General features: G+C 40.4%; 1 protein-coding gene and 1 pseudogene across 1 annotated transcript; one reads left to right on the forward strand and one right to left on the reverse strand.

Annotated features, from left to right (window-relative positions):
- Positions 1 to 17,202: 17,202 nt before the first annotated feature.
- LOC122669018 (ATP synthase delta chain, chloroplastic-like) lies at positions 17,203 to 18,020 on the forward strand. The gene has a single exon (XM_043865624.1). The coding sequence runs from the start codon at positions 17,220 to 17,222 to the stop codon at positions 17,985 to 17,987; it is 768 nt and encodes a 255-aa protein (XP_043721559.1). The 5' UTR covers positions 17,203 to 17,219; the 3' UTR covers positions 17,988 to 18,020.
- A 1,030-nt stretch (positions 18,021 to 19,050) lies between these two features.
- LOC122668561 lies at positions 19,051 to 30,453 on the reverse strand (annotated as a pseudogene).
- Between the last annotated feature and the right edge of the window lie 41,636 nt (positions 30,454 to 72,089).

Here is a 72,089-nt window from a genome sequence, read left to right on the forward strand (position 1 = left end):
ATCATTCAACAGAATCGACATTCTTTGCTGTGTCATGTACACTACCCGGCTTCTCATTCAATGAATAAGAAGAAATTAGAGTTATGACGGAAGAATATATACATAATGATCACAATTAATTAGGAGTTCTATGTGATATCTTATAAGTAAATTAAACAGTTTAACTCAAATATCTCAAGTCACAGTTATAACGCTAGTACTAAAATCATATAATAGTAAGAGAAGAAAAGTCAAGTAGCAATGCCATTATTACATTCATCCTCGAATCCACAAGTACGAGGTATCCAAATCAAGTTCGAATCCCAGGCTCAAACTAATAATACTCCTAGGTGCACTTGTTGCAAAGATAATCCGATGTCAGCTCCGACTTTGGCTGAGCGCCCCAAGCCTCAAAGTCCTCGCCCAAGGGTAATGTCGAATCTCCTCCAATAGTGTCTGTAGCCCCTGTGTCCACATCTAAAAACAAGGTTTTCGAGGGATGAGCTTACAAAGTCCAGCAAGCAATCAAACCAAACGCAATACATTAAATAGATACATCATCAATGCATGTTATGTAATACCCCGACCCAAGAATTATCTTTTAATATTGTTTATTCTTGAATTTATGGAATGACTGGACTGGATGGAAGGGAATAAATTTTCATGTTTGAAATTGCCAATTTATGGTAAGTTTACATGTATTTATGATTTTGCATATTCTAAAATTAATTATGAGCATGAGTATGATTGTTGGTTAGGTATGATCATATAAGGGTATTTGTGTAATTTTATAACCCTTGACCGATGTTTATTGACTATGTAAAGATTTTATACACTATGGTACATTTTTATATACTATGGTTTATAATTATAGACTATGGTTTAACGTGTATGAAATATATGTTTGGTTTACTTTTTGATTCATGGTTTACTATTTGGTTCAATGAAATAGGGAAACAAGGACATTATAGGACACTCACTAGAAAAATTCTAAATATTAATTCACTATAGGTTGTGAACAAAAAGGAAAAGAAAAGTTTTAGTGAAGGTTTAATTGAAAAGTTACAAAGAAGATAAAGGAAGGGCATAAGAAAGATTTCAAGGAAGATATAAATTAATGAGGGGATAACATAGGAAAGAAGAAGAAAAAGGAAAGGCATAAGAGATATTTCCAATAAGATATGAATTAATGAGGAGATATATTAGGAAAGAAGAAGGTAATGGAGGGGCATAAGAGAGATTTCAAGTAAGGTTTTATGGGCTTGGTTTTTTGGGTAATTCAAGAGAAGTCCTAATATTTTCAACAATGCCATTGGATATAAACAACCCTTATGAAGAAGCAAACTCATACGATTCAAGATTCCCTTAGCATTTCTGAAGAAGAGAAAGAGGGAAAAAAGAAGAGAAAAGAAGGGAAATGGTTTGGGATTGAGAATTTGAAGAGCAATTTGATGAAATTGAAGGTAAGAAAGCTTAATTTAGTTTTGGGTTCTTGAAATTAAATGATAAATCTATGAAATTGAAAGTTTAAATTTCTTTCTTAGGTTGCAAAGAGGTTTTATCCATGTTGAATTGAAGGGATCTTATGAATTAAAATGAAATTTGAGAGAAAGACTCTTGAATTTGGGGTTTCCCTTAAAAGAGAAGGTATTTATCTTTTTGATTCATTGAATGATCTAATTGGCTTCAATTTGAGCTTTTTAAGAGTGTTTAGAAGCCTATTTGGATGTGTTTTAATGAGGGAATGCATGAATGGAAGATTGGGAACAAAATCCCCAATAATTGATTGAGTTTTTATTAAATTCTCCAAATTTTGGATTTATTTATTTTCGGACAGATTGACCTATGTACAGTAAATACGCCATATCTCACTTATTTTAGATCGTAATTGAGTGATTCTTGTCTCTGGTGAAAGAAGACTTCCGTGGCTTCATGTTTTGTGAAACAAGGTTTTCCTAAAATCTACTCGAAAGGGAGTCAAATATCCCCATGAAGTTAGCCTATGTCTTGCTGTATTTTTCACCTGGGCAGAATGGTCCCGAAAAATGAAATTATGATTTTTGAGAAAAATTTTATATGGTATAGTTCTATATTTTGGTCAGTCCTTGGACACCAAAAATGATATAATGATGGGTTGTTTTGATGACCCTTAGGGCCTCCCGAAGATCGGTTCAAAGTTGGAAAGCCGGGAAGCGATGAAAGATGAGTAACGATATTCAATTGTGTTAGGATATGTAACTATTAAGCTATGCATGGTTGATGAATGATTTCAATGAATGGATGTCATGCTATATGCTAGTTTCATGTACTATGTATACATGAAAGATGTAAAGAATGTATAATTCTAAGTAAGTATGTAAGCTCCAAATGAAAGAATGATATGCATTATGTTAGTTATAGACTACGTATGCATGATTGATGTAAAGAATGCATAATGGTATATGAATATTTATACTCAATACAATACAATGACATGATTATATGGTATTTTTAAAGAGATTGAAATGGAAATGACAAGAAAGTATGTATATAGGAATATGACTGAGAATGTAAATGCAAGGTTTCGACATATGAAAATACCATGTTTATCTCTATGTTTACTATGGTACAAATGGATAAAGGAGTGCATGATTACATGGAACTAAGAATAGACAAAAGAATGGAAAGAAGTTAATGCACCTATGTTGTGCATTTAAATATGATAGGTTCCTATGTATCATGTATATGCTCATGAAATTAAGGATGGACTGGGTTAGGTAATAAAGGATGCATGGTAGAATGTAAGTATGATGGCTCAATGTGATAGGAGATGCTAATTAAGCATCAAAGGTATGGGGAATGACAAAAATGCTAAGAATGCATAATAGATGGTTTATAAGTGGGAAGCTTGAGGCAAAGTTATGATGATGATGATGATATAATGTTTATCACACACATATAATACGATGTGAATGACAGAATGAATATATGAGTACATAGGACTATGAATGAACTAAAAAAATGAATGAATATATGTACTCTTATTGTACATGCAATTATGATATATATGCTCCCTATGTATCATGCACATGTTCATGGTAACGTTAAGGATAGTTATGGAATGGTACTTTTAGTACACAATGAATGGTCAATGAAATGGAATGGAATGAAAGTTAAATGAAGCCCTAAGTCAATACGAAATGGTGTCATAGAGTCGTTGAGGTTAAGGCCAAGGCATGACTAAATAGAAAAGATAAAAGAGACATTGAGGCTAAGGCCAATATATGACTCGACATAAAAGTAATGAAAGGCGCAGAGGCTACTACCGAGACACGACCCGACACAAAAGAATAACATATACAAAGGTATGTTGAGGCTAAGGTTAAAAAAATGGAATTGGGTAACTTATCAATGGTTAAAGAAATGATAGAAATTATATAAGATGCATGTTGCTCTAGAAATGGCTATGCATTATGTATATGTATAGTTATGTATGATTGTTTATCTTGCTCACTGGGCTTTCAAGCTCATTTCATTATTGTTGAATGGTTTTTACAGAGCAAGGAGCTAAAGTTGAAAGGAATGGGTTTGGTGGTTGAGCAAGACCACTCTGACTGAAGAAAACCTTTATATTCATGAAGTATATTTAAGGTCAATATTCTAAATGTTTAAATTGTTATCTTGATGAATGTTTTGTGAAAGAATGGTTTAAAGGATGACTGTAATTAATAGGGATAGATGCCAACAGTGTCACTACCGGATGGATGAGTTTTGGAGGTTGATGTTTATTTAGTTTAAAGGTTTTAATTAGATGCCCCTAACCCATGAAAGTTTTCGCTATGACTCGGATGGATATTGTGTCATGGATCTCTTGAATGGATAACTGTAATGATTTAGACTCCAAAAAAATTTGTGATCCATGCACAGACTGTATTAAATGTCAATGTTTAAGTTTAAATTGCTCCACCCCCAGTTAAGATCCGGTGTCATGTGCCCCACTAGGTCTAGTCGTTCTGGGGGTGTGACAACTTGGTATCAGGATGGAGTTTAAGGATTTTGTAGACTTGTAACCTATTGGCATAGGACTTTAGAGTTGATTCTCTAAGTATGGATGTTTAGGATCTTGAGATAGATTCTAAGTAAAGATTATTTTAATGATCAGGATTATTGGCACTAAGAGGAAGGATGGAAAGTTAGCATGTGGCCACCTCTTAGTTAGGAGTCTAAGATGAGGATGTACAAAAGTCCAGAATTAAGATTTATCTAAGAACCTACATCTGAGGGTCATAGAAAAGGGTTAAAAGCCAGCAACCTCAAGTTGGGTGTCCTAAATGTAAGAAGTATCACCAAGGAGATTTTATAAGAGGGACCCTTATATGTTTTAAGAGTATGGGGTTAGACCATTATGCAAGGGATTGTCCAAGTAGGAAGGGTCAACAGAAGAGAAAATCAAAAGATGCCCAAGGGAAACAATTTAGGACAAGAAAGAAAATGATGATAATATGAAGGAAAGTACTGCTGATCCAGTGATTTCGATAGTAGTTCGAGGTACTGTTACAGTAAAAGGGGTAAACACTCAATCTGAGGATGAAGCACCAAAGAAGAGGTTCAGGCTCAACAACTTCAAAGGGAAGTGGGCTACGAATCAAAAGAAGAAAATTCAAAAGAAAGGACCCAAAGTTGATTGTCCCAAGTGTGGCAAGGGTCACAAGGGAGAATGCTTGATGGGAACCACTACTTGTTTCAAGTGTGGAAAGAATGGACACTTTGCTATAGAGTACAGGGCCGGTGGTAGTTACCAATGGCCTGAGAAGAATGATGAGACTAGCAAGAAAGATTGTGAAGGACTAGGAGCAAGAGGCTTCTAGTGGAGGTTATACCATGACTACCAAGGATGCTGAGGTTTTATCTTCAGTGGTAGAAGGTATATTTTTCTTCCTGCGTTATAAATATGTATTATAATGCATGTTTAAAGGATGGAGTGGATGAATGACAGACTAATTGTGGGATCCTTAGTATGATATTTTTTGATCATAATGATGAATTATATTTTTCCACATGTCTACAAAGATGTGAATGAGTAAATTACTGTATATTACATATGACTATAAAATGGATGAATGATAGGTGTATTCATCTTGTGTATGCAACTATGGATATAATTCCTATGTATTATGAACATGTTCATGAAGTTAAAATGTATGATGACATGGTACAAATCGTACATAATGAATGATTTAAGATAAAGGTAGGAATGGCATGAAGAGTCTAATGTCAATACACAACTCGGTAAGGTATATGTGTAAATTGTCTTGAAAGGCATTGAGGCCTAGAGCCAAGACATGACCCGACAATAAATTGCTTTGAGAGGCATTGAGGCCCAGAGCCAAGACATGACCCAACAATAATTTCTTTGAGAGGCATTGAGGCCCAGAGCCAAGATACCGAACCATATGAGGAGTTGAGACTAAGACTAACAATGAAATGGGTAACAAATAGAATGATTGAAAGATAATGGGACTATGTCCACCATAAATGAGACCTCTAAATGTAAAGTATATATTACCATGAATAAATGAAAGACATGTATAATGTGACACATGATTCTGGAAATATTTCATGCTTAATGTAAATGATTGACAGGTATGTTGGATATATTCCAAACATGGTTGTATATGATTTGAAGTCTACGCACTCCTTTATTTCATATGAGGTTGCTAGTAAAATGGATATAAGACCTAAGTTCATGGACTGACGGTTGTGTGAATCCACACCTTCCGGACATGTTATAGAGACTGATGTGATCTATGAGTCATGCACTATAGACAATGATGAAAAGAGACTTGATGCTATCCTAGTGTGATTAGACATGATGTTTTGGATGTAACACTAGGGATGGATTGACTGACAACTTACTGTGCCAATACATTATGTTATGTAAAGTTGTTGATAGTTAGATTGAATGAAAAAAAAAATAAAAAAAAAATTAGAATTTAGATTTTTATTTTTTTTTTGTATTAAAGATAGAAGGACCACCATGATTTCAGCCTTGCAAGCTGAAAAAATGCTAAGGCAAAGATGTCAAGAATGCTTGGCGACAGTTTTGTCACCACAATTAAAGATATAATGATAACCGATACATCAAGAATAAATGATATGATAAAGAGAATGAAAATGATGAAAGATTATGAAAGAAATATTAAATGCCAATATGCAAACCTATGAGAAGTATACCAGGCCTTGTGCCAAATGACTGAAAATTCACTTCGGTGGTAATGATTGAAAATCCACTTCGATGGTAATGACTGGAACCACTGTGGTGGTATGGACTGGAGGTATACCAATCATATGAAATGCTGAGGCTAAACATTGAATAAATCAAGGAATGATGAAAGGGAATGGATAAATGAAAGGACAAGGACAGTAAAGAAAGATAAGAATTGAAACTGAAAGATTTGGTAATGTTTCACTCAACAATATGAATGAGTGGAGTAATGGATTCTTGAATGTTTCCTCCACTACTTAGAAGTGGAAAATAAAGATCCCACCAATATTCTAATCCATCCAAAAACTGAGTTAGGTATTGGTGGACTGGAAATAAATGCTAGAGAGGAAGATGTTCCAAAGGTGACATTCTGGACAAGGTACGGCTGTTATGAGTTTCTTGTCATGCCTTTTGGGTTAACAGGTACACCAGCGATGTTTATGGACCTTATGATCAGAGTGTATGATGTGCTGGACCAGTTTATGATTATGTTTATAGATGACATCTTAGTTTATTCTAAGAGCGAAAAGGAACATGATAAACGTGTGAAAGTATTTTTGCAAACTTTGAGGAAAGAGAAAAGTTGGAAAAAAATAAAAAATAAAAAATTTTAAGAAACATGTGAGTTTCGGCTCGACCAAATTGTCTTTCTTAAGACTATGACAATGAAAGGAATAAGGCAAACAATTCAAGGATCCATTCCTTGAAAAGTTAAAGAATGAGACTGGAGAAGGTAAGCAGATAAGTTTTTACATTGATGATGATGGATTCTTAAGAGCAGACTGTGTGTGCCCAATGATTATAAAAAAAAACAAAATTTTAATGAAAGATAGCACCCTATACTCATATACCGTTCACTCAGGTGGTACTAAGATGTATCACGAGTGTATGGAAGTCTATTGGGTGAAACTGATACAAAAAAGAATGAAAACTGCCCCAATGAAAGAAGTTATGAAACTCAAAAAGAAAGAACAAAGTTTGACGGAACCGAGCTGTCCTATTGGTGAAAGTCTTATGGAAGTATCATGGGAGCTTGAGTTTGGATGAATGAGTAAGTAATCCTCATTTGATTGATGACCAAGGTACGTCAATTTCGAGGACGAAATTTTATAAGGAGGGGAGGATGTAATACCCTGACCCAAGAATTATCTTTTAATATTGTTTTTTCTTGAATTTATGGAATGACTGGACTGGATGGAAGGGAATAAATTTTCATGTTTGAAATTGCCAATTTATGGTAAGTTTATATGTATTTATGATTTTGCATATTCTAAAATGAATTATAAGCATGAGTATGCTTGTTGGTTAGGTATGACCATATAAGGGTATTTATATAATTTTATAACCCTTGACCGATGTATATTGACTATATAAAGATTTTATACACTATGGTACATTTTTATATACTATGATTTATAATTATAGACTTTGGTTTAAAGTGCATGAAATATATGTTTGGTTTACTTTTTGATTCATGGTTTACTATTTGGTTCAATGAAATAGGGAAACAAAGACATTATAGGAAACTCACTAGAAAGATTTCAAATACTAATTCACTATAGGTTGTGAACAAAAAGGAAAAGAAGAGTTTTAGTGAGGGTTTAATTGAAAAGTTACAAAGAAGATAAAAGAAGGATATAAGAAAGATTTCAAGGAAGATGTAAATTAATGAGGGGATAAGAGAGAAAAGAAGAAGATAAACGAAGGGCATAAGAGATATTTTCAGTAAGATATGAATTAATGAAGAGATATATTAGGAAAGAAGAAGGTAATGGATGGGCATAAGAGAGATTTCAAGTTAGGTTTTATGGGCTTGGTTTTTTGGGTAATTCAAGAGAAGTCCTAATATTTACAACAATGCCATGGAATATAAACAACCCTTATGAAGAAGCAAACTCATACGATTGAAGATTCCCTTAGCATTTCTAAAGAAGAGAAAGAGGGGAAAAAGAAGAGAAAAGAAGGAAAATGGCTTGGGATTGAGAATTTGAAGAGCAATTTGATGAAATTGAAGGTAAGAAAGCTTAATTTAGTTTTGGGTTCTTGAAATTAAATGATAAATCTATGAAATTGAAAGTTCAAATCTCTTTCTTAGGTTGCAAAGAGGTTTTATCCATGTTGAATTGAAGGGATCTTATGAATTAATATGAAATTTGAGAGAAAGATTCTTGAATTTGGGGTTTCCCTTAAAAAAGAAGGTATTTATCTTTTTGATTTATTGAATGATCTAATTGGCTTCAATTTGAGCTTTTTAAGAGTGTTTAGAAGCCTATTTGGATGTGTTTTAATGGGGGAATGCATGAATGGAAGCTTGGGAACAAAATCCCCAATAATTGATTGAGTTTTCATAAAATTCTCCAAATTTCGGATTTCTTTATTTTTGGACAGATTGACCTATGTACAGTAAATACGTCATATCTCACTCATTTTAGATTGGAATTGAGTGATTCTTGTCACTGGTAAAATAAGACTTCCGTGGCTTCATGTTTTATGAAACAAGGTTTTTCCAAAATCTGCTTGAAAGGGAGTCAAATATCCCCATGAAGTTACCCTATGTCTTGTTGTATTTTTCCCCTGGGCAGAATGGTCCCGAAAAATGAAATTATGATTTTTGGGAAAAATTTTATATTGTATGGTTCTATATTTTGGTCAGTCCTTGGATACCAAAAATGATATAATGATGGGTTGTTTTGATGACCTTTAGGGCCTCCCAAAGATCGATTCAAAGTTGGAAAGTCGGGAAGCGATGAAAGGTGCGTAACGATATTCAATTGTGTTAGGATATGTAACTATTAAGCTATGCATGGTTGATGAATGATTTCAATGAATGGATGTCATGCTATATGCTAGTATCATGTACTATGTATACATGAAAGATGTAAAGAATGCATAATTCTAAGTAAGTATGTAAGCTCCATGTGAAAGAATGATATGCATTATGTTAGTTATAGACTACGTATGCATGATTGATGTGAAGAATGCATAATGGTATATAAATATTTATATTCAATACAATACAATGACATGATTATATGGTATTTTTAAAGAGATTGAAATGGAAATGACAAGAAAGTATGTATATAGGAATATGACTGAGAATGTAAATGCAAGGTTTCGACATATGAAAATACCATGTTTATATCCCTATGTTTACTATGGTATAAATGGATAAAGGAGTGCATGATTACATGGAACTAAGAATAAACAAAAGAATGGAAAGAAGTTAATGCACCTATATATGTTGTGCATTTAAATATGGTAGGTTCCTATGTATCATGTATATGCTCATGAAATTAAGGATGGATTGGGTTAGGTAATAAAGGATGCATGGTAGAATATAAGTATGATGGCTCAATGTGATAGGAGATGCTAATTAAGCATCAAAGGTATGGAGGATGGCAAAAAAGATAATAATGTATAATAGATGGTTTATAAGTGGGAAGCTTGAGGCAAAGTTATGATGATGATGATGATATAATGTTTATCACACACATATAATACGATACGAATGAAAGAATGAATATATGAGTACATAGGACTATGAATGAACTAAGAAAATGAATGAATATATCTACTCTTATTGTACATGCAATTATGATATATAAGCTCCCTATGTATCATGCACATGTTCATGGTAACGTTAAGGATAGTTATGGAATGGTACTTTTAGTACACAATGAATGGTCAATGAAATGGAATGGAATGAAAGTTAAATGAAGTCCTAAGTCAATAAGAAATGGTGTCATAGAGTCGTTGAGGTTAAGGCCAAGGCATGACTAAATAGAAAGGATAAAAGAGACATTGAGGCTAATGCCAATATATGACTCGACATAAAAGCAATGAAAGGAGCCGAGGCTACTACCGAGACACAACCCGACGCAAAAGAATAACATATACAAAGGTATGTTGAGGCTAAGGTTAAAAAAATGGAATTAGGTAACTTATCAATGGTTAGAGAAATAATAGAAATTATATAAGATGCATGTTGTCCTAGAAATGGCTATGCATTATGTATATGTATAGTTATGTATGATTGTTTATCTTGCTCACTGGGCTTTCAAGCTCATTCCATTATTGTTGAATGGTTTTTACAGAGCAAGGAGCTAAAGTTGAAAGGAATGGGTTTGGTGGTTGAGCAAGACCACTCTGACTGAAGAAAACCTTTATATTCATGAAGTATATTTAAGGTCAATATTCTAAATGTTTAAATTGTTATCTTGATGAATGTTTTGTGAAAGAATGGTTTAAAGGATGACTGTAATTAATAGGGATAGATGCCAACAGTGTTACTACCTGATGGATGAGTTTTAGAGGTTGATGTTTATTTAGTTTAAAGGTTTTAATTAGATGCCCCTAACCCATGAAAGTTTCCGCTATGACTCGGATGGATATTGTGTCATGGATCTCTTGAATGGATAACTGTAATGATTTAGACTTCAAAAAATTTATGATCCATGCACAGACTGTATTAAATGTCAATGTTTAAGTTTAAATTGCTCCACCCCCAGTTAAGATCCGGTGTCATGTGCCCCACTAGGTCTAGTCATTCTGGGGGTGTGACATGCTGAAGTATGCTCATCACACATGATGCATGAATGTTCTTATTCGATACCTTTTCCCCCCTAACAATGAGAGACTAAGTCAGGTCAAGTACTACAGTAACATAGGGAGCATCATCGGCCAACGGTACCATAAACGGATGGCAAATAATGGTGCCATAAACGGATGACAATAACGGTGCCATAAACGGATGACAAATAACGGTGTCATAATGGATGGTATTCGGACCATGTCAACCTAATGTTACCTAGGAAACCCGCGAGACCGGACTCTCTCACCGAGATTGTCTGTGAGCCCCCAATACAAACTCCATCCTGGAGTCACCGAAGTACGGCGATGACTTCATGGTGGGCTACCCCGAAATACGGTAGGGACCCATGGGTTTGGCCGACACCTACACCCCTGTCGGAAGGGTCGTAGTACTGGGTTCATCCCCTCCTAGCTAACTGACAACCATAGAATGCAATGATAATGATTACAATTCTACACATTGCGAGTGTAATTTGGAGGTTGAATCCGTAGTGCCTAATTCGGAGGTCACTACCTTCTCATTTTTTGACTTACACCCACACTAAAGTAACAATACGGCGGGTGTGTTATCGAGATAACGGTCTGCCGATCACACCCGAATCAATTCCACAATCCATCATAATAAAGAATTATAAATAAAGCATCTTATATTCTACACCCCCCATAATAGCATGATCAATATGTAAAGTCCATCACTATTCATACATGAATAAACCTGCCCCCATTCATTACACATAACACAGGAGAGATAGTCATGCTTATGATACTTAATTAATTCAACATGCATAACTAACCGGATGCCTAATGAGAAACACTCCATAAAATAGTTCAAGTGTTCAATCCACTCACATCGTTGAAGCGTAAATAATCTTATCTTTCGTGTAGTGTATGGTTTTCCCGCATGCGTACGCTAGCCTAGAATGTCATCATACAAGTATACAATAGGTGAGAGAGTGTCAGGGTCCAAGGTCTGGAGATTAAAACTCCAATTCAGTATCAATTTGGCCTAGGCGGATCATGCACCTGGCGGACTATGCAGGCAGTGTGGCCTTTAAACAAAACAGATGGGCTGTGCTCAATTTTACCCTGGCTGACGTCCGCCAGCTGTATCATCCGCCAGAGCCCGAAAGTGCAGGAAATGGCTTGGATTGATTCCAAATCCTGGTTAATGGCCATGGGATCGGTTGGGACCTATGGGTTAATGTATTAGGCCTCCAAATGAGCCATTAAACATGTACATTAGATCCTAATTAGGTTCCAAGGCATGGATTGTGTGTTTAGTGCTCAAAACCTCAAAATGAAGGTCTATAGAAGGGGGTTTCATGGCATCTTAGCCAAAGGCAAGGGAATGGGGTTTTCAAGGGTTCCAAATGGTGCTCTAGGCATCCAATTAGGTGAATAAACTAATTAGAAACAGAAGCCCTATGGTTTGGTAGGAGATTGGATGGACTCCAACATCAAGAATCCTCGAATTTGAGGTTCTTCAAGAGGGTTTCATGGCAATTAAGCCATGGGGCTGAGGATGGGTGATTCTAGGTCAATAGTTGATGTCTTTGACATCAAACAAAAGGGATAAAGCATTTAGAGCAAGAAGCCCCATGATCTAAACTAATATTGATCATTAACTCATCTAAACCTAAGAGAAAGCAATAGAAATAGAGAGGGAAAGGGTTGCTTACAATGGGGAATCAGTGGAACAGCAGAGGGGAGGTGTTTTTGAGCTTGGAGTGGCTCAATCTTCTTATCCCCCATGAGCTCCAAGGTTGGAATGGGTTTCAATGGTGCTGGAAAGAAGGTAGAGCTCACACATGGTGCAAAGATGGATTTGGGACAGCACTTCTTCCTTCTTCTTTCTTCTTCTTCCTCCTTCTCTCTTTCCTTCTTTCTTCCCACGTTCTCTCTCTTCTCTCAGGTGTTGGAGATGGGAGAAATGAGGGGGGGCTGTGGTTTTCATCTATTTTGATTAGGATTCAAAGGTGTGTTTGGTTGGGGGTTGATTTGGGGCTTGAAATGAGTTTTAAAACACAATAGAATCCAAATAGGTCTTAGGTCTATGGTCTTAGGGTTTAGTTAGGTCATATGGATCACAAATAGTCTAAAATAACCAAGGGTTAAGCCCTGGATCGAGGCAAGATGAAACTAGGCCAAAATAACATTATTTTCGTACTTAGCGGATGATGTAGTGGCGGATTGTGTGCATCGTCTGCCGGTTTCCCAGGCATGAGCCGTCGGGTCAAAATATAGCAGACCTCTACCCACTCTTTTAGCCATAACTTGATCGATACATAACAAAATGATACGATTCAAAATGCGTTGTAAACTAGACTTAAAGGGATACATTTTTCATGAAGAAACCATTGATCAAATCAGAAGATAAGGACCTCGAAATTGGGTTCAAAGATGGTTGTAATGCGTTGACAGCAGAATAGAATTTGAATCCACTCCGACGATCTTGTCTACTTCGAGGATGTTAGGGTAACGGTTCAAAAGGGGTTCTAATTGGGGTTGTTATACATGCAGAGAGGATATGAAAGAGTATCAATAATATACATAGAAGCCAAGGCAATGATCAGGAACCAAATCATGTAAAATGAGCGAACAACAAGGTACAAGGTCCAAGTCTAAAGCTTGCCTAGTCAAAGTCTTCCTTCGAGACTTCGAAGGGTTGTATAAGCTACGCAACAACACATATACAAGTATTATTAGTACGAGTTGGGTCACGGGTGTAACAGTTAAGGAAAATAAATGAGGTAAGGTATAGACTAGAAGAGAATATCAAATTTCTCTGGCCAGGGTACACAACATTCAACCCTTGCACTTGTCCCATTATTTTAATTAACTCTTCTGCGCTTTCTCCTTCTTCTACAGCAATACTGAGCATGAAAGTCAAAAGTAGGTGAAATTTTTAAGACCTTGAACACCAATATATGGTTGACAAGTTTGTGCCATTTTCCTTGACAATGATCTAGTTTATAAGGACTCCTAAAGAGTCATAACAATTTTCCAAAACATTTATATGTGACAAAAGACAACCTTTAAGGAAAAGGAATTATCTGCAATTGGGACCTCAAACATAGAAATCAATTGGGGGGCTTTTAGAGTCAGTTTTTTTTAACCTATTTTGTCTGTGATTAGATTAGCCTTTCCTGAATCAATAATGATTGGGTTTGAGCACTGTTTGTAGTCTAAAGCTAATTGTACCATTCATTCCAAAGAATAGGGGTATAGTTACCTGTCTAACCCCTTCTATTGCAAGAGAAAGGCACACATAAATGACCCAAACCTTCCAATGGGCTAGTTCATTGTCTGGGCTAGATTGAATTCTCAAGCCCCAGAAAATGAATGCCTAAAATTTGTGCTCTGTTGGGTTGTATGAATGCCTTGTCATACAGGCAAATAAATGGATTTCATTTGAATCTATTTCATTAGATTCTTTCTCTACCCCTTTACTTATCTCAGTAATTTGCACCCCCAATTTCATACCTGTACTCTCCTACAAATTGACTACATCTTGTCCTTATTTTTCAATGCTTCCTAGTATATTTTTGACCCTGATTCATAGGGCTTTCTTATGTTGCTTAATGGAAGAATTGGGGAAAAAAAATGGAAGAACAGGGGACTGTACGGGGACAGTAAGGGATGGGTGAGTGTGTGATTGTGTGTCGGGGCAGCAAGGGGTGGGGGTGAGTGTGTGAGTGTTTGTAGGGGCAGCAAGGGGTGGGTGAGTGTGTGACTGTGTGTAGGGGCAGCAAGGGGTGGGGGTGAGTGTGTGAGTGTTTGTAGGGGCAGCAAGGGGTGGGTGAGTGTGTGAGTGTGTGTAAGGGCAGCAAGGGGTGGGTGAGTGTGTGAGTGTGTGTAAGGGCAGCAAGGGGTGGGTAAGTGTGTGAGGGTGGGTAGGGGCAGCAAGGGGTGGGGATGAGTGTGTTCTCCACCACACTCACCCCCACCCCTTGCTGCCCATACCACACTCAGACACTCGAGCACAACATGTAGAGATGTTCATTTATGATCGTAAAGAAAACCATGGTCTTCTTAAGATGTAGTTGTAGAAGTAAATTGAATGCAATGAATAAAAAGAATTGGGTTACTTGTAAACTTCAAACTCTACTTGTTGGGTCTTTAGCTCAAATTGGTAGAGCACTTGGAACATGAGCATGTCTCAAGCATGTTCTAAGGGGATGGTGGTTCGAATCCACCAAGATCCTTTTTTGATAGTCATACATGATCATGGTGGATGTTTTCATCTTAATTTTAAGTAAGTTTAGTCAAGTAATGACATTTCTGTAATAATTCATTAACTTGGTAAAAGGTGTTTTAGAACAGATTTTACCAAACGGATTTGTGTTGTTTTTCTGTTCTAAAAATGTTTCTGGAACAAGTTTACCAAGCACCATTTTAGAGCCTAGAAACATGTTTTCAGCACAAAAACTGAAAAAAATGATAAAGGTAAAAAAAACACCTGTTCTGGAACAGAAGCATTACCAAACGGGCTCAAGTAACCCATTACAAAATGTTTTAGTGCTTTACGTCAATTAGGAATTCAACTTAGAAACACAGGTTATTATACAAAAACGCACTTAGAAACACAGGTCAGAAAAGGGAATGCCCACCCCACCGACATTTGGATGACAAAATCAACAAACATTTGGGTAAAACATTTTTAAGTAACAATGGGACAAAACAAGGTGATGTTCTGATAGGCATAAGAGTATAAGATAACTCAGAGTTATTTATTTATATTTTTTCAGGTTGTGTTTGGTATACATTCTCATTCTGAAAATGCAAAACACGTTCTTAGATAAGAATAATAACATTGTTTAGTTACACATTTTGACTTAAGTGCATATTCCTAATACATAATGCTTACACTTGTTTAGACATTTCAACAAACAACTCATAGGCAAAATCTCCAATACAGCTGAGATCGAAAAAACGTTGCACAGCACCAACGAGATCAAAAAACAATGCACTATTGGTGTCGTCATGGGATCATCTCTATGGTTGCCCATGGGAAATCAAAATGAAACATTATCATGGTTATGAGAAACCAATCAAAAAGCATTTAGGATTTAGTATAAAAATTTTCACCAAACATTCTCTTTTTTGTCTCATAAATTATAGGAAAGCAACAAGAAAAGAAAGAATCATCTCTTTCCATCCCATGAAGAGAGGATACCATCCCATACCCGAACGTGCAGCTGAAAGAGATCGATTAAGGGTTTTTTTTTTTCCCTTGCATTAAAATAAACATCAAGATCTGTTAACCTGCAGAGCCTCAATGTTGCTCCTCCAGATAATGGTTCTTCCTCTAACGAGCACTTCAAGAAAATCCTAAATTGAATCTCTTTGATGCAGTAGAAGATCCACAAGCCAAATCAGAACTTTTTCTCCAAGAACATGACCCAATCTAGTCAAAACTACAGTTTCCAAAATCCTAACCAACTTCACCACTCAAGAGAGCAAGAGAGCAAGAGAGTAAGAGAGAAGAGAGAGGAGAGAGAGAGAGAGACACGATTTCCAAGGGGGGGAGGGAATTTTCGGCCAAGCTATGTTGGCCGTCCCCCCTTATGTTTAAACAGATGGAGCTCTAAAGAGCCCCCTCCTATATTCCCAGTGAGAGTCTGACACTCTCTCTCCTATTTGCTTAAACCCTATTGGGCTTCCTTGATGGGCTTCTAACTAGTGAAGAAGTAGAATCTAAAAAGGAAATAAAATAATTAAAATTTTAATCTTTAATGGGTCTTTAATTATTTGTATCAAGTCCATTTAAGATTAAATAAATTAATTTTTAATTAACAAATCCAAAAATACCCTTGCATAATTATAAACCATTCTGTACTAACCCTCCACTAATCAACATCATTATTATGGAATCTAGGACATGTACACAAGTACTGCCAAACCCCATTCCATAGTATATGTCCATAGCAAGGCGTCTATGTACGTGATCGGAATCCACAAAACAATATTAAAATCTTTAGGGAAAATATCATCCCCCTCCCCTCTAAGTTTCCTTAATATCAACCCAATACCCAAGTTTTGAAAAATGATAATTCCCTCCCCTACTTTATAAAGATTCTTTCAACCCTACCCTAACCGTTAAAAAATGCCATTAATTGATGATGTGGACATGTTCAATTTTTCTAAAACCTTAGATTACCCTTAATCTATTTTAATTCCATTTTTACCCTCTCCAATCCCAAAATCCCCTTTTGCGTCGTTTTTCTCCCAAAAGCAAAACCCCTTCTTTAAGGGTAATAACGTTTTTTTTTTTAAAACCATTATCTATTCATATCTGTTTAATTTGATCTTGTGCTTTGTTTATGCCTCCTTGAACTGTAGATGGAGGAAAGATAAACACCAGACCAGAATCAGTGTCTGTACTCAATCTTCTCGCCGGGAAACCATGGCGGCTCTGCAACAATCTGCAATCACGTTTCAAACCAAGTCCTCACCTGCAACACGAGTCTCCGGTAAGCTTCTAGCTCCTAAGACCGTTCGATTATCGTTCCGGCAGCATCTCATCCCTCAGAATCCCAAAACTCGCTACGAAACTGTCGGCAAAACCAGAACTGGGGGAGGAGGTGGCGGCGCTGCCGGCACAAAGATGGCGGACTCCGCGTCTGCATGCTACGCCACCGCCCTTGCGGATGTCGCGAAATCAAACCAAACCTTAGAGGCTACCAACGCAGACCTCGATAAGATCGAGAAGATCTTCAACGAACCTCTGGTGTACAACTACTTCGTTAACCCGACGATTGGCGAGGAAAAGAAACGGGAGATTGTCGATGATATTGTGAAGACGTCGAGTCTGCAACCACACGTGGCATATTTCTTGAACATTCTGGTGGACATGAAGCGGATTGAGCTGATCAAGGAAATAGTGAAGGAATTTGAGATACTGTACAACAAGATTACTGATACGGAGCTGGCGGTGGTGACTTCGGTGGTGAAGTTGGAGTCGCAGCACTTGGCGCAGATTGCAAAGGGGGTGCAGAGACTAACGGGAGCGAAGAACGTAAGGATCAAGACCGAGCTCGATCCCTCGCTCATTGCAGGGTTCACTATCAAATATGGAAGTTTAGGATCTAAGCTCATCGACATGAGTATGAAGAAACAGCTCGCAGATATCACTACTCAGCTTGATTTCAGCGACATCACCATCCCTGTTTAGAAATCTCTATAGATAAGGTTTAGGATTCAAAATTTGGACTAAGAAGAAGTGCTTTCTGCCATGATCGTATCTTATGGAGATTCACAAACTCCGTAGATTTGAGTTTTACCTTAATGTTTTTGTGCCATGTACCAAATTCCCAATTATCAAAAGCCTTATTTGGCTACTGCTGTTATACTACTACTGACGCCCAAATGAATTGTTCTTTTAATAGAATCAACAAATCATTTTACCCCTGTTTCTTATAAGTTTCTGCTTTTGTTCCCCCTTGTTTTGTTGGAATCCTGCTTTTTGGACTACTAAACCTATTTTCATGGTCCAGAAACTGAAGTTTGACACCCACCTCGATCGTTATTTGGTGATTGCAACCAATGGAGGCGTAAATCAACAAAGGACTGGAGTAAGATTCCTGAGTTTTCAGGAAGGTTGTAGATCGTCAATGGCGGAGGAGCTTGCAGGTCTTCTTTCTCCCCCTTCTTCTATCTCTCGATTTCGCTGTTGCAAGGGAGAAGAAAGGCTTCTACCTTTTAACTCTAATTAAAAAGGGTAATATCGTCTTTTCATAAGCAAGGGAGAAAGACTTCTACTTGCACTATAATTAAAAAGGGTAATTTCATCTTTTCATATGTTTTTTAGAAAAGCGTTAGTCATTTAGGATACGGTTGATAGAATCTTTATAAAGTAGGGTTGACATTAAGGAAACTTAGAGGGGTGGGGGATGATATTTTCCCAAATCTTTAACAAAAAACATAAATATAAGAGTAAATTACTCCCCCCTCTCTTCGATTATGCTCGAATGACAAACCTCTCCCTTGGGTATTGAGTAATAACTCTCCCCTACTCTATATTAACAAGATTCTATCAACCGTTCCCTTTCCGTCAAAAATGGTTGTTAAGTGATGGGAAAAGACTATATTACCCTTTCACAGTTTGTCTTAAAACATTGTGACTTCTCTCTCCTTGCTCTATCATCTCCAACCTTTGGAAAAGAGAAAGTGAAGATGAAGAGCTGAAACAACCCCTGTTCCTTCTTCTTGAATATCCCATGCGCTTCCTCCTTCCTCCTCCAAATCTTAAATATCATGAACCCACCAACCCCACAACCAAGATTATAACCGAAGCAACCAACAGAGCTATCCCAACTACTAAACCCACTCCTTCACCTCTCTTCCTTACTTCGATTCCTCTCACCTTGAAATACCCAATCTTGCTTTCATCTCTGACACTCACCAATGTGTTTATTGGATAATCAACCCCATTGCAAAACCTAGAGCTTTTTAAAAAATACAACAGATGCAATTACTCTCGCAGGAACTCTCACATTCCTCTAAAGATCCCATCTTTTCAAATCCCATTAACTCCTTGTAAGGCAACTCAACACCAGTTCTTGTTAATACCCAATTCGAATCTGCTTTCTCTTCGTCAATCACACCGCAGAAATCGCCGGATTCTGGTGGAAGACATCCACCGAAGGAATACTTTGTTCGGTTATCTAGACACAAACAATCTCCCCATGGAATACAAAGACCATAAGATCCGCACGCATTTGGAAGTTCGCACTCGTCTTTGATCGCTTGGAAATCAGAAACCCAATTCGAACTGTTCCAAAAATAATCCCTAAGGTTCCCATCCGATTCCAGCTTCAGTCGTCGGATTCCTGAAATTGGGTTTTGAAAGGTGTCAAAAGCTTGCACGTCAACTGGTGTTGCTTCTGTTTGATACATACCCAGAAATCCATTTGGGCTGATTCGAGCGTAAATTGGTCCATTGTCGATGATATGAACAATTTCTCATTATTCAATCCTGTGAGGACACGTGGAAAGAAGGAATCAAGAAAGGAATGATAAACAGAAGTAAGGGGTAAAAGATCTACTACAACGAAGGTTAGGTAAGCCCAAGAATAGGGAATCAAGATTCTAGAAGGGGCATTCTTGGAAATGCACTATGAAAACTGGAATAAGGGAGAAGGCTATAGATAGGAGGAAAGGGGACAGCGAAAAAGGACTGGAATGAAAAATTCTCCCACTCCTCCAAAGGATTCAGATCTGTTTTCTCTCTCCCACTCACTCTCACACCTCCATGAATGTCTGGATCTTGTTTCTCTTCATTCACCTTTGTATATTCCAATTCTGATTCAAACGAATTAATTTGATTGAGAACTTTGGATCCTCAATCCTTGAATTGAAGTGTTGTCAAAGGATTCCTGCAATTTACTTTGTACAACATTTTTGGCACCGTCTGTGGGAACAAAGTTCGATCTATGAAGATCCACAATGACAAATACTCGAAATCAATCAAAGGCTGCAAAGGTGATCAACACAGCTATCACAACGACAATCACACAAGATCCCCCAATCGAGAGAGTTCATGAGGAACGAGAGGATGATGTAATCTCGGAGGAGAACAATTCAAAGAAAGGAAACTCATAGAGAAGGACCACCGGAGATCCACCACCTTATGTTACGATGGAACAGTTCGAGGCGATGTAAGTAAGATGGAAAGATCAGATGGAAGAAATGATGAATTTGCAGCGCACAATCTTACAAGGTATCCCTCAAAAGATGCCTCAATTGGAGTAGGAATGAGAATGGATTGCGTCTCTGGAACACAGCGAGAATCATAGTAATGCTAACTATGTACGCGAAAGAGCGAAAGACATTCAAGATGGTAACAAGAAACTTGGATCGTAGATGAGGAAGGGAGAGCAGGCTCTGAATGAGAGGGTAATAGAGCTGCAGGAACAAATGCAAGAAGTTTTAAAGAAAGGTTGTAGATCAAGTCAAGAAATATAGTTCACGACAGATCTGGCCTTTGTAGATGAGATCAGATCGGAGTGATTACCGAAAGGTTTCAAAATGCCTCCAATAGAGCAGTATGACGGGACGGCAGATCCAGAAGATCACTTGGAGACTTTCAAATCTCTGAAGTATCTACAAGGGGCCTCTGATGCGATCATGTGCAACGTTTACATCAACATTGAAAGGATCAGCGAGGCAATGGCTCTCGCACCTTAAGCCACGATCCCTTTCTAGTTTTGTAGATATAGGAAGAGCTTTCTTGACCATCTTTATAAGTAGCAGGATCCATAAAAAGACTGCGGCGAACCTGTTGAACATCAGATAGCAAACTGGAGAGTCAATCAGGGAATTCCTTACCAGATTCAATAAGGACGCTTTGGAAGTGCGAGATCTGGATCCAATGGTGAAGTTCCAAGCTCTCAGCAATGGAATCAGAGATAGGAAGCTGAAAGAGTCTCTGATCATGGAAGAACCGACAGACATGTATGATCTCTATTCACGCTATGAGAAACACATCAACTTGGCAGAGGTTCTCGCTGTAGAGCAAGAAAAAGAGTCAAGAAACGAGAGGAAAGGTCAAGAAAGAAAGGAGCAGCTAGTTAGCGGAAACAAATCAATGGAGAACAGAGAGCAGTGTTTGCAAGAAATAATAACCGTAAGCATATGGATCAATCATAGCTACGGGTCGAACTCAAGGAGATGTACGCCACTTTATCTTACTCACTTTAAAGCAATGCAAAGTGAACCAAATTAATTAAAGTGGTGGACTAAACTAATAATAATTAAATTAACGCGTCCTAACTCACAAGCATCTATCAAAATGACCCATCTAAGGAATTGAATTGGCGTCTTAACACAAGCATCTAATCTATCAATACTAACGCGGATTGGAAGGAATAAATCGCAGCCACACACCACAACCACATAAAAAAAAAAAACAAAAGAAAGAGATTAGAGAGGAAGAATGAGACTAAGAGATTAAAGATGTAGAACCCGAAGGGGCTTGAACCGGATTGAAATTGCTTGCTTCTCATACTTGAAATGGCGCTACTAAATCTGAAATTAAAATAAAAATAATTAAATTAAAATCCTACCATAATGCATAATGATAATAGTAACTAAAAAATAAAATCCTAAAAGCATGATTAAATTAGAGAGGTAGAGAGTGAGAATGAAAATAAAAATAATGGAGAATGAAAATTCCTAATAGAATAGAAGGATTAATGGAGATGAGAATACTAATAAAATAAAACTAATAGAAGAAGAAATTAGAAACTAGAAGAATTAAGAGGTTAAGAAGAAGAAGAACATAAAAAAATAAAAATAAGAACTTGATACTCCCTTCTACCAAAGTTGAAAGTGCATGAATTAATTAAGCCTTGCATGAATATAGTTGAAGAAGCTTGAACACTTGAACAATCCTTGCATGGCTTCCTCTTTCAAGTCTCTAACTCTTCTCACTAGAATTAGAAGCCTAGACTAGAAAGCTTTAAAACTAAACTAGAATTAAATTATTACGACCAAATTGAAGACATAAATTGAAAGTAAAGCATGAATTAAACCTATTACAACCATTAAACTAAGCTCATAAATCAAACTAGAAAACTTAGAAAGCCAAAAATTGGAAGAAGAAGAGAGAAATTTTCATTAATAATTGAACAACTTACAAGCTAAAACCCTTGGGGTATTTATAGGGGAAGGAGGGAGAAGAGGAGAGAAGAGAGAGCCCACGGTTTTGGGAGCTTCTCTCCCTCTCAAAACCGTGGAGGGTTATGATGGTGGAGAGAATCTTCCAAAAGAAAAATATTCTCTTCTCTCTTTCCCTTTACAAATAGCTTGAACCCCAAGAAAAAGAAAAAAATAGAAAAAGAGAGAGATAAAAATCTTAGCTACATAAACCTTCTATTTTTCAAAAAGTAACTTTCTAATTCTATTCTTGTGCTTCCTTTTTTTTTATAGGTGTCTTCTCCAAGCAATGAGATCAATTCATCTTTGACTTTTCAACCTTCCATGGATGAGAGAATATTTTTCAAAAGAAATCTATCCATAGTAAAATTCTAAAAGTGCCCTTGGAAAGTTGGAGGAGAGAGAGAATAAGGGTGATGACTAGGATTCCACTCAAGGAGTTAATAAAATGCCCAATGTGCCCTCTAAAAAAAATCGTGGAGCCCTGTGTGCTCCCTCTAAAAATCGTGGACAACTTGTGAGCCTTAAAAAATTATGGAATCTTGTGGCAGTGTGGGTAGCAACTCTTCTCTCTCTTCAAGATTGGAAAATTATCAAAACTGTCCTGTACTGGTAGTAGATCTCCACCATTGATTAGAAATGTCTTCTTTAATGTAAAAAATATCCTTGGGAAGTGGCAGAACGGCTATGGGCTTGCATTACAGCTCATTTCTGACCCATTATCTTTCTTTGGCCTAAAAAGAATAATCAACTGCATGGAGGCCTAAACGGATGCGAACTTGAATTCCGTCACGTCCATCTTGCTCAAAATTTAGTCCTCTTTACAGCCATACAAAAATATTGGGCAGCTTTACATGTAAATTTGGACATACAACTCCCGATAGTCCAGAATAGCAATAAATAGCCCAAAAACTTGAAAAGCACAAGAAAGCACCGAGTAACTCTGTCCAATGTGGTAAAATGCATGCTTTATGCCCTAAGATTTCACACATAAATGTGCTCATCAAATAGAGAGAGGGGAAGAGGAAAAGAGATGATCAAGCATGGGTTCCAAGGAGCGATGTGAAGCCAGAACCAGCATACACACTGCTCACGCACAGGCAAGCATACATATTAAATGAAATCAAAGATCGGTTGACCCTGCGTTGGCCAATTAAGATGGTGAAGCCTGCCAGCTAACGCAATAAAAACAAGTATTGTAGGTTTCATCAAGATCGTGGACACGACACTGAAGAGTGTAGACAGTTGATAGATGAGATAGAAACTATGATCCAAAGAGGTCAATTGAACAAATTTGTAAAGAGAGAGGGAGAAAGCAGCAAGCAGGAGAGCCGAGAGCAAAAGGTGGAAGGCAAAGGAAAATTATCTATCTGGGGAGAAGAGAGTCCGGGCATCCGAACACGACATTTAGAGAATCAACCACTTAGGGAGATTGCGACAATCTTTGGAGGCCCCGGGTTAGGAGGAGAATCCTCAAACTCAAGAAAAATCATGCACTGACTATATGTTTGACAGAAGCAACAAGCAAGAAAAGAAAGGTTGAGCATCAGATAAATTTTTCAGATGAAGATCGTGGACACGACACTGAAGAGTGTAGACAGTTGATAGATGAGATAGAAACTATGATCCAAAGAGGTCAATTGAACAAATTTGTAAAGAGAGAGGGAGAAAGCAGCAAGCAGGAGAGCCGAGAGCAAAAGGTGGAAGGCAAAGGAAAATTATCTATCTGGGGAGAAGAGAGTCCGGGCATCCGAACACGACATTTAGAGAATCAACCACTTAGGGAGATTGCGACAATCTTTGGAGGCCCCGGGTTAGGAGGAGAATCCTCAAACTCAAGAAAAATCATGCACTGACTATATGTTTGACAGAAGCAACAAGCAAGAAAAGAAAGGTCGAGCATCAGATAAATTTTTCAGATGAAGATCGTGGACACGACACTGAAGAGTGTAGACAGTTGATAGATGAGATAGAAACTATGATCCAAAGAGGTCAATTGAACAAATTTGTAAAGAGAGAGGGAGAAAGCAGCAAGTAGGAGAGCCGAGAGCAGAAGGTGGAAGGCAAAGGAAAATTATCTATCTGGGGAGAAGAGAGTCCGGGCATCCGAACACGACATTTAGAGAATCAACCACTTAGGGAGATTGCGACAATCTTTGGAGGCCCCGGGTTAGGAGGAGAATCCTCAAACTCAAGAAAAATCATGCACTGACTATATGTTTGACAGAAGCAACAAGCAAGAAAAGAAAGGTCGAGCATCAGATAAATTTTTCAGATGAGGATCTGGCGGACATCCAGTCTCCGCATGATGATGCATTGGTGGTAAAGATGATCATCGCTAATTGCTCGGTGGCTCGCATCTTGGTGGACAATGGGAGCTCAGTAAACGTCCTGTATTTTGATGCATTCCTGAAGATGAAATTAACTCCGGAGATGCTGAAAAGGATAGATTCACCCCTATATGGATTCAATGGAGCTCCTGTGCAGGCAGAATGGTCCATTGAACTTCTGGTCACGGTGGGAACGGAGCCCCAACTATCCACAGTCATGATGAATTTTTTGGTGGTAAAGGTTAACTCTACTTACAATGGAATCCTCGGCAGACCAGGTTTGAATGCCTTACAGGCCATAGTCTCCACCCCACATCTCATGATGAAATTTCCAACGGATAATGGTGTAGGAGAATGTAGGGGAAGCCAGAAAGCGTCACGTAAATGCTATGAAACATACCTGAGAGTTAAGGGGAAAGAGCCACAGACGTTCAATGTTACATTTGAGGATGCTCGGGAAAGTACCGATCAAGAAAGGTCGGAGCTTGCGGAAGAACTGGTTTCGATCGAGATTCATGAAGGTGATCCGAGCAAGATCGTGCAGATAGGAGCGAGATTATCTGGCAAGCCAAAGGAGGGAATGGTGAGTTTCTTGAGGGCGAATGCAGACGTGTTTGCATGGTCGGTCACGGGTATGCCTGGGATAGATAGGGGCATGGAAGAACATAAGCTGAACGTCTACCCCAATGCCAAGCCGGTATTTCAGAAGAGGAGGACTTTTGCTTCAGAGCGACAAATGAAGATGTTAGAAGAAGCAGAAAAATTATTGGAGGTAGGATTCATTGAGGAAGCAATATACCCATAATGGCTTTCCAACATTGTAATGGTGCCCAAACCTAATGGTAAGTGGCGCATGTGTATCGATTTTACGGATCTGAATAAAACATGCCCTAAAGACTATTATCCTTTACCTCGCATTGATCTGTTGATAAACCACAGGCCATGAAATGCTAAATTTCATGGATGCTTATTCAAGATATAATCAGATTAAAATGCATAAGTCAGATATCTTGAAAACATCCTTTATGGTCAAAAGAGATAACTACTGTTATAAGAGAATGCCATTTGGATTGAAAAATGTTGGAGCCACGTATCAGCATCTCGTGAATCATATCTTTCGAGAACAAATTGGCTGTAACATGGAAGGTTATGTGGATGATATGCTGGTAAAGAGCATCAAGGCATCTGATCATGTTTCTGATCTCCAAGAAGCCTTTCACGTTTTGAGAAAAACTAAAATGATGCTCAATCCTACGAAATGTGCTTTTGGTCTCAATGAGGGGCATAGAGGCAAATCCGGCCAAGATAAAAGCCATACTGGGTATGCTGCCACCAAGGAGAGTAAAAGAGGTACAAGAGTTAACAGGAAGAGTGGCAGCTTTAGGAAGGTTCATTTCAACATCTGGTGATCGATGCTTATCATTTTTCAAAGCCCTTAAGAATTGATCAAAGGAGAGGCAGACCAAAGGGGCCAAGTTGTCTTTTGAGTGGACAGAAGAGTGCCAAAAGGCATATTTATCGATCTGAAAAGGTATCTGACCAACCCACCCTTGCTAGCAAAGCCAGAACTGGGGGACGTACTTCAACTTTATTTGGCAATTACCACAATGGCGGTAAGCGCAGTCCTGGCAAAAGGCGATGGTCGAATTCAGAGGCTGGTATACTATGTGAGCAAAGTACTAGTGGATACGAGACAAGGTCTAGTAACATTGAGAAATATGCCTTTACATTGATAATGGCGGAAAGGAAGCTGAGACCATATTTCCAGGCTTACATGATTGAGGTATTAACAAACCAGCCTTTGAAGAAGATTTTGGCGAAACCTGACCATTCGGGTTGGATGGTAGCATGGTCGGTTGAACTTGTCAAATTTAATTTGCATTATAAACCGTGCACAGCGATAAAAGCTCAGGCCTTGGAAGATTTTTTAGTGGAGTGTACGCTGCCAGGAAAGGCCATACCCACGGAAAATGAAGAAAATCGAGCATCCGAGGAGTTGTGGATGTTATTTGTTGACGGATCTTCAAATAAAGCTGGGTATGGAGCTAGGTTGATATTGTTCAGTCCAGGAGGTTTCATGATACAAAGTGCTCTAAGGTTTGAATTTCAAACAACCAACAATGGAGTTGAATATGAGGCGTTGATAATAGGGTTAAATTTGGCAAAGTCTCATGGTAAAGAACCTTGTTATACATAGTGACTCACAACTGATCGTCAATCAGGTAAACGGGGAATATGAAGCCAAAGAAGAGTGCATGGCTAAATATTTAGAAAGGGTACGTCCATTGATCACAGGGGTCACCTCTTTCTAGATACATCAAATTCCTCGAGCACAAAACACCACAGCAGATGAGTTGTCGCGTTTAGCTACATTAGATTTTCAAGACTTAAACCTGGCGGTCTATATAGACATTCTCCGAGTACCGAGCATAGAAGAAAATGAAGATGTGATGCCCATTGATCATGAGCCTTGCTGGATGGACCCCATTATGTCATATTTGCTCCAAGATTGCCAAAAGATAAGGAGGATGCTAGGAAGATCAGAATGAGAGCAGCGCGATATACCATGATTGAAGGGGTGCTATATAAGAAGGCATACTCTATGCCCTATCTGAAATGTCTCTGACCATCAGAAGCTGACTATGTCCTCAGAGAGGTTCATACTAGAATGAAAAATTCTCCCGCTCCTCGAAAGGATTCAGATCTATTTTCTCTCTCCCACTCACTCTCACACCTCCATGAATGTTTGGATCTTGTTTCTCTTCATTCACCTTTGTATATTCCAATTCTGATTTGAACGAATTAATTTGATTGAGATCTCTGGATCCTTGATCCTTGAATTGAAGTGTTGTCAAAGGATTCCTGCAATTTACTTTGTACAACATTTTGGGCGCAATCCTTTGACAACAGTCGACAATGATGCTAGCTTTTGCTTCTATGGCCCTGTGCTTCCAATAAATCTGTTCTAATCCTGCTTTGAAACTGGAATACATACCCATAAAATTGTCTCCCATTCTCATAGAATAGAGGCTATTTGGTGAAACCAGAGACATATTGATTGCAAAATTTTGATTATCGAGAAGGGTATCAGAAGGAAAATTGAAACTCTGTCAGAGAAGTAAGAGTACACCATCGAACCTCTGTAGTTGAAGATTTCCATTATCTAGGAGAATAATAAAATCACCTATGGTTTCAGTTGACCAGAGTACGATGATGTTCTCTGCTTCCGCTGGAGGAAGAAGATAACAGATAGGTGCCGAGGGTTCGAACGATAGGAAGAAGAAGAGAGAAGTTAACTTATTCATTTTCTCTTGTTATTAGCGGGTATTATTGGAATATCACAAATATAAGGGCATTTTGGGGTTTAAATGAATATATTTAGGGTGATGTCATCACTTAACTGCCATTTTTAACGAAATGGGTAGGATTGATAGAATATTGTGAATGCAGGGGAGGGGAGAGTTATTACTCAATACCCAGGGGAGGGGTTTGTCATTCGAGCATAATTGAGGGGAGGGGGAGTAATTTACTCTAAATATAATCCCTATATCATTTTATGTGAAAATAAGTTTTGCACAACCATTTACAAAATGGTACAAGATCCTGATTCTGATCCGACCATCCACAGACTAACTCCCCTTGATGTTCCTTAATCGAGTAGCGAAGACCATATTGAGTGACTCTTTCACTCACTTAACATTTGTGCATTCTCAGAACACCGGCTTTAGTTCTTTTGAATCATAATCATTGGTGAACCAAAGAATACGTTCACATGATAAGGCCCTCTCAGGTACTGGGTCTTGGTGACGCATGTCTATCCCAAACCTACATCTGGCTTATCCCCTTATGATAGCCTGCATCACATCAATGCATTATTCTATTTTGACCAATGGGGCTGTGAAGTGCTTGGTCAAGCCTTTAAAGGGTATTAGGAAGGAGATCCCCTATCTCTAGCTCTCTTTGTCATCTCCTCCCAAGCCCTTACTAGTGGTTTGTGTCAGGCTTAATCCATGGCATAAAAGTTCGAAATCATTTTTAGCCCATTACGCAGATTGTTTTTGCAGATGGACTGCCTTTCTTTTCCCTAAAGTTAGGCTCCAAGAGATGCACTATCACACCCCGAACCCACCCCCTGGGAGGATTCAATGGCTGACCCGAATACCCGATGAATTCGGAGACCACCAGGATCCAGATGCAGTAAATACACGTCACAAGCACAACACAACTTCAAGATAACACGTGTTACATTGATCAGAGTGTAGGGAAAGTGAAGTGCTATAAGTTTTATACATATTTCATCATTCATAGTTAAGTCGTTCACTCCCTGAGTTACCACGAAACTAACCCACAAGGCCCAAAAACTAACTATTCAAATATATACAATGGTTTCACCCACCAAAGGAATAGTTAGAAGGTCACAAAAGTATGAGTTCTCAGTCTATTGCATTATTTAAGAAAGGACACAGTAATCACACGCACAACTGGGACCATGCCCCTCTGTGTCCAAATCAGCATAATCATCTCTTCCCTCGTCTCTCGGCTCAAAGGAATCCTCCCCGACACTATCACCTCCACCTGCATGATCATCTAAAAATATAAGAATATCCACGGGGATGAGCTCCACTAAGCCCAACAAGTAAAGATAAATCACGCAAGCATTCACAAGCCAAATCCTATGTGCATGAGATTCAATTTTAATCTTAATTCTACCTAACAATAATGCCTAAGTCTCTAAGTTTGTGCTACAGCAACACCCTAGGTAGCATCCCCTCCGTTCGCGATGTCAAACCAGAGTTGCGCTGGGAGCCTGCCGGCCCCGGTCCTCAATCCGACATCGCCGGTCCCAGTACCTCTATTGGTAATGCTGGCTTCCCGGTCCTCAATCGAACATCGCTGGTTCCAGTACCTCCGTTGGTAACGTTGGTTTACCCAACAAGCCCCCCGAGATTTAGTCCTCTACCACAGTTCCGGTCGGACTCAAAATTGATGGTTCTTCCTTTGATTTCAGCAAGAAATTGGACATGAGAAGATAATCTAGAGTGATTAGAGGTGATGAAAGTAAGGATCTTACCTAAGGATGGGGATTAGATCAAAGTAGCAGCCCCTCAATCGGTTTTCCTTCTTCTTCTTCTCTTCTTTTCTTTTCTTTTCAGTCGGTTAGATTTGAGGATAAGTGAATAGAGTCCTAGAGATTAGTTTGTATATCTCTAATTAAATATTTAATGTATTGGTTAGTCGGTTAGATTAGAAGATAAGTGAAATAAATTTTTGAGATTTTGTTTGTATTCATTTATTTAATTAATCCTTTAGGTAGGCGGCTAATGAGTTAGATAAGGATTGAGTTGTTTAAACTTTTGTTTTATATACCCCATTAATCAACTATTTGAAATGTTTTGTTTTTAATGGGTTAGTTTGTAATAATCTCTAATTAAACCGACTCTTACATTGGTGGACTGATTAGTGGGCCCCGCGTATCTAAATGTTGGGGGAATACTTTTCAATTAAATATTTGGGACGCGGCAGCGAGATCCCCGACTCAAAACACTAGGTCCCACACCACTAGGAGCAAAAATCTGTGATAGTAAAAATCTCTGGTCGATGCAGTGATCGACTAGCACACCAACCTGTGATTGCCGTCTTCGTTATCTTCATGCTAGAACACCCAATAGTCGATGTGATCCATATGCGAATCCACATGGACATATTTATAACACTAAAATTACCCAATACGCGGTTAAGGTCTCTTACCACTAGTTGTACATCTGTGTGTGGATTCCACAACCGCACGAGGGAGGTATCTGTCGTTTTACTGACAAGCGGCGGGGTTACCACCAGAATTCCTTCTTTATCTTCTACCCGTTCGAACATCAAATCAATACTCCATAACGTGCACGGTGCCATGACCTTGGGTTCCGGATCTACATTCTGATTCGGGTTAGGGTTCGGATCAAAATATGCCAGGCCATAACATGCACAATCTGAAGGACTATCTCAATAGGTATTAACGAGCTAGTGGACAAACTACAAATGTCCAAAAATTGAGTCTCTGTTTTAATCCAAACACAACCATTCAGTTTGAAAAGGTGCTACTCTAGGATCCTAAAAAGTCTTTATGGTGACGGTCCTTCTATAATCCTCGGCCTCTCATTGGATATAGGCGTTAGCAAGATGAAACTCTTTCATAAGATCAATGGCAGGACTAGTAAAAAAAATTTCGTGGCTGGACACAAAAACTTCTTACTTATGCAAGAAGAAAAGTTCTATTAAAGTTAGTGATCCTTCCCATCTCAATTTTCATTGCCTGCCATTTTAAGTTACCAAGGTCTCACTGTGATCGCACTCGTAGTACGATAGCTCGCTTCTTTTGGAGGTGGAAAAGAAGGCACTCCAAAAATTCATTGGCTATCTTGGAATAAATTGTGCCATTCAAAAGACCATGGAGGTCTTGGCATGAGGAATCCGGCTATACATAATAAAGCCTTACTATCTAAAGTGGCATAGAGACTTTTCCATGAACCGCACTCCTTATGGGCCCAATATATGAAATCCCTCTACCATCCAAGGTGTGATTTTATGGTGGCGACATTGGACACAATCCTTCATGTTCGTAGAGGAGCATTATGGAGGTATGGAAATTGTTGGAAGCCATTCCCTATTGGAAGATTGGATTTGGCAACTGGGTTCACATTTGGAGGGATAAGTGGGTTCCATCTTTACCAGATTTCAAGATTCATCATGATGGCATTGTTGATGGCAATTGTCAAAGGGTGTCAGATCTTATAAGCCAAGATAGACACCAATAGAATATGGAACTCTTGGATTCTTTATTCAGTCCATCTGTTAAGGAAGCTATCATTCAGATTATCTCTCTTTCCCTCGGAGGACCGTCTGATTTGGGGGGGGGGGGGTCCAAGAATGGAAATTTTTTAGTTAAATCAGCTTATCACTTTCTTTGTAATGCTGAAAATCTGAAGTCTAATGACCTCCCCTCATCTTCCTCCCTTAGTAGATGGGCTTCTACTCCTACCGCAACATGGAAGGAAATATGGAGATGCCACACTCTCCTCAAGATTTGGGCATTTATTTGGAAGGCTTGGGCAGATGGGCTTGCTATTGGAAAAGAGTTTTCTAAACCTCATTTCCTGGTTGATCCCCAATGTGTGTGGTGTGGTGAAGCAATGGAATCAGTTGATCATTTTTCACTTCAATGCCCATTTGTGCAGGCTGTTTGGTTTGATTGCTCCCTCTCCTTTAAGATTTCTCAAGATATCAATTTCAATATCTCTAGTTGGATTGGGGAATATCAAAACTACACAAGCTTGGAAAGAAAGATGGTAGAGTGGTTGTAGGTTTGTTGAAATTCATTGTTTGGTTTCTTTGGAGAGCTCGTAAGGACCTTGTGTTTGGAAAGTGAGATTGGACTCCTATGGACCTTATTCAAATTTCAAACAACACACAGGCCCACCATGAACCTCCACAGGTCCAAAATCCTATTAACAGACCATGAGGCATCGTTGTAGCCCTTCCTCAAGCTAAATCGTGATGCGTCGTTGAACTCTGATAATCAAAGATTTGGGATTGGTGTGATTATTCGAGACCATGAGGGGAGGAGCAATCCTTGTCAAACCTGAGGTTACCACATTAGGAGACATTTTGAGAGTGAAGTGTTGGTCATCCATAGTGGTATCTTGGAAGGTATATCCCTCAGTGCCGAATACATCAATGTGGAATCAGATATATAGAGATCATCTCATACCTTCAGTATCCAGCAAAGGTTGTTCCTCTTTCTCTCCAACCGATTGTTTCGAATATTCGACATCTAGTACCGTATTTTCTCATGTACTTATACCTTTTTATTCCTAGGGACTCCAACGTTTTAGTTAACTCATTCACTTGAAGGCCCTGTCTATGCATCGTTTGACAATTTGGTCAAATTTCACTCCATGGTTGATGGAGGCTTGTATTTCACTATCTACGTGCCTTGCACATGCTTCTTAATAGATTGTTATTCACCAAAAAAAAGTTGAAGTGAACAAAATATAGGCTCAACAATAATCGTTAAAAAAATCAATGGTAAAAATCAGAACATGATGGTCATATTGTAGAGACAGGTTTTACTAAACTTTGTAACATTTTGTATTATCAGAAAGAGAGAGAGGTATAGGCACAGCGCCCACAAGCTAGTGGATGGGCACAAAAATGGGGGGGGGGAGAGAGAGAGCGAGAGAGAGAGAGAGAGAGAGAGAGAGAGAGAGAGAGAGAGAGAGAATAGACGCTAGCTTGCAGTATACGAATGGTGTGGCTAGAATTTTCCTTTCAACAAATCCTAAACTTATCCAATGATCAGCCTCCCAAATCATGTATATGTAATGTAATTCTAGATGGTTGAATTACCTACTGGCTAGAACCGATAATCAGGATCTGCTAAGGATAGGAGGAATCGACTAGGTCAAACAAGTGGGATTTTGAAAATTAGGGTTAGGGTTAAATGGAATCTAGAGTTTGATGTTAGGGTTAGGTTCAGTTAGTGAGGGAAAGCCTTCCAGTGAAGGTCCTGAGATGTTTTATGGAAGTTGAGTATGTAAACAAAGATGGTTATTGAATTAGGGTTTGGGTTTGTGGGTTTTAAAAAATTAGAAGAAGAAGAGATCTAGAGTTTAAATTTAGGGTTAAGGGCAGGGTTCTGGTTGAGTTCTTTTAGGGGTGTGAGGGCTGCTCAATCCAAGTTTGGTTGGATTTTTATGGCTGGATTGACCTAGGCAGATTTTAGGGTATGGGGAATGAAGATCGAGTATGGGGAATGGTTAGAGTTGGGCTTAGAGGATTAGGAGAAGAAGGGTTTGGGGATGGAAATATGAACTTACTTGTTAGCTTAGGGTTCCTTGAACTTTGATGCAGAAAACCAACAATTGAATTGAATCTTCAAGCTGTTAGTTGTAGCAGAACTGAATAACTTGAAACTTGAATGCAGAACAATGGAGAGAGAGAGAGGTAGTGAAGGCTATCTCAGCTTGGGTATCTCGTCCTCATAGCCTAAAGTAGTGTTCAGCAACATACCTATTAATACGTCGGGGTTTGCTTCAGCTTCTTCATTTGTCAAAGCGAACACTTTTCCTTGCATCTGATTGTCACATGGTTGAAATGGCCTAGCGTAGGGCTGATTAAATGAATTGTTGCCATATCCACGTGATTTGCAATCCCTAGCCCTATGTCCTTCCTTGTTACACAGATAGCACTTAAAGAGCAGAGCTCCAAGTGTTGAGGCCTTGCTCGCTTGACTTGTTGCTGGTTGAGTTGGCAAAACTGTTGTCGTCGCTTGACTCATAGTAGGTTGAGCGGGTCGAGTGAATGTGGGGCGGAAAGAATTCTGACCTACACTCGGCCTAAGATACAGAGTTGGAGTAGGGCTTGAATTTTTTTCTCGATAAACCTTATTTGGCCAACCATAGGTTTGGAAATTATTTGACCTTTTGTTCAAACCAAATGACGTCACAGTCTTTTCTTTCTCTTTTTCCTTGAATCTATCCTCCATTGTCTTCGCTTTATCAACCATTTGAGCATAATCCCGAATATCCATAATTGATAAAACTGATCCAATCTCAGTTTTGAGTCCCTTCTCAAATTTCTTGGCCTTACTAACTTCCCCTTTCAAGTGCTCTGGAGCAAAATGGAATAGATCTTTGAACCATTGTTGGTAATCTAGTACCGACTTGTTCCCTTGCACCAGTGCGATGAATTTTGCTTCCTTTCTATCCTTGAAACTTTCTGGAAAGTAGTTCTTGAAGAAAACTTCCTTAAACTGCACCCACTCGGGATTTGGGTGAGCAGCTTCCAAATTAGGCCTAGTTGCTTTCCACCATGCTTCGGCTTCATTCTGCAAGTGATAACCTACACAAATAATCTCTTGTGCGTCTGTGCACTCAAGTACTTCAAATGCCTTTTCTAGGGCACTGATCCATCATTTCGGCTGCATTGTCTTAGAGGTTATTTTTGAAAATGCAGGTGGTTAAAGTTTCTTGAATCGCTTCATCACCTTGGCAGTGGAATTTTCTGTTAAGTGTTGAGGTACCGGTGGTGGAAATAGCACTGGTCGATTGGGTGGTGGTGGTGGTGCAGCGCGTTCATGCATCATAGTTGCAAACTGTGTAGACATTTGACCAAGCAACTCTTGTTGTTGTTGCGTGGTTCACATCATCGTGGTCATGAACGCAATCACGTCGCCAGCTGCCACACTTGGCTGAGGTGCTGCTGCAGTAGCTTGTGCAGCCGCTGGTGCTCCTGATGAAGCAGCCGATGCCTTAGAGTTTTGAGCCTCAGTCCCATTGGGTAGTTCAACCTCTGGTACAATTCTAGGTTGTTTACCCTTACGACCTCCACGAGAACTTCTAGTGTTGACCATTGCTACTTCTCTTAAAAGAAGAGCGAGTTCAATATTCCAATTCATCTATATGGATCAACAGTTGTTCCCTAGCTAACAAATACTAACCCAGTCCATAGTTCCAACGAGTATCATGAGTCATACCAGTAAGGTGGATTATTAGTTTCACTGTCTTGGTTCATTAGGTGATGTGTTTCATTGATTGTTTATGGTTCTTTGTCTTATGCATTTTATGTGTCAATATGTTATGCATGGCACTAATGAGAGATTTCAGATTTTTAATAAAAGCTTTTAATTAATTACCTGATTTAGCACGCAAACATTTCCAGCTTCTTCCCGGTCTCGAACTCTATTGCTAGTAGAAATTCTATGTCAGTTATTACCTCTCTAGCTAGTCTCAGAAAATGCTCTCGATCCTCGAGTCCACTAATGGCTGCAATAGCCAAGTAAAAGTCCAGTTGACTCTCAGCCTGGGGTAACACTAACCGTATCCGTCTCAGTCTCTCTCATAAATGTCTAATATAAAGCATGATGCTGGGGTCACCAGCCTCAGTCAACTCACTGGTCCTGTCACATAACATGGTTCTAAGCATTAGGACATACTTAATTGAAAGAATTAAGTACACGACTATTGGAAACTTAAATAACCATAACATCAATATACAAATCCTTGGGTTGGCTCGAGGTACCTTAGCGTCTAAGGATTCGATTGACTAGACGACCCATCAGATCCTGCTCTCAGCTATCCTGCACCTTGGTTAGGGTAAGATCTATGCTTCCCACACTTAGTAAACACATAATACAACATACCTACGTAACTAAGTTCTGTTTTGCATAGCAAGAGTCTAGTCAGTTCGTACATTATAATAGGCACGCATTCAGTATATTTGTAATACACCATATACTATAATTATATACATACTAATATACTCACAAATATGTAATACATCATTATTTTAACCTAGCCATATAGGTTCTTTTCCCTTAGTCCCTAGGTGTTACATTCGCGAAGTCTAAGTTCTTAGGTCATCAACTATATAATATTCTTATTATATAAAATATATTTTTTTATAAGTCCTTGTCTTTAGGTCCTTTGGGGTTATTATGCCCAAAACTAAGTTCCCATGTGTAAATTCTGGATTTTCTGCAAATTTACCATCACTGGGTGATGTCTCTGGGCGTTGCCACATCGCCCAGTGCCATCGCCCAGAGAATCGGGCTCAGGCTTTTTAAGTCCGAAGGGCCCCATTCTTTCCTAGTTTCATTCTAAACTCCTCTAAACACTTGGGAGAAGTTCTAGAAGAGTAAGGGGACCACTTCCACACCAATTCTTGGTAATTTCTTGGCCTATTTGTGACTTCACACATGCCTAGGTAAGTTCCTTTTGTTTTTAGGTTTTCTCTATATGCTTTACTTGTTTTTCTCCATTTCTTCTTTACTTAGGTTAGGTTTTATTGATTTACTTGCCCTAAACATGGTATTCTCTCTCTTGTGTTGTAGAAAATGTCTACTAGTCGTCGTACTACACGGAAATCGATAGCCCAAAAGAGGCTACGAGTCGAATCCGAGGAGTCTTCTTATTCTTCGATTCCACCATCATCTCCTAGGGAGGATTCATCTTCCGAGGAGCCATATTTTGATCACCATCTTTTCTCCAAGTATGAGTACGCCAAGGAATGGAGAAATTTTGCTTCTGTAAAGATAGTAAATGGCCAGGTGGTATGAGTAGAGGACTTCCACCAATATGGCCTCTTTGCCAAATTTAATGCCTTAGGCTGGGCATCGATGTTATCCCCTACCGAGCCTTGTTATCCCAACCTGGTTCGATATTTTTATTGTAACTTGATGCTATCCAGGGCACAAGATTTCACACTTCAGAGTAGGGTAAAGGGAGTGGATATCAGATTGACCACTACCCTCTTGGCAGAGATCTTGGGTTTACCTAATACAGGTGATAGGGTTTATTTTATTACCAACCCCGCATGGACATATCCGAGATGTTCTCCCTCGAGACTAGGAGGACAGTTTTCACTACTTTGACTGGTTCAGGGAATACTCCAAAGTCAGAGACTGCCTACAAGCCTAGTGCTACAGTGATCAGTAGGTGTGTAACCTACACTATTTAAAATAAGGGCAGTGTTTCTATGATGCGGGCGTATATCACTTACTGCCTGTTGGGTGCTGGTCAGGGGGGTCCAATCATCAACCTCCCATATTTGTTGCTTCAGGTGATGCTTTATCATGCACGGAATCCAGCCGATGGTAACCTTCCTTATGGGAAGTTCCTTACATTGGTCTTTCGATACTTCGGGGTTCCGTTGGAGGGGGAGTACATTGATAGGATCCGATCCAGACCTATAGACAAAACTTTTATCTTGAAGATGAAAGTGCCTGGTGAAGATCCAGTAGAGGGCGAGGAGCAGATGGGAGTGCCAGAGGGTGAGCTCCAAGGTGGTGATGCACATGATGAGGGTCAGATTGGAGAGGGGCAGGGGGACATTGGAGTAGACACGTAGGGCATGTACACAGAGAAGCAGGGGTTAGGTCCAGATGATCTCGAGGGTTTTGACACAGTTTATGGACTTACCTGCTTATGAGATGATCGGTGCCACCAGTTCATAGGTTCCAGGGCCTCCAGATTGGGCTCAGGTGATGGCACAACTTCAGAGCCTTGGTACACAGATGTCAGACCTGGGATCCAGGGTGGACCAAGGCTTCACTTCCTTGGGCAGTAGAGTGGGTGCTGTCGAGCAGAGATTGGATTTTTGGGACCGCTATTTCCGAGTGGATTCACACCCGCCTCAGCCTCCTACAGATGATTTACCTCCTACAGAGTAGCTCCTACAGTACCGGACTTTCGAGCTACATGGTTTTGACTACAGTTATTTTCTTTGTGCTTATGTACTTTTCTTTCTTTATCTTCAGTTTATGTACTTGTTGAATTGCAGTCATGCAATCAAAATTTTGTAACTATTTCTGAGTTCATAAAATTCTTGCATTTTACTTACTTACATCTACCTCCCCTGTGGTTTTTAATTCTTGCATGTTTTATTGTTTAAAGCTTATTAGTCCTAGTCTGCAACCTATAATTGTAAGAAGAGCCTCACACTCTGATACCAAGCTCTGTCACACCCCAAACCACCCCCTAGGAGGATTGGGTAGGTGACCCGAATTGCATAACGGCAATCCACCAAATCCCATGGATCTAGAAGCAGTGTTTACAATCATGGAACTATATCCACATCTTAACCATGAGAAAGATCAGAGTAATGCAGGACGTCTACAATTTAAAAGTAAAAAGGAAGCATAGCGATACGGGAAATGGTGATAATATATACATAATAAGTCTTGTTTGATACATCTCTCGGGCATGCACAACCCACAATAAAGAAACAAAAGCTGATAAGAACAGTACTACATACAAAAATATATACAGGGCGAGCATTCTCAGCCCCAAAAAGGAAAAGAAAAGAAAACTACAATAACGAAGTCAGAATGGGGATAACTCCAGAAAACCCAAAAGGAGTCCCCAGTCAAAACATCACATGCACGCTTCAATGGTCTTCATTCGCAATGACCACAGAGAACGTATGTAGAATCGGTATGACTTTCGTCGGGGTCCACACCAACATCGTCATAACAACCAAAACTCTCCTCCTCGAGATAGCCCACCATGCCACAACGGCATCCACCTGTAGGATCATCTAAGAAGAAAGCAACATATAACAGAGTGTGAGCCCCACCGAGCTCGTGAGCAAATAACATCAATCATGTATGCATATGCAGTTACAATCCACAGTTCATATGATCTACATGATATGCAAGTCCAGATTCTTTATTATTAGCCACCTAGCAATACAACTAAGTCAAGTCTGTGCTACTACAATCCCCAATATGTGTATCCCTGGTGCGGGCTGCTAATCCCTTCCCACGATACACCCATTGAGTTGTCGAAGAGGACCAGTCAGCCCCAGCACACTAGTCTTTGGTCAGCCCGACCAGCCCTCTGTGATTATCCAGGGGGGCAACTGTTTCTTCCCTCATGCACCATTCCGGTGTTCTTTTATTATTATTTTTTTCACTGTCCGATAATTGTCCCCACAGGCATCCAGCACCTTAACCCCTGCTGGCAAGGGTGAGTAGCACGGGTGATGAAACTCTAGCCCCATGTCTATATGCCATCGTATGAGTCCAGCAGTGTCAAGCGTACCCCATAATACGGGCTACCACAGGCCCCATTTCCAAGCCGAGTACGGCATCTAATCTAACAATCACAATCATCATATAGAATTCACAGTGTTGATCAACAACAGATACTATGAAGTAATTTGAGTAACTTGAATTATAAGTAAATAACACAACAACCATGATTCAATTATTAATAGCCGGCATCGGATCATAATTACATTTGCACATACGATAGTATTATTCACTCACCACTACTTGGCTCTAGGTACTCAGTCATAAATTCAGTTCCAGCAGTTGTCTGGTTGTTGTCCCCGAGCACTGGATCAAGTCTTAGATGTAAATCACAAGTTGTCATGTCAAGTTATCAGTCTGTCATTAGATGTCCTAGGGTTACCCTAATCTTACTGGGTTGACCCGGGGTTCAATTGGTTCACTCTTGGAATCACTGAGCCTTACACTGGTCCTTAGGTCATGTTTCGGTGCATGGGCCAGTGTTAGGGCACAGGGGTAAATTGGTCATTTGTAATACCAGTACCTGCCACTAGGCCAGAACATGGTCAAAGTGCTGTCCACAGCTTACCTGTACTGTAGGACCAAGCACAACAGTGATTCAATCACAAGCGGGACCCACTAGGGTTCCGAATCATTCCCAAATAAGGACAGATGTGAGGAAGGGCTTTTTGGTAATTTCCAGCCTTCCCACAGTATCCAGGGGGTATGTGGGTGAAATCCCCTAGGTTTGTCCATCATTCCAGCCAAATTCCCTTCACTGGGCGTTGGCTCTGGGCGATGTCTGCATCGCCCCGTGCCTGTAGAATCGATACAGGCTGAGTTTCCAAGGTTGGGCTTGCATGGTTGGGCTCACACCTGATCCTCTGCATGTTTAGGGATTTAGGTAGCCCCAGTGATGGTCAACATCATGTTCCAATTGGTTTCTCCATCAGGGTTCCAGTCAGGCTGACTGTGGCTGCCCAAATAACCTTGGTGAATAGTGTTCAAGGTTTTGGCACACCTGGGAACCTGGATTCAGCCACATGCAAGGCTGGATATGCATGTTCAACAAGGTTTTAGGGCTGCAACCACCTAGGGTTTGGTCCCTGCAGCCCTGGCTAGCACTCTGGGCTCCAATCCATCAACTAGAAGGGGATCTGGGCAGTGCAACCATGCACAGCCAAATTTTGGCCATGGTAGCAGCATAACTAACTACTGATTTTCATAGAAAAGCCCAGATCTACCACGCATATGGTCTGCATGGCTGATCTGGACCAAGGCTGGGCAAACCCTAGCTTGTTTGGGCTGCCCAGGGAGCAAATACATAGAAAACATAAAGGGGAAAGAGAACAGCAGGCATAAATAGGTATTTTTATACCTGAGGGAGCTTGGAGAAGCTCAGTTCCAGCCTCTATGGGTGATGGCAGCAGCCTCCCTCCTTCCTTCCTTCTTCCTTCCTCTTCTTCTTCTTCTTTCTCTCCTTTCTTTCCTCTCCTTTCTCTCTCGAATTTAGATCTGCCAAGGGCTCTAAAATGAGCCCAAGGACTTCTATTTATAAGCCAAGGGCAACTAAGGCCTGTTTGCCTTCAGTCCCTCTTTTAAAAACTGATTTTTGGAACTGATTCTGTTCAGTTCTGGGCTCCTCTAGTGGGGTCCACAATGAACAAGGGATATGAGGTGGTCCCTCAGAGTCCCCTCTATCACTGGAGGGTTCCCATGGTCATGTTGGGTGGTCCACACATTTATAATAATTAAATATGTACAAAATCAGCCATTGGGCGATGTCTCTGGGCCTTGCTACATCGCCCAGTGCCATCGCCCAGAGAATTCCAACAACTGAATTCAAAGGGGATCAGCACAGGGGTTTGACCCTAGGTCAGGGTATTGTCCCCACATGCCCATTAGGGGTTTTTACATGATTTTTTCCAGAGGTGGGTCCCACCATTATAGGGAGGAGAGAGATTACCTGGGGTTCAAACCATACATCAGGCTTTGGGCTATGCAAGAGCTGGGGTCCACAGTCCATCTTCTCACAGGTATAAAAGAGGACATGCATAGAGTTTCTTCATTGATCCATGTCACTAGAGTGATGCCCCACAGTGATCCTGGTTGCCTGATCGGGGGTTCCTGTCCTTGAACCAAAATTCCAACTTGTCAGGGGGCAGGGTTTGACAGTCTCACAAGAGAGACGTGAAGAAGAAACTGGATTATAGAAGTTAACACCATATTAAACTCTACATATGCTATGATCACGTAACCAAGTAACCCAATGTTGCATAGTGTTTCAGATAGAGTTAAATTGTATTCCAGTTTATCACAATCGGTTGAGTTGAAGAGATTATCGGGTACCGTTATCCAGCGTTATCGTTATCATGCCCCCGCAAGTGAAGTGGGGAGGAAGTCATCATGAGCTTGGTGTGAAGAGTGGAAAACCGTAGGGTGGCCAGCGGCTTGGTAAAAATGTCCGCAAGTTAATCAACAGTGGAGATGAAGCAAACTTCCAATTCTTTAGTGGCAACCTTTTTACGGACAAAGTGGAAGTCAATTTCAATCTGATTTGTGTGAGCATGAAACTTCGGATTGACAGTGAGATAAGTAGCCCCAAGGTTGTCACACTAAACAACTGGTGGTGTGGATAGAGACATATGAAGCTCTTGTAATAACTGACATAGAAAGGTGAGTTCAACGTCGGCAAAAGAAAGACCGCGGTACTCTAATTCAATGCTAGACCTAGCAATTGTGGTTTGCTTCTTGCAACTCTAGGAAATTAAGTTGGGACATAGAAATATACAAAAGCCATCGGTGGAGCAGCGATCATCAGGACACCCAGCCCACTCAGCATTGGAAGAGCGGCGGAGTTGGACACCAAAGTGAATGGTGTGCTTGAGATATCGTAAAATGCGCTTCCCTATCGACCAATGGTCTTCGGTAGGAGAGTACATGAACTAACATACTTTGTTGATGGAGTATGCAATGTCCGGATAAGTTATAGTAGTTTATTTAAGAGCCTCAACCACACTACGATACAAAATAACATCCGGAAAGACAGACCCAGTAAAACGAGAGAGTTTGGCACCGATGGCAGTAGGGGTAGAGAGCCCTTTGGCACCATGCATCCTAGTGCGAATGAGTAAATCTTGAATGTATTTGTGTTGTGTGAGAAATAAGTCGGCAGGGGTAGGGGAGGCCTCAATCCCAAGTAAGTAGTGAAGGGAACCTAGATCGCAGAGCTTAAAACTGGAGCGGAGATCCGAGATTAAGGTATTCACAATTTCCGTATCACTCCTTATGATGATGATGCGTCATCCACATAGACAAGAAGTAATGTAACATTGCCATGCAAGGAGCGGATGAACAGGGAGGAGTCAGATTTGGCACCAATAAAGCCCATTTCATGGAGGTGAGTACTTAGGCGACAAAACCATTCCCGCAGAGCCTGTTTAAGGCCATATAAGGCCCTCTGGGGATGGCACACCTGAGTGGGACGGGTAGGGTCAATGAAGCCTGGGGGTTTAGTCATGTAAGCTTCCTCATCAAAGAGACCATGGAGGAAGGCATTGTGCATGTCAAGTTGACAAAAGGACTAGAGAAAGGCTATGGCAAAGGAGCAGAGTTGTCAAAGAGGTTGCAGGAGTGTGGTGCCACCAGAGAAAGGCTATGGCAGAGGAGCAGAGTTGTCAAAGAGGTTGCAGGAGTGTGGTGCCACCAGAGAAAGGCTATGGCAAAGGAGCAGAGTTAATTTAGAGATTTAGAATTAATAATGGACAAAAGGAGGTGAAAAGTTTGCTTTCCTACGAGAATAAAAATGAAACTTCGAATAGGAAATTTGATTAAATATAGAGAAATTTTTCCATTAGTTTTTATTCAAACTTTTTCCCCCCAAAAGTATCCTTATTAGTTTCTCAACAATATGGGGAAACACTTATAACAAATTAATAACCCTAAAATAAATATATGGATGTTAAATAAAGACATCATTGAGAATTCAAGGGAACTTCGTAACTTGGTTTTTAAAACGGTCAAATATTTTGAGAGAACAAAACCTAAAATAGTTCTATTCTTTAGTTTGGCTACTTTCCATTCAATTTCTTACTATGCTATGACTTTTTCTTCTTTGGATAATCCTTATTCTCTATGTTTTGTTATTTATCTAGACAATTATGTCTTGCCACGTGGTTTTGTATTGCAAGAGACAGGATTTTGCATTTTTAATTTGTGAAGATGTGGAAGTGCAACTTTGGATTGAAAATATTAATTTGTTTAGAAAAATATTAATTCTTGCAAGCGTTGTATTAATATTAAGTATAGTCATATAAGTAGTGCAATGTAGTGTAATATAATGTAGTATGTGTGGTGACGGTTCAATGGTCAACATCATAGTTAATTAAAACTGTAAGGATAAAGAAACTTTATTTGTTGCGCTTAATTTAAAATGACTTAAAATTTGGACTAAGTTTTCATTCAGTCACACCAAGGAGGGTTTAGATGCGCACGGGAGTATTGAGATTTCAGGAGGGGTATTGTGGAGAACATACTAAAATCCTATAGATCAAGGTTGGTGAACACTAGGATAGTGGTTGAATTCATGGGCAGTGGAGGATAACTTTGCCTTAAAAAATAGGATCAAACATTTGGAGAAAGGTAAAACTGCAAAAATGAAAGATACGATTTTTAAATGTATAATTTAAAAAATATGGACAAAAAATGACAATATAGGCACATATATTGTGTGACCAACTCATGTCTTCTTAGTTAAATATTAATATTTGATGTTTATGTCATAAATCTATATAATATTTAACTCTTTTTTTTTTAGAATCAAGATTTTTTTTTTTATTAATGATTATTATTGTCACAAATTTTTGTTATGTTTTTTAAATATCACAAGATATCTATTCTGCCATGTGGACAAATGATATTTCGAAACAAAAAAAGGGACAAATGATATGCCAATTCTAATAGTTGGATAAAGGGGATTGAACCCAGTTATCCCTCTAAATGTGAACCCAATTGCCAAACCCAATCTTCCTATAGATACCGGTCTCTAACACTTTCCTTCCCTCTGTAATGCTCCTCCATGCCCATGAGGGACTGCGTCCCAATGTTGCCACCTAAATTTTTTTTTTTGGTAATAGTTTTCGCCATAAAATCATACCTTGAATAGTAGAGGGATTTCATGAATTGGGCCCAGGTGGAGTGCGACTCGTGAAGAAGTTTCCATGTTGCTTTAGTTAGTAAGGCTTTATTATGTATAGCCGGATCCCTCAAGCCAAGATCTAATCCAAGATAACCAATGAATTTTTGGAGTGCCTTCTTTTTCATCCCCAAAGAAGCAAGCTGTGCGATCACAATGAGACCTTGGCAACTTAAAATGGAAGGCAGCGAAATTTGAGATGGGAAGGACCACCAACTTTAATAGAACCTTTCTTCTTGCATGAGTAAGAAATTGCTGTGTCTAGCCACATAATTTTTTTTACTAGTCCTGCCATTGATCTCATGAAAGAGTTCCATTTTACTAACTCCTATATCCGATGAGAGGCCAAGGTTTATGGAAGGACCGTCCTCATAAGGAATTTTAGGATCCTAGAGAAGCACCTTTTCAAACTAAGAGGTTGTGTTTGGGTTAATACAGAGACTCGATTTTTGGACATTTGTAGTTTGTCCACTAGCTTGTTAATACCTATTGAGATAGTCCTTCAGAATGCACATCTCTTAGAGGCTAACTTTAGGGAAAAGAAGGCAATCCATTTGCAAAAATATGGGCTGAAAATGATTACGAACTTTTATGCCATAATTAAGCCTGACACAAAGCACTAGTAAGGGCTTGGGAGAAGATGACAAAGACAGCTAGAGATAGGGGTCTCCCTTCCTAATACCCCTTGAAGGCTTGACCTAGCACTTCACAACTCCATTGGTAAAAGTAGAATAATGCAGTGACGTGATGCAGCCTATAGTAAGTAAAAAAAATGTACTAGCAAATCCCAACCAAGAAAGAAGCTGTAGTAAACAAGTACCTAGTTTAAGGAAATAAGACTACAATACTGTTGATAGCCATGAACTTGTTGTTGTTGATAGCCATGAACCAATCATGAACTAGAAATTGTGATTGAGTCGCATCAATGAAAACATTCTCCATAAGGTCTGAAACGCCCCCTGTATAGTGCAATCGGGGTTCTTTGCGTTTTACCTCCAAGATAAAACAACCACCAAACCTTGGTCTTATGCACAAAGACTTCGGTTATTAGGGTGACCAAGGCTAGGCTCTCTAAAAGGTTTAGAAAAATGATTTTAAATGCTACCGAAAGACTAGAAACAATGAGATTGTCTCCACTCAAAATCTTAAAGAAATAGACACCCCCTCTCTATACAAAGGAGAGGAAGAGACACCACTAAGGGGTATCTTCAAGAGACATGCCCTAACAACATGCCTTATCCCAAACTACTTGTTTGTTGACCATTCAAATAGGTCATTTAGGTGCCTATTGGTGCCTATTAGGAAACGACATAATCCTCCTCTAAATATTTTGAATTTTTAATTTTAAAGACAAATAAAAAATCCAACAATCCTCCACAGGATTAATATTGATAAAACATGAATGAGTCTAGTGAGCGTATTAGACACAATAGGACATATCGTTGTAGGTGTTTTCAGGATTTGAACCTACACTAGGTCTAATGAACTATGCTACAGAGTATAGATGAAGTCAGACTTCTTGAACCTTTCCTCATCGGTGTAGCCGATTAGCTCACCGGCCATATCCTATCGGTCGACCTTAGCAATCAATCCCTTTTAAATATGAACATTTTTTTTAAAAAATTTTAAAAACTGGATCCCTTATCTTGGACTCATGGATGTTTAGAGAGTTTGCCTATAAAACTCTCATCGGTAGGCGGTCATACCTCCTACATCCACTTAGGGAAGCCAGTGTGCACCACAGTTAACACTCCCCCACATTTCATAGGATTCGGTTAATTAAGAGTCTAAAACTCATCATCTTTTCATTGTGGTGGTACCACTTTCCATCTATAGAATGAGCGAGTTTTAGTAGTACTAAACCGATCATCCGGTGACTTTGTTTTTATTCTTTGAACCTAATTCAAGATTAAACCTCTTCACATAGGTTGGGTGTCCATCACATGATCTATGACACAGGCTTTAAACTCATTCCTTTAGATGTATACCTCAATAGTGGTCAGAGGCTATAGTAAGTATTAGTCATTTTATCTTGACTATACTGTATCGATAATGCTACATTCCTTAGCCTCATCAGATATATGTAACCAAGACATATTAGTCTTTATTTCTCTACTGGCCATGACTTTTGTATTTCGTGACATCACTTATATAAAATTTGACTTTGGTCATCACCATATATCTATCATTTATATCCTAGCCTCGTGGCTCTAGATCCGGCATTCTTACAAAGCCATAAGAACACAACCATGGGTGGAACCTATAATTTAGGTTTAGATTACTGATTCCTTGAATCATCCACCAAACATGTTTGCACATGCTACCTTTGAATCAAGGTAATCTTCCAAATATTTATGTAACCGAATCGAAACATATCTATTAGATTCAATTTCCAAGTAGAGATAATCATTCTACTTGGCTTTATTGATCTCTTATGAAGAGACTCAACATGTAAATTTACATATTCTCATAATAACCCCCACATTTAGGTTTATCACATTTAGAGATACAAGCCAAAATATAATATGAGAATGCTTCTTAGTGGGAAGACTATAACCCCAATACTTCCATAATATTTAACCGTGCAACTTTACTTGCATATCAAAATATAGCTTGTTAATAAACATTCATGCACCCATGCAATTATATAATTACCTGCACAAATACTTGATAGAATAAGCATTCGACTATTGTGTATCATACAATGTCACTTGTCTTAATGGATAATGCTGTGAGGATCCGTTCCCCTTTTTTGGGGAGAATCACGCGCGTTCCAACGGCGCTGGGTCTGGACGGGGGGTTTGGGGTTATGCTCCTCGCTTGGAGAGTGAGAAGGAATGCGTCTTCTTGAAGGTTTGATTCATCGGGGGATGGGAGTCATACAATCAAGTGAAATGGAGTCGCCACCTAAGATTAGGGCCTAGGACCCATTGGTGTAGCCCTGTAAAGGGCTACGGGACTTCGTTTGGTCTGATCAGAGATTTGGGGTAAGTGGTTAGGTTACGAGCGTGGGAAGGTGTTAGGAACCCACCTTGCCCGATAAAACCGATCTTTCTACTAGATGCTGGTTTTTGAATATTCTTCCTTTATAAATTGTCCTATTTTCACATATATGGCTAAAATGATGCACAAACCGCTTAATTAAATTAACTACTGTACACTACACAGGCATAATTTAAAAGTCTACATTATTACGGAATTGAAATGCAATGAAAGGACTAAATACCAGTATGCATTAAACCAATGCAATTATACGGTACGAATCACATCCCCCAGCTCAGATGGAGGCAAAAGATTAGCTTTGTCCTTCGTCGAACAGAGTAACAGCGTCAGAAAGTAATTACCTGGATATCATGAAGAATAACAGTAGTGAAAAATATTTGGAGAGTAATCACCCAGATGTTGGGCAGCGTAACAGCATACGGGTGTCGGGTACTTAGACCTCGGATAGAATAACAACGTCGAAAAGCATTGGAAACTAGGCTTCTTCAAAGATCGGGCTGAGTAACAGTGAACGAGTGTCGGGTACTGGGACCTCAGATAGAATAATGGCGTCGAAAGCGCTTCAAAAACTAGGAATTAGAACGTCGGGTAGGGTGACGAGGCTATGGGAGGCCTTGGGGTTTTTGGTAGAAATGGGTTAAGAAAGGCGGGTTCGGAGGACCCGGACTCCAAACAAAGGGATGTGACTTAAAAGCTTGAAATCAGAAAGGGGCAGGGCCCCAAAACTAGGAAAAAAGGGAAAAAACTGAAAACAGGAGCTCTGGGGGTCCCCCCCCTCTCCTCAACTTGGAACTTGTTGAAATGAGGGGTGGGGGTATTTGTAGGCAAAATTTTCGTTTGGCGGCGCCGTCGAAAATAAAAAATTTTCACTTTGGGTACCCGGTGGTGCCACGGTTGGGAGCGACGCTGTCATGTGGTGCTGCTACCAGGCGCGGTGCTACGGCACACTATCGCGGCCGCGTGCGATGCCGCCAGGTGAGGCTTTAGGAGAGGGCATCGTGTAGGGTCATTTCAGGGATGCCAGGGGGGCACCACGGGTGGAAACGAGATGGAACAGGGGTATCCGAATCACTCTGAAGGGAAGGAGTATTTAAAGGGCATTGCCAGTCTTTCGCGTCCAATTGTCGTCATCGCTGGGGGGTGGCAAAATCTAGGGTCTACAGTTTGCCCTTCTTTGGCTGAGACCTGTGCTAACAGCCGAAGGGCAAAGATAAAAGACCGCTTGATTTTGTCACCAGGAGAATGTATCACCGCCACTTTGCTCATAGGTGGCGGAGTTGAATGATAAAACCGCGTTTCGGTAAATCATTCGACAAATCTTTTGAGCAACTACTACCGTCACTTTGCTCATAGGCGAAGATGTTCCCTCGGTAAACTTTTCAGTGAGCCTCCTTGGCTCTCCGCAACTATTCCATTGCTTTGCTCAAAGGTAATAGAGGTCCCTTAGTAAACCTTTCGGTAAACTTCCTTGGGTTGAGCAACTACTATCGCCACTTTGCTCATAGGTGACAACGTTTCAAACGATAAAACCTAATTCGCCAAATCGATCGATGAAGTCTTTTGTTTTGAACGATAAAATCTACCTCGGTAAACCGCCCAATGAAATCTTTTATTTTGAACGATAAAACCTATATCGGTAAACCATTCGGTAGCAACTGGTGCTCAATCAGTAAATCTAGAGGATCGGGTGTCAACAAGAGATCGAAGATCTGATGGCAACGGATAATCACAAAGTCAACTGGCAACGGGCGATCTAGGGATCAGATGGCAACAGCTGATCAACAGATCAAATGGCAATGGGCGATCCGAGGATCGGATGATACCCGAAAGATTCCATTTGGAGGGCTCTGGACAGTCCAACTTCAACTTGAGATATCTTGGGCTCCCGAACTCCAAATTGGACGAAATTTAGGTTTATTTTGGGTGATTTTTCGCAAGGAACACAATGGTGAGGCCTATATAAATACCCCAGGCTCCACGTTTTCTGAAGGACAGAATGGGTATTTTATTTATTCTTGAAGGAATCCTAGCAATCACCCTTACTCTCTCTCTCCTCCAACTTCTCAAGGGCACTTCTGAAATTCTACTTGTGATAGATTTATATTTTCTCATCTATGGAAGGTAGAAAAATCAAAGATGCTTTGATTTTATTGCTTGGAGAAGATATCTACAAAGAAAAGGAAGCACTTGTTAGAATTGGAAGTTTACTTTTCTAGAAATAGAAGGTCTATGTAAACAATCTTCCCTTCTTCTTCTTTCTATTTTTTTTCTTTTTTCTTGGGATTCAAGGCATTGTAAAAGTGGAAGGAGAAGAGAATATTCTCTTTTCTTAGGGAATATTTCTCCAACACTTCCCTCTTCTCTCTTCTCCTCTCTTCCTCCTATAAATACTCCTTGCCCTTTGGGTTGTAAGAAGTTAGTTTTGGTTCAGTTTTTTTTAGGTAGTTTTAGTTTAGTTTTAATTTAGTTTTTAATTCATTCACTTAGCGAAATTTTCTCTTCTTTTTCTATTTTTGGCTTTAGTTCTTAGTTTGATTTCATAAGATTAGTTCTTTCAAGTTCTTAATTTTGCTTTCATAAGATTAGTTAATGGTTGTAATAGGATTAGTTTATGCTTTAATATCTTCAATTTGGTTGTAATAGTTTCAGTTTTAAGCTTCCTAGTCTAAGCTCCTATGTTGATGACAAGACTTGGAGATTTAGAAGAGGAGGCCATGATAAGTTCATGCAAGTATTCATTCAAGCTTCTTCAATTAATCCAGTTCAAGCACATCTAGGTTTGCATTCTCTAAACTCTCAATTTCATTCTCCCTCTCCTCTATCTCATTCTTCTCCCTCTATTTCTTTTATTTTTCTTATGTGGTTATTTTGTTTATGTGGATGTGGATGTGTGGCTGCATTTTTTATTATTTCCGACTTGCGTTAGTATAGGATTTTATTTTTAATTACTCCCAATTTGCGTTAGTTTGATAGGTTAGATGTTCATGTGTTAGGACGTCAACTTAATCCCTTAAATTTCATTAGATGCTTGTGAGTTATGATTCGTTAGTTTAATTGGTATTAATTTAGTACTTTAAATTAACTTGATTCACTTTGCATTACTTTTAAATTAGTTAAATAGAGTGGCATATATCTCCTCGTGTTCGACTCATAGCTACGATTGACCCATACGCTTGCGGTTTTATTTTAACTCAAACAAGTTTTTGGTGCCGTTGCCTGGGAGATTATTGTCTACTCTATGTAGACATCGCCCAGAGCCAACGCCCAGTGAAGGGAATTTGGCTGGAATGATGGACAGACCTGGGGGATTTCACCCACATACCCCCTGGACACTGTGGGAATGCTGGAAATTACCAAAAAGCACTTCCTCACATCTGTCCTTCTTTGGGAATGATTCGGAACCCTACCGGGTCCCGCTTGTGATTGAATCACTGTTGTGCTTGGTCCTATAGCACAGACAAGCTGTGGACAGTACTTTGACCATGTTCTAACCTAGTGGCAGGTATTGGTATTGCAAATGACCAATTTACCCCTGTGCCCTAACACTGGCCCATGCACCGAAACATGACCTAAGGACCGGTGTAAGGCTCAGTGATTCCAAGAGTGACCAATTGAACCCCGGGTCAACCCAATAAGATTAGGGTAACCCTAGGACTTCTAATGACAGACTGATAACTTAACATGACAACTTGTGATTTACATCTAGGATTTGATCTTGTGCTCGGGGACAACAACCAAACAACTGCTGGAACTGAATTTATGACTGAGTACCTAGAGCCAAGTATTGGTGAGTGAATGATACTATCATATGTGCAAATGTAATCATGATCTGATGTCGGCTATTAATAATTGAATAATGGTTATTGTGTTATTTACTTATAATTCAAGTTACTCAAATCACTTCATAGTATCTGTTATTGATCAACACTGTGAATTCTATATGATGATTGTGATTGTTAGATTAGATGCCGTACTCGGCTTGGAAATGGGGGCCTGTGGTAGCCCGTATTATGGGGTACGGTTGACACCATTGGACTCATACAATGCCATATAGACATGGGGCTAGAGTTTCATCACCCGTGCTATGCACCCTTGCCAGCAGGGGTTAAGGTGCTGGATGCCTGTGGGGACAATTATCAGGCAGTGAAAAAAAAATAATAAAAGAACACCGGAATGGTGCATAAATAAAAGAACACCAGAATGGTGCATGAGGGAAGAAACGGTTGCCCCCCTAGATAATCACAGAGGGCTGGTCGGGCTGACCAAGGACTAGTGCGCTGGGGCTGACTGGTCCTCTCTGACAACTCAATGGGTGTATCGTGGGAAGGGGTTAGAAGCCCGCACCAGGGATACACGTATTATGGATTGTAGTAGCACGACCTGACTTAGTTGTATTGCTAGGTGGCTAATGATAAAGAATCTGGACTTGCATATCATGTAGATCATATGAACTGTGGATTGTAACTGCATATGCATGCATGATTGATGTTATTTGCTTATGAGCTCGGTGGGGCTCACACTCTGTTATATGTTGCTTTCTTCTTAGATGATCCTGCAGGTGGATGCTGCTGTGGCATGGAGGGCTATCTCGAGGAGGAGAGTTTTGGTTGTGATGACGATGTTGGTGTGGACCCCGATGGAGGTCATACTGATTCTGCATACGTTCTTGATGGTCATTGCGGATGAAGGCCATTGAAGCGTGCATGTGATGTTTTGACTGGGGACTCCTTTTGGGTTTTCTGGAGTTATCCCCATTTTGACTTGGTTATTATAGTTTTCTTTTCTTTTCCTTTTTGGGGATGAGAATGCTCTCCCTATATATATTTTTGTATGTAGTACTATTCTTGTCAGCTTTTGTTTCTTTGTTGTGGGTTGTGCATGCCCGGGAGATGTATCAAACAAGAGTTGTTATGTATATATTATCACCATTTCCCGTATCGCTATGCTTCCTTTTTACTTTTAAATTGTAGATGTCCTACATTACTCTGATCTTACTCATGGTTAAGATGTGGATATGGTTCCATGATCGTAAGCACTGCTTCTAGATCCGTGGGATTTGGCGGATTGCCATTACGCAATTTAGGTCACCTACCCAATCCTCCTAGGGGGTGGTTTGGGGTGTGACAAATTCTCATGGCCTCCCATAGTTGGTGAGTGTAGAAATATAATTGATCCACCCTTGTAGATGTCGGTAGGATAATATTTGGGTGAATTGGTGAAATTTTCTACACTCATCTCACATGTGATAGGTAGAGAATATGGTCAGTGGTATGTGTACTATGATAATAAGCATTAACCCACAAACACCATAGTTCCCTTCGAAATTAAGGGTAAACACTTGACTTGAGTGTGTGTCAGCCGATAGGAATAGGCACGACACTCAGGTGGCCAAATCATATTGAAAGTCTAAGTGACGGACAGAATAGTCTACCCAACCAAGATGCGAATGATGAACTCCGATAGGCTAAGTCAGGAGCATGAGGGTTGATGGTATCCAATTCATGCCCTACAAGCTAGAGGGAAGCTTGGGGTGTGATTGACCATTGATTGTTCTTACCCCAGTAATTTCAATGGTTGTCGATCATGTTAATTATTATTTTTGTACATCGTGTAGATTTTAAAAATGTCAACCCAAATGAACTATGCCGCCCTTATCAAAGGCCATATTTTGACTGGCCCAAACTATGTTGACTGGAGGAGCAACATCAAGTTACTCCTGTCTACAGAAGGTCTAATGGCTGTCCTGGACGAAGATGAACCTGAATTCCCTAATAAGGATAACTCCAATTAGAGCCTGCCATAGCTAAGCCTGCCTATGAGTTGTTTCGACAGAAGAACTCTAAGGCAAAACTCCTCGTGTTGAGTTCTTTGGAAAAGACCATTGCTGATTCGGTCAAGGATCTCTACTTGACCAAGGACATGATGGAGGAGTTGAAGGAGATGTATGGGAGAGAAGAAAGACATGCCCATCATCAACTGGTGACACTCCTCCATGGCACGAAGATGGCTCAAGGTACTCCGGTTATTGACCATGTCATGAAAATGTAGAACTTGTTCCTTGATCTGGAGAACCTTGGGACATCCTTCAAGCTGAATTATAAGATGGATGTCATCTTCTACTCTTTACCTTAGGAGATCTAAGAATCATTTATTGTTAATTATAACATGAATAAACTTTTTGTGGAACTCCCTGAGCTGGGCAACATGTTGCAAGAAGTGGAAACTGCAGCCAAGAAGCAGAAAGTTGAGGTCTTGACTACAGAGGATAAGTCTTCTTCCTCCAAGCCTAAGGGCAAGAAGAAGAAGAAGAAGGCTGACAAGGGCAAAAACCCTAAGGTTGGCAATAAGGAAATTCAGAAGAACAAGAGTAAGGGGACTTATTTCTATTAAAAGAAGGACGGACATTGGAAGAAGGAATGTCGTGCTTTCCTGGCTGCTCAGAAAAAGAAGTAGGAGAAACAGGAAGAAGGTATTTCTGAAACCTTAGTCCTTTATGAGTCTAATTTGTCAGAGAAACCTACTAACACATGGTTAGTGGACTCGGGGTCTACCACCCATATTTGTAGCTTGTTGCAGGGGTTCAAGCTGACAAGAAGACTAAGTAAGGATGAAGTTTGTTTGCGAACGGGTACGGGTGCTGAGGCCGTCGAAGATATTTCTTTAGTTTTTGATAATAGTACTTTAATTTTGAGAGGTTGTTTTTATGTTCCTCATTTCAGGAGGAACATTATTTATGTTAGTAGGTTTGTTTTGGATGGTTACACTTTCCTTTTTGGTAATAAGTTAACTATTCGGCTTAAAAAATCATTTATTACTTCTGGCTTACTAGATAACGGATTATATCTCTTAAAATCGATACTAGAAGTTAATGAGATCTCTAATAATTCTTTGAAAAGAAAATCAGCCCAAGATAAATCAACATATCTTTGGCACTTGAGGTTAGGCCATATTGGAGTAGAAAGGATAAATAGGTTAGCGAAGGAGGGACCTTTGAAATCATTGAAGGTAGAACCTTATCCAACCTGTGAGTCATGTCTTCAAGGAAAGATGACCAAGAAACCCTTCTCTAACAAGGAAAGAAGAGCTGAAGTTGTGTTAGAATTGATACACTCAGATGTATGTGGACCCATTAACGTTCAGGCGAGGTATGGTTACAAATACTTTGTGACCTTCACTGATGACTACTCTCGTTATGGTTATATTTACTTGATGCACCACAAGTCAAAAACCTTTGACAAGTTCAAGGAATTTCGAGCGGAGGTTGAAAAATAGTTGGGTAATTACATCAAGTGCCTTCGATCTGATCGAGGAGGAGAGTACTTATCAGATGAGTTCAGGGACTATCTGAAAGAAGCTTGGATCATAACCCAATTGACTATCCCGGGAACACCTCAACAGAACGCAGTTTCAGAAAGGAGGAACCGAACCTTGTTGGACATGGTTCGGTCCATGTTGAGTTACTCAGAACTGCCATTAAGTTTTTAGGGTTTCGCACTAGAAACTACCATCTATATACTGAACAGGGTACCAAAAAAGTCTGTGACCAAAACACCTTTTGAGTTGTGGTATCAGCGTAAGCCAAGTCTTCAACATCTTAAGGTGTGGGGTTGCATAGCACATGTAAGGAAACCACAGACGGATAAGTTGGAATCCCGAACAGATAGATGCTATTTCTTGGGATACCCTAAGACTACAATAGGCTACTACTTCTATGACCCTGTTAATCAGAAAGTCATAGTTAGTAAGCATGCGACATTTCTTGATGATGACATGATCTCACCAAGATCAGATCCAGTGGTCATTAAAGAAATAACTGATGACCAAGTATCCTCTACATCGACAGAGATTCGAGTTAACATACCCACAGTTGAGCAATAATCTCAAGAGCCTAGGAGGAGTGGGAGGTCTATCAGGCCACCAACTCGTTTAAACCTTCTCACAGAGGAGGATCAAAAGGTGGAAGAATTCCACATGGTGTCTGATTGTTCAGACACGGATCCTTATACTTATGTCGAGGCTCTTAAGGATGTTGACTCGATGAAATGGCAAGAAGCTATGCATAGTGAAATAGATTCCATGGATTCTAACCATGTCTGGACTCTTGAAGATCTACCAGAAGGGGTAAAACCCATTGGCTATAAGTGGATCTACAAGAGGAAGAGAGGTGTGGATGGAAAGGTGAAACATTTCAAGGCAAGACTGGTGGCGAAGGGATACACTCAGAAAGAGGGTGTTGACTATGATGAAACCTTCTCACCTGTAGTGATGATTAAATCCATTTAGATTCTATTGTCGATTGCTGCATACCATGACTATGAAATCTGGCAGATGGATGTACAGACTGCTTTCCTCAACGGTTATCTTGATGAGGTCATATACATGAATCAGCCAGAGGGTTTTGCCTCCCCAGGGGAGGAAAACAAGGTATGCAGGTTGTTGAGGTCCATTTATGGACTAAAACAAGCTTCCAGATCATGGAACATCCGTTTTGATCAAACTATCAAGGATTTTAAGTTTGAACAAAACATTGATGAGCCATGTGTGTATAAGAAAATCTGTAGGGGTGCCATTTGTTTCCTTGTCCTTTATATGGATGATATACTGCTCATTGGGAATGATGTGGAGTTACTTTCATCTGTAAAGATGTGGTTAACCAAAACATTCTCAATGAAAGATCTGGGTGAAGCCAGAAACATCCTAGGAATTAAGCTTGTGAGAAATCGCAAGAAGAGGATGTTGGGATTGTCACAATCCACCTACATTGACAAAGTGCTTGAGAGGTTCAACACGTAGGATTCGAAGAGAGGTAATGTGCTTCTCAGACCTGGAATCGGTTTATCCAAGTCACAATGTCCTCAAACTCCTGAGGAAATTGAGACTATGAAGAGAGTTCCTTATGCTTCGGCAGTAGGAAGTCTGATGTACGCCATATTGTGTATCAGGCCAGATATTTGTCATGCTGCAGGGATTGTGAGTCGATATCAATCCAATCCAGGACAGGAACACTGGACAGCTGTCAAGGGGATCCTCAAGTATCTAAGGAGGACCAATGATTACTTCTTTGTTTATGGTTGTGATCAATTGTCAGTGGTTGGATATACGGATTTGGATTTCCAAACTGACAAGAATGATAGAAAGTCTACCTCTAGGATGGTTTTTGTGATTGGTGGGGATGCAGTAATTTGGAGGAGTGCCAAACAGAAGTCAACAGCTGATTCCACCACAGAAGCTGAGTACTTGGCAGCTAGTGAAGCAGCCAAGGAAAGTGTATGGCTTAAGAAATTCTTGACAGACCTAGGGGTGGTCCCTGAGCTAGTGGAGCGACCCATACAATTGTTATGTGACAACAAGGGAACTATAGCATAAGCGAAGGAACTAAGAGCTCATCAGAGGAACAAGCATGTGGAGTAAAAATATCACTTGATTCGTGAGATTATTCAGTGTGGTGATGTAGGCATAGCTAAGGTTGATACTGCAGATAACCTATCTGACCCCATGAATAAGGCATTGCCTCCTAGTGTTTTTGAAAAACATGTTGGGAATATGGGGGTGAGGTCCATGGGTGCCTGGCACTGATGTACAAAACTCCTTCTGTTTGAATTAATAAACTTTATTTTTTATTAGCATGATCAGTTATTGAGCTCAGTTATTGTCCTTAGGTATTCATACCTAAAACTGTTCACCATTGGGGATGGGACTGGACATCCCATCAGGCATGGTGGTTACATTATGTGTGCTTAGGATGGTTATTTTTCCAAGACACAAATGTGAGTGTACATTGGACTGGATCACTTGAGAATTTCACATGTGGTGTACTGTCAGTTTATAAAGAAAATGAGATTCTCTTCAGTAGTTCACGATTGGTCCCTTGACTTGAGGGGTCCTTATCGACGCATTCATATGTTGAGAGTTTTGGGGTACCAACGGTTGTTGTGTTTCTCTGACTATATATTAGTGCGCTGGATTCTCAATGTCTGACTGTATTCGAAAGAGATGCCCAACATTGAACCCACAACCCATACGTTGGGAGTATGTTGAGGAGAGTATTCTATATAGGATTGGACCCAAATCCGGATCCGGTAGCATCTTCAAAATGTTTTTGAAATATTTTAGTTATACATATAAAACATTATCTATTTTCTTAAACATTTGGTTTGAAATGTTTTCTCTCGGTTCAATCAAGGTAATTGAATCTCTCGATCGGTGTATCGGTTCATTGAGGATTGACAATCTGGTACACATGCCTTATATTGAACCATGCAACATTGTTTTGTGGGAGACTAATGTGTGTTAACTGCTTACCTTGGGCGTAGGTTATTACATTTGCTTAGCATCTGCGATGTTACATTTCTTAGAAGCTAAGTGGAATCCCATTGCGATCCTACCCCTTTCCTTTTGGTTCCATTCATCTACGCTGTAACGGTTGATCATGATTTCCTTTTCATGATCCTCGTGTAAGATGGGATCTTACGGTAGGATGGAGGAGATTGTTAGAAAAGGAAAGCCAATGGGGGAATATTGGATATTCCACCCAAGATTGGATTCCCCTAGCAATGCATATCTTTCCTTATGGGAAAAGATTAGATAGGCTAGCAATTGAGTCCCATTAGAAAACTCAATATGCTTTGCCTATGTGAGCTACCAAATTGGGAAGAAGTGAGGAGCAATTCATATTTAATTTTGGGATTGCAAAATCACTCATAAGGAATGTACAAGGCACCCAAACGTGGAGCTCTCCCTCTCCCTCTCCCTCCTAAACCATTTTCTCCTTCCCCTCTCTTAGTGTTTGATCTTAGAGATAGTCCAAGCTTTTGTGCTCTTGGAAGTGTGGAGGAGATAGCTTGACCGTGTGAAGGCAAAGCTTGCATGGTGCGTGGAACGATCGAGAAAGGGCTATCATCGATTGGAGGTCTTGCATTTGTGAGGCTTAGGTAATAATCAATCCTTGCTTCATTCTGTTATTTGAATGACTTCTTCATCGATACTGTGATCTTGTTTACGATTTTGTTGTGGTCGCACTAGCGATGCCTTCAATTACGTCTGCATATGAGTAGTCACTGAGCTTCAGATTAGAGATGATCGCAGGAAGGTCGAAGCATTCGTTCTTCGATGGTGTTTGGGTGACTTGCATATGGACGGTGCCTTTCGAGCTCTTCGATCCAGCTTCTCATCCCACTCAATACTATTTTATTTAGTTTTCTTTTAATTTTTGTAGTGGTCTGCAATAAATCCCCACCCCTTGTTTGTGATCGATCGTGGCTGCAAGCATAAATCTCCATCATCCCAGGTAAATGATTCTTCTCTTCTCCTCAAATTCATTTGATTTTCATTTGCAAATATCTCTTCTACCATGTCCCTACCCCCTTGTTGCCATGCATTATTTGGTCTCTGTTTAGTACATTTCATTTCATGTTTTCATTTGAGGTTATTTCTGTTTGAATGTTGATGTTCTGGTTTACTTCCTATTATTTGTTCTTGCTGGTATGCTACGCCCCCACCCCTGTTAAGCCCTTGCCATGTATAACTTCAGTTTCGGCCATGACCATGACCTCTTATTTCTGATTATCTCTTTCATATATGATGTGGTACGGCTCTGCCTGATCGGTTTTGATTCTGGTTATGATTTGTGAATAGTGGTTTATTGGTTTAAGACCATGGATTTCATGAGTTAATTCTTGAATCGAAATGTGTCTTATGGGTTGGGTTCCTATTGAATTAGATTCCGATTACAATAATCAAGTTTTGCTTAGTCTTTTAAATTTGGTTTGAAGCTTATTTGTCATTTGGGCCTTGGGTTGGGCTTTAATAGAATCAGATTTAGGACTTGATAAAATTAAGATTGTAGGATCTATATTGGCTTTAGTTTTGGTTTTGCCATCAACCCATTGGTCAAGATTAGGTCACGAGTAGAGAGGCTATAGACCATCATTTGGTTTCGTAAGCACATGTTGCCAGCAAACGTGAGCCCTATTTGTGATGTGCGCATTTGAATTTGGGAAAAAGAAAAAATCTATTTTGTTTTATTGAGCTTAGGGTTCCATCAAACCCAACATAGGCCATCCGATTTGGTCTTAGACAGATTTAGTATGGGTAGTAGTATGGACATAGGTCCGTAGGCCAGGCCCAATTTGGCTTTAAGCTTTTCAATGGCTTCTAGGTTATTTTCTAAAATTGGAAAATGTCTTGGTCAAGCAATGGTTTATATGAGTTGGACTTCCTAGGGTCCATTTTGATGCTCAGTTATTAAAGTAATTAACTTTAGATTTGGATCGGCCCATTGTGAATGGGCATGGGCTTTTGGGATAATGGACCATGTGGACTCGATTTGGGCCCAATGATTCGGGCCCAATTGGCTTTAGCTTTGTTTTGGGCATCGGCCCATTGGCTATAGATGGGTTATGTGTGGGGAGTTTGGGCTCATCGTTTTGGGCCTATGAGTGTATTCTAGCCTATAGTTTGGGATACAAAGTTCACATCTCCCCAATTCATTCGATTGGGTTTAAGGGATTCCAAATGAATTTCTAAAACCTATTTTGGGTAGTATTAGAACGTGTGCGAAGGAGTGTGAACGCCCACCAATGGCCCGAGTTGAAATACGTTTGATTTGGGGATCACGTGAGATGTAGATGCACGATCTTTAGGATGGGAATTGGGCTAGTCCGTCATCTAGCCCACGGGTGTTGTAGAATTGTTATCCTTACATGCTTAATGAATTTCTGTTATCATCTTTGATATAATAAAATGCCTTTTTTTTTATCCATGCTCCATGCCCTATGTTCCAGTCCCATGTTGCATGCTTAGTATATTATCACATGTTTTAGTGTAATTAGTTTAGTTTAAATGATTACCCCTATGCCGTGCATTGATGTTATACCCTAACTTAGGGTAACTTAGAAATTTGGTTTAGGTTGCACAATTTTGTACATAGATACCTAGTCTTAGGTGCCCAGTTTTATGATGACTTATATCGAGAATAATTAGCTTTAGGGTTTGCAAGCAAGCTTAGGCATAACAATGGTCTAGAGAAGGATGGCCAGTTCCGGCTGGGCGGATTGGGTCCCTAACAACTTCCCTGTCATGCCCCTATCCCGAGCTTATGCCACAAGCACTGTCAAGAGGGTGATTGGGATGCACACATCACCCCAAACCTACCAGGATCAACGACATAGTGTCCTGGTGCCTGATAAACACCCAAAGCCCCTCCCAATAATTTCATTGGATAAAAGAAAAAGGAACATAAATCCAATATCTGACAGAGTCATAACGAGTGGAAGCATTAATTACAGAAGTAGTTACAATATGTTCAGCCATCTAAGCGGTAATATAATAATAGTACTGACGTCGGCTGACCATGACATAACTACTCAGAAATATAATAAGTTATTACAAAAGTCATAACGGGCTCGATGCCCCAAAAGAATAAAAAGTCAGGGAGTAATCCCTGAAAGTATCAGTGCCCATAAGCACAATCATCGCAGGGGCAACTATCGCCGTGTTCCTCTAACACGTAACCAGGTTCCTCTATACCAATGCCATCATAGTCTGTAGGTTGTATATCCAGGCTAGCCAAATAACCACTACCTGCATCAAAGTCTAAAAAGGTGTGTACACAGGGGGTTAGCTCCACTGAGCCAGTGATGGGAAAGGGGAGTGCATATACATACAATCACAAATAGTCCATGATGCATGAAATGTTAAATTCATATTTTTTCACCTAACAAGCAATCTAAGTCATGGCTCATGCTACTGTGATAACTCGGGAGACACCGATGGTCACTTATCCTATCACCCCAATGAAACCTCAATTATCACAAGGGACCTGCGGCAGTAGAAGCCATCATGACCACCCAGTGGCAGACCCCGATAGCCATCACTATCCCTATCCTGGCCTCTCCCACCTCCACAAACCACAGGTGCTCAGACCATCCAACACCTAAACCCCTGTTGGCAAGGGTCGTAGCATAGGGTACAGTAGATCCTAACGACAGATATACTATATGCATTTCCATCGTCCTGAGAGGTATTCTGGGTGTATCAACGTCCCATTCTATCTAGTACCTGGGTACCAACACGGCACGATGCATACAGACCAGAATGACAAGCAAGTAATTATCACATTTAAAAGAATCACGGGGTTCCAGTACCAGTGTAATTGGCACCGTAACCCAATATTGAAATACACATCATCATGCTCACATCTCATCAAATCATATCCACAGGTTTCATATGCAACATGTAACATGGCAAGATAAAATATAATCACAGGAATCAATGTATAATTCTAACTAATGCACCCCTATAAATATATTCATCAAACCCAATCATCACCCAAAGCCCACTCACCGATTGTTTGATTGTTGTTTGGTGAAGTTTGGTAAAGTGCACGTAACCCCGTATATGGTCCAATGTCTGAGAATGCGTGGAAAATAGTGTTAGGAGTGTATAGATGGGTTCCATAAAAGATCCCAGCAAAAGAATGTGATTTGGGCCGAGACAGCAGGAACGGATGAAGGAACGGAGCCAGACGAATGAATTCGATCGTGTATCCGCCCAGGTCATACCCAGAAAATATACGAAATGGACTCACGAGCGGATGCGGAATGAGAGTCCGCTCGTAGATCTGTCCCAACCCTGAGACACGCTCGAGAACAAGTTAGGATTCTGGGTTTCGAGTGGATTCATCTTAGGTGGGTCCGCTCGTAACTCCGCTCCTGAGGAAAGCCGTAAAAGGCTGAGCAGACCAATGAACAGATACACGACAGTGAGTCTGATCGTTCGTCCGCTGCTCCTCTTTCGAACAGCAGAGAAGAGCAGCACCTCCAACCCTTCATTTATGGATCCAATAGGGTTTTGGGGTAGAGAAGGAGAGCTTAGACCTTCGTTGGAGGTCTACCACACGAAGCCCAACAAGAATCACCTAGGGTTTTATGGATTTAGATCCAGTCCCAAGGTTCCTTTCAAAACCCAAGCTAGGTTTAGAATGCTTGAACAGCATAAGGCCATTCAAAATCATAAATGCACTAAAGAGGGGGAGTAGAGGTTCAAAAGGAAGGAATTAATGGGGTTCCAAGAGTTCTCAAGAGAACCCGTAAGTTTGGGATCGATCTTCATAGGATTTCCAACCCAGAGATGGAAGAGAGGAAGAGGTAGGTGAGGTCATTACCTCAAGGTTGAGTCAATCGATGTCCTCTACCTCCACAGCCTCTCAAGCCCTCCTTCTCCAAGCCTTCAATGATCCCACAGCTCCACGATTTGGGTAGGTAGAGAAGTGAATGGGTTTTGAGGGTTAAGTCTTAGGTACTAAAACAAGTCTCTATCCTAGGGTCTATTTGGCCTGCAGCTTATTAACCTAAAACCCAATTAAAAGACTTATTTAGCCAATGGGTCCACCCAAAGGCAACCCATAACCCAAGGAAAGACAAGGATGAAGCCACCCTCGTTCAAGAGATAGAACTAGAGTGTTTGAAGTAGGAGGTGTAGGTCCCACATAAGGGAATTACACAAAACCCAAAGACAGCATGGGCGGACTAACGGACGGATGCTATGCTGATGAGTCCGCTGCTGCTGTAAGGGTAGAAACACAAGGGAAAAGGGTCGGGCTTTGACCCATGCTTCGGGGTCGACTAGAGCAAGACTTAGCACCATTCACAAGATTAAATCTTACCCCTGGACCGTCATGACCTGCCTTTCGTGATCCCGAACAACTTCCCGATTGCAATACTAAGCTCATCTCCAAAGGAGGTATCTAACAGCGGGGACACAAGGTAAGCCTTTCGATACTCCTCACTTTACGGACTCGTGCTGGGAGGATGATCAACGAAATCACCATCGATAAATCTTCCCCACTGCCGGTTCAAGAACCTCTCTTCCACAGGCAGACCCATGATGTGGTCAACGATCTTGTGACTAGGTTTGACCACAAGTGAAAATAACTCGCCAGCATACACGATAGTAGAATCTACATGTCACACGAGAGAAACATTATTAAATATCAAATCCAGGCGCGGGTGTAACATTCCTAGTCCGTAACTTGATACTTACCTAGTGATCTAGATAGATCGTAACCTATCCATTGAGTCATTAGTCTCTCCCCATCAGTGGGAGAAATTTGCGGGTCCTAGACCCTTATCTAGGTGGTGGCTACTATTTACCCATCTACCCTCTTAGGAGGGTATCGGGTTACACGATTAGGATTTACCGACGAGATTTGGTTCGCACGAGAACTAAAACCCTCTTGTCGGGGGATGTGGATTTTCATCCATGGTTTTTACACGTAGAAAATTAGAAGCCTTTGATAAATTCAAAGAATTCCTAGCCGAGGTCAAAAGACAACTCGATAAACGCATTAAGTCCTTACGATCAGATCATGGAGGGGAGAATCTATCAGATGAATTTAATGAACATCTCATATCATAAGGGATAGTTAGTCAATTAACTAATCTCGAACACCACAACAAAATGGTGTATCCGAAGGACGCAATTGACTTCTATTGGATATGGTTCGAACGATGCTCACTTATAGTAAGCTCCCTCTCTCTTTTTGGGGGTTTGCCTTAGAAACGACTATTTATATCTTGAATAGGGTTCCATCTAAGTCTGTAGCTAAGACACCCTTCGAGTTATGGAAAGGGCATAAGCCCAACATTCAACACCTTAGGGTATGAGGTTGCATAGCACCTGTGCGGAAGCAACAGACAGACAAGTTAGAATCCAGGACTTCAAGATGTTTTTTCTTAGGCTATCCTAAAGGCATAATAGGTTACTACTTCTATGACCTGGTTGACCAAAAGGTCATTGTAAGTAAACACGTCACATTTCTGGAGGAAGAAATGTTGACCAGGAGGTCTGAACTTGTAGTCATTAAAGAGTTATTGGATAACTCAGAAACTTCACTTCTAGAAGTGAAACCAATTGACATACCCACTGAAATACCAACACCTCAAGAACCTCGATGTAGTAGGAGGACTATTAGACCACCCACCAGGTTTACTTTTCTCACCGAAGAAGAGAAAATAGTGGAAGAGTTCCACATGGTGTCAGTTGAATCGGATGATGATCCGATAACATACTCTGATGCCCTTAAGGATGTTGATGCCACTAGGTAGCTGGAGGCAATCCACTCTGAAATCGATTCGATGCATTCCAACAAGGTTTGACTCTGGTTAATCCACATAGATTTTTAGAATCCACCCCAAAATTTGGAAGTGAACCTGGGATCCCGATCTGAGATAATGCTGACTGGAACTCCATGTAGGCGAACCACGTTATCAATATACAAATGGGCCAATCTATCCATAGAGTAGGTGACTTTAATGGGGATAAAATGTGCCATCTTCGTCAACCTATCCACAATTATCCATATTGCATCAACACCCCTAGGTGTATGGGGTAATCCGATGACAAAGTCCATAGTCACGTGCTCCCATTTCCATTCCGACACAGGTAATGACTGCAATAGTCCATGGGGACGTTGTCTATCTGCCTTCACTTATTGACAGGTGAGGCACCGGGCTACATACTTTGCTACATCCCTCTTCATCCCGCTCCACCAATAATGTCCTTTCAGGTCCCTGTACATCTTAGTACTACCTGGGTGGATCGAGTAAGGGGATTCATGAGCTTCTGCCGACACTTCTTTCTTTAGCTGATCGTCCTTAGGAACACATAGATGAACGATCTCTAAATATGAGGACACCACTATCTGTCAATGTGAAGTCCAGATCATGCTGAGTGTCGCCCTGGATAGCTTCAATGATTTCCTTACACTGTTCATCTGAAGCTTGAGCTGTTTTAATCTTTTCAACCAAGGTGGACTGCACCGTTAGAGTTGCTAAGGACAGGGTAACATCTTCTACTAATAATTCCAAATCCATCTTCCTAGCTTCTTTAATAAGCTCCTTGCTGACAGCCAGGGATGCGATAGATAAGGTCTGCGATTTTCAACTGAGAGCGTCTGCTACCACGTTTGCTTTGCCTAGGTGATAATGAATAGTGCAGTCATAATCCTTCATGAGCTCCAACCAATGCCTTTATCTCATATTAAGTTCCTTTTGAGTAAAGAAATACTTGAGGCTTTTATGGTCGCTGTAAATCTCACTTTTCTCTCCATATAAGTAGTGTCACCAAATTTTCAGAGCAAAGACTACAGCTGCCAACTCTAGATCATGAGTTGGATAATTCCTCTCATATTCCTTCAACTAACGAGAAGCATAGGCCACCACTTTATCACCTTGCATTAACACACAACTGAGTCCCGACTTTGACGCATCACAGTAGACTACCATTCCTCCAGTACCATTTGGTGTAGTAAGTACTGGAGCAGAGATCAGCCGCTGCTTCAGATCCTAGAAATTCTTTTCACATTCATCCGACCACTCGAATTTCACTCCCTTTTGGGTTAATCGAGTCATAGGAGCAGAGATTTTTGAAAAGTTCTCAATGAATCTCCTATAGTAACCGGCCAGACCGAGAAAACTATGAATGTCTGCTACATTCTTAGGTGTCTCCCAATCAACTACCGACTGTACCTTGTCAGGATTAACTTCAATACCCTTTGCAGACACCAAATGACCAAGGAAAGTCACCTGTTGTAACCAAAACTCACACTTGCTAAACTTTGCATATAATTGCTTTTCTCTCAACTGCTGAAGTACAAATCGAAGATGGTCAGCGTGCTCTTCTTCACTCTTTGAGTAGACCAGGTTGTCATTGATAAACACAATAACATATTTATCCAATACATCATGAAACACCCTGTTCATTAACTCCATAAAGGCTATTGGGGCATTGGTCATCCCAAAAGATATAACCAAAAATTCATAATGACCATACCGCGATCTAAACGCGGTCTTGCTGGTGTCACTGTCTCTGATCTTCAACTGGTGGTACCCCGAGCTGAGATCAATTTTAGAGAAAACCCTAGCACCTTGTAATTGGTCAAATAAATCATCGATCCGGGGTAATGGATACCGATTCTTAATTGTCAGCTTGTTGAGTTCATGGTAGTCGATGCACAGGAACATACTACCATCCTTCTTTTTCACAAATAGAACAGGAGCTCCCCACAGGGAAACACTTGGCCTAATAAAACCCTTCTTCAGTAGATCATTAAGCTGTCCCTGAAGTTCTTTCAGTTCTGACGGGGCCATTCTGTACGGTGCCTTAGACACTGGAGCAGCATCGGGTATCAGGTCGATCATAAATTCTGTCTCTTTATCCGGTGGTAAGCGTGTAAGGTCTTCCAAAAAGACGTCAGGGAAATCCCTTACCACACTTATTTCTTCCATCGATGTAACCTTTGCTTTAATGTCCACTACTAAGGCTAGGTAACATTGATAGCCTTGGGCTAAGAGCTTCCATACCTGGAGAGCTGATATGATCGGGTCCTTGGGTTTCTTACTTTTGTTACCCTTAAACATAAACTCATTTTCCTCTCCTATCCTGAAAAGTATCTTCCTTTCTGCACAAATCAAACTAGCCCCATGTGTAGATAACTAGTCTATTCCCAGAATAACAACAAAATCTTTCATGTCTAGGATTATCAAACTGGCTTCGAGTCCGTGGTCACTCACTCGAATAGGGCAAGAGTGGAAAGATCGATCCAACTCAACTTTGCTTCCGGTCGGCGTACTAACCATTAACTTTTGCTCCAATAAGATCGGCTCAAAAGGTAACTTCTCAGCAAAGGAGGGAGATATAAAAGAGTGCGACGCCCCCGAATCAAATAATACATAAGTAGGTAAGGAGCACATAGAAATCATGCTTGACAAACACCAATTAGCCAAATATGGTACACTAGATTTAATTCATGTGACTAAGGTGGTTAGGTGTAATACCTGTGATAACACCGGGGTCAGACTAGGCTTCCTCAGGGTGAAAGAATAGACTTATCCCTGAGTCTTACTCACTGGAGCAGGAGCAAGTGGACGACCAGCAGTTCTTACCGGGGATGGTTTGGAAGTCGCTACTGGCCACGAACCCGATTGTCGTGATTGAGGACAATCCTTAGCCATATGCCCAGACTCCTTATAGTTGTAACATATGAGAGTTTGTGCCCCATAATGAGATGCAGGTACAGATTTAGGTACTTGAGCTGACTCAGGCCTGCGGAATTGAATTGGAGCCGCACTAGTATAAGATCCCCTTCTTTGGAACTTGCCAGGTCCCCTAGAGTCATGAGATGATAGCAACCTCTTGCCCGCCTGGATGGCCCGATAATTCTCCCTCTGTTGGTCTTCTATCAATTTGGCAGCTTCAACCACCTCAGCATAGGTGGTATACTTATGCAACACCACTGCAGTGCTCAGAATGGCTCTAAGTCCTCTTTTGAACTGTGTAGCTTTCACATCCTTAGTCTTTAAATGAGTCGGAGCAAAATAGAAGTACTCCTCAAAGAGTTGCTGATACTCAAGGACTAATTTGGACCCTTGACTGAGATTCATGAATTCAATTTCCTTCTTTTCCTAGAAGTTTCTTGGGAAGTAGTTCTCGAGAAAAGCTTCCTTAAATTGATTCCATGTAGCATTGGGATATCTTGCCCAGAAATGATCCCTCGAGGAATGCCACCATACATCAGCATCACCTCAAAGTTGGAAAGTGGCACACCGGATCTTCTCGAGATCATTACATGGTAATACTTCAAAGATCCTCTCGAGATCCCTAAGCTAAGTAGCTAGGAACATTGAGTCATGGACCAATTTATAAAAGGTGGGAGGATGGTGCTTTTGGAATCTCTCGGAGAGTTTGGAGGCATCAACCCATTCTGGTATTGCATTTCTAACTGGTAGGGCAGCCGGAGGAGGGGGAGGTGGATCTTGATTTACTTGTGCTGCAGGAGCTTCATTAGCAGCCACCCCAGGAGGAGGAATGATAGCAGTAGCATTAGCTAGAGGATTCGGGACTCCACGTACCTGAGGTGGTACTTTTGGTCCTTCCCTACCAGCATTTTGAAGCTAGGCGGCCATATCACACATGAAAGTGCGCTGCTCGTTCTGGGAATCAAGTTGTTCTCTTCGTATTTCATGAAGAATATTTCCCACCAGCGGATCAACTCCTCTGAGTCCGATCATGAGTCTGGTCAGAAATTTAAACTGGGCGGACTTACAGGCGGATGTGGAACGTGAGTCCGCTCCTTCTTCTGTTCTCAGGGTATTCGAAGGCCGGGAGGAAAAGGGGTCGAACGGATCAACGGGCGGATCCTTATGTCGTGGTTCCACATGTTCATCCATTCAGCGCAGAAGATGAAAGGTCAGAGTCTATAGGCTCAGCGGGTTCACAAGCGGATTCACGATAAGCAACTCCGGTCGTGCGTCCGCTCGACAGATTTTAACAAAAACTAAAACCGACCCCTTCATTTTCATATTTTGAAGGAGAGGTTAGGAGCGGAAGAGTAGAACAAGAGTGTCCAAGCTTCGTCTGCCCCACACTTTTTGCCCTCAAATCGTGGATTTGGCTTCTTCTACATCAAATCTCACTCTCCCAAACTCAAGGTATGAATTTCCTTCCCCCATTTTGAACTTCTTTGGTGGATTGGTGGATTGAGTTTCTTCCTAGGGTTTTTGTTCAAGTTCTTCATCCTTTTGCTTCCACATTGTGTTGGATTGATCAAAATGCATGGATACCTTATAATCTTGTTTTACTTTACTTCAAATCCATAGAAAACATGCCCAACCATATACTCCTCCATCGATTTGGGCTAGGGTTAGCCAAAACCTTTGTAAAAACCGAATTTTCCACTTGTTTTGATGGTTTGGTTTTCAAGACATGAAGTTTAACATCTGTTCTCCCCACCTTACATAGGTTGGGTGTAAAAAAAAAATTTCAATCCCCCATGGAATGTTGCAAATCCCCCCCTTTTTTTTAAAAAAATTTTGGGGGAGGGGTTTTCTATTTGTCTCTAAAGAGGAATATCTAATTTCTTGGTTAAATTTATGTACATTGCTATTAATTTCCTCTATTGTGTTAACCTTAGCATAGTCTCTTGATCACATTGCTCCTTGTTTGGTTTATGGTTAAATGGTGTAGGTGAGAAAAGAATGGGTCCAAAGACAAGGAGTAGCAGGGCTCCTACCGTGGTCGCAGCACCAGCACCGGTTCTGGACCCGGTACCCTTCGATGCCACCCTCTTCGTGCCTGCTGAGGCCGAAGCTTTATACACCCTGGTACTGCGGAATTGAAAGATCGAGACAAGTAGGGATGCCATCATTGAAGAACTAACGACCTTTAAGGTAGGGCCAAGGTTTGAGCACTTAGGGTGGTCCAACATGTTGGTTCTACCCCGATTCTACTATTCCAAGCTGATTGGGCATTTCTATGCCAACCTAACAGTGGAGCAGGAAAATATGGAAATGCTCAGGATCCATTCCTTTGTGAAGGGGGTCCTTGTTACCTTCAATGAGGTGGAATTGGGGGGCAATTTTAGGAATCAGCTCCTTGGGCGCCCGAGTGTATTACCCACCTGCCAGGGATCCCTTGTCCTGTATGTCCTTGGCTGAGTATGAGCATCGGTATAAAACCATGACCAAGAACAAACATGCAAGTAGGGTGAACATGACCAAGTTTGGTTACTCCCAAAGGATTCTGACCATAATAGTCAAGGCAAATCTGATGCCAGTGAAGGGACATGCTACTGAGCTCTCGCTCATAGCTCCACTCTAGGGAATAGTCTGTATTCGGGACATTAGTTAAGTCTCCCTTTTACCATTATCAAGCACATGGAGCAAACCCTTCCTTACGGGAGGCTTCTAACTCGTATCTTCCAGCACTTCCAGATTGATCTAAGTGATGAGCCACCTTGTGAAATTTTTAAGGAGCCATTTGGGAAAAACTCCCTAGCTCGCATGAAGATTGCTGTTACCACCAATAGCGATGGGGAGCCGGTGGTTCCTATAGGTGGAGAGGCTAGTGATGATGATGAGGAGGAGGGACCCATAGAGTACACTACTGGTGCTTCTAGTTTTGGAACTTCAGAGATGGATGCTATTCTGAGTACCCTGAACCAAATGAACCTCAACATCACCCGGCTCAATTCAGACATGTTAGATGGTTTTGCAGGTGTCAATGGGAAATTTGCATCATGCAACCATCGCTTGGAGAGGATGGAGAAGGACATCCATGACATCAATGCATACCTCTACTAAGAGGGTGGTGATCACGAGGATGAGGATGATGGTGGAATGGGGGACTAGACCCCAAGTTTGAGGAAGCTATGTTGACCCTTTTTGATCTTAGCTCTTTTGTGTTTGGAGGAAGTCTATGAAAAATATTTCTATTTTGCTGTTTAGTTGTTCTCTTTTTTTTTCCTTTGTAATTTTAGTCCTGCTAGCTAGAATGTGAAACTTTCTATTTTGGATCCTTTGTAATTTGCTTGCCTCTACAAGAGGTTAAAGCAAAACCGACTGGAGCATAGGGACTCAATTAACACATATATATATATATATATATAACTCTGAACTCTTGTGTTGTCCCTATTATATGCTATGTTCTCATGTTGCTCCCTAACTAGTTCTCTTTCTATGTTCTGCACACCTTCCAATTATGTCCATTAAAGCTTTTAATTAGACCCTATGGCTTAGAGTAAATCAAAAGGCCTGGGTGAATCAAGTCCAGTGCAGAGCATCATGCTCTGATACCATGCTGTCATGCCCCTATCCCGAGCTTATGCCACAAGCACTATCAAGAGGGTGATTGGGATGCACACGTCACCCCAAACCTACTAGGATCAACGACAGTGTCCTGGTGCTTGATAAACACGCAAAGCCCCTCCCAATAATTTCATTGGATAAAAGAAAAAGGAACATAAATCCAACATCTGACAGACTCATAATGAGCGGAAGCATTAATTACATAAGTAGTTACAATATGTTTAGCCATCTAAGTGGTAATATAATAATAGTACTGATGTCGGCTAACCATGACATAACTACTCAGAAATATAATAAGTTATTACAAAAGTCATAACGGGCTCGATGTCCCAAAAGAATAAAAAATTAGGGAGTAATCCCTAAAAATATCAGTGCCCATAGGCACAATCATCGTAGGGGCAACCGTCGCCGTGCCCTCTGACACGTAACCAAGTTCCTCTGTACCAATGCCATCATAGTCTATAGGCTGTATATCCAGGCCAGCCAAATAACCACTACTTGCATCAAAGTCTAAAAAGTTGTGTACACAGGGGGTTAGCTCCACTGAGCCAGTGAGGGGAAAGGGGAGTGTACATACATACAATCATAAATAGTTCATTATGCATGAAATGATAAATTCATATTTTTCCACCTAGCAAGCAATATAAGTCATGGCTCATGCTACTGTGATAACTTGGGAGACACCGAGGGTCACTTATCCTATCACCCCAGTGAAACCTCAATTATCACAAGGGACCTACGCCGGTAGAAGCCATCATGACCACCCAGTGGCAGACCCCGATAGCCATCACTATCCCTGTCCTAGCCTCTCCCACCTCCACAGACCATAGGTGCTCAGACTATCTAACACCTAAACCCCTGTTGGCAAGGGTCGCAGTATAGGGTACAGTAG

This window comes from Telopea speciosissima, chromosome 7, assembly GCF_018873765.1.
Source record: "Telopea speciosissima isolate NSW1024214 ecotype Mountain lineage chromosome 7, Tspe_v1, whole genome shotgun sequence".
Lineage (NCBI taxonomy): Eukaryota > Viridiplantae > Streptophyta > Magnoliopsida > Proteales > Proteaceae > Telopea > Telopea speciosissima.

Excerpts from the sequence above, each read along its gene's own strand:
- LOC122669018 (XM_043865624.1), top strand. The coding sequence starts at position 17,220 with ATGGCGGCTCTGCAACAATCTGCAATCACGTTTCAAACCAAGTCCTCA.